The 72,089-nt window shown below is 38.8% G+C and overlaps 1 long non-coding RNA gene across 2 annotated transcripts; it reads right to left on the reverse strand.

The window, feature by feature from the left end:
• Positions 1-28,698: 28,698 nt before the first annotated feature.
• On the reverse strand, positions 28,699-50,219 carry LOC108352640 (uncharacterized). Of its 2 annotated transcripts, XR_015636338.1 has the most exons (4): positions 50,142-50,219; positions 34,997-35,059; positions 32,996-33,246; positions 28,699-28,838 (listed from the first exon to the last, which is right to left on the reverse strand). It is a non-coding gene; the product is annotated as an uncharacterized LOC108352640 (long non-coding RNA). The 2 variants fall into 2 exon arrangements; XR_015636337.1 differs by lacking the exon at positions 28,699-28,838 and having other exon boundaries at positions 32,698-33,246; positions 50,142-50,203.
• Positions 50,220-72,089: the final 21,870 nt, after the last annotated feature.

The following is a 72,089-nucleotide window of genomic DNA, read 5'->3' on the forward strand; positions in this document are numbered from 1 at the left end:
TCAGGGTTATGAAGAGAGCAGGCAGAAGTGAGGGCCTTCTATCCGTATTGGAACCCTTTTTTTTTCTGGCCTCTAGTAGGATTCCGTCTTTCCTCGGTGGTAAAGAAGACCTGTAACAGTTACTAACAAGCATATCAAATGGGATGGTGAGAAAACAAGAGAATCTTGAGAATAGAGTCTACCGAAGAGGGCAAACAGCATTTAGTCACACAGTTAAACCAGGAGGCCTTTCTTGGAACGAAAAGGCCATTGTACAAATAAGCACAAGCTTTGTCTATGAAACAGAAAGGTGAGCAGAGAGGCAGCCAATCTGTTATCGACTATCTCTCTAGAGTTAGGTTTTCCCTCAAGGAGCATCTCTCTTCAGTGTGAGCTCCGTAGCTTTGTCTCTCAAGAGAACTTGCCTCCAAATGACACTAGGCTTTTAGTAACAACTAATAACAAAAGGATGGAGAGATGGTTAGAACCTGGGTGCTAGATGCCAGGGGGCTGATAAAAGAATTGTAACCAGTTCACCTGGGGCTATCAGGACCTCAGTAGTAGCCCTTTACCAAACTGTCTCACTGGGTTTAAAGGGGCCAAGGAAAAGAAAACATTAATCCTGACCTTGGCCACCTCCAAGTAATTTAGTGCTGGAGACTGACTCCTCCCTTGGAATAAAGACAGCAGATAAGGCAGGCTTCCTTAAAGAACTTCTCTAAATGAGCGCTCTCCTACTGTGAGCAAATGTCAGAAATTCCTTATAGCCCCACCTAGCTCTCAGCCTTTTTAGATCATTCTTCCTGTAGCATTTCTAACACAGCCTGTCCCCCCTTTATAGCCTGTTAACAGCATTTCTGATCTTTTAGGCAGCTACGCACTAAGTGTCATACCGGCTGAAACTCCGCCTTTAAGATTATTTGCTCCCAAGCAAAATTTAACTCTTCCCCAGCTTATCACAGCTGGCTGCGAGCACAAGCACAGATAAAACACTATTTTACAATACCACAGAAAACAATCCAGACAAACAAGACCAAGACAAAGCATCCTATAACCAATTTCCACAGATGCCTGGTACCTTTAGTACCTGGCCCAAACTGCAGCTTAACCTTAACTGCTTCTGGGATACCAAACACAGAAACAGAATACAGACAAAAGACACTAACACATCTAAGCAGACTTGTCCGTGCCTATACTTAAATAGGCAGCCGAACTCGACCTCCAAAGTCACAGTCAGATCTTTTTGACTGTCCGTTGCCGGGTCCTCCTGACAAAATTCGGCTCGTGGAACGTCTCTCACGCGTCCCAGAGCCTGCGAGATTGGGGTGTCCCCCGGTGCGCTTTCTAAAAAGGAAAAAAAAGAAAGAAAAAGACTATTCGGAGTAGGAAACCCTTCTACTCACAGGCGCCTGTCCGGAGCGGGAAACCCTTCTGCTCAAGTACACTCAAATACGGGGCAGGAAACCCATCTGCCCAAGTGTACTGTCTGTCCGGGGCGGGAAACCCTTCTGCCCGAGTGCACTCAAATACGGGGCAGGAAACCCATCTGCCCAGATGTACTCGAAAACGGGGTGCACTCAAATTCAGGGTGGGAAGCCCTTCCACCCGAGCACACCCAACTTAAACCTTAGACCATGGCACAATACACAGTACGAGAAGCACAACGTACACACACACACATACATACACATACACAGCGGCCGCTTTCAACACTCACACCAACGTACCTCCAAGTGGCATTCGGGGTTCCAGGGGGTCACGCTCCGATCCTGGACAAGCCCCCAAATGAAAGAGCGTACCCCAAAACGGGGAGCCGCGTCTCTCGCTCCGATCGCAGGGTGGGGTGCCCCCAGGAATCACGAGGAGCCATTCTTGATGTAACAGCAAGAGGTAGCTTTATTAACGAGATCCCAGGTCTTAGCGGGATCCCGGGTTGACACGTATCTCACACAGGAGACAGAGGAATCGACCCCGAGCCTCCAGACTCGGGGGTTTATATAGGGGAGGTAAGGGGCATTCGCGAGGTTACACATGATTGGTCAATTCAAATGGTGCACAGTTACTTTCGGCGCGAAATTACATCAGCAAGGAGTACGTGCTCTCCAGCAGCTCGGCAGGCAGGTAGGGTGACTCATCTCACTCAGGGGGGTGAAGGAAGGGGAGGGGGTAGCTACGGATGGTCAGTGTCCTTGAGGCTGATAGCTGGTTTGGCAAGTCCGATCTCTGGCTCTCCCTCAGGCACGTCCCGCCCTGCACATCTGGACTCTGACAATGAGCAACCTTTATGAAACTCTAGTTCTGCACATTCGGGCTCTGACAATGAGTAACCTTTATGAAACTCTAGTTCTACAACACACACACACACTCCATGAGGGTTAAGCGATTTGCCTAGTAATAGGCAATAGTAAAGATGCTTGAAATATGGTAATGAGCCATCGACTAATTCTATTTATGAAATTCATTCAGTAAATCTATAGCCTAGTATTATGTATGGAATTCAATTATGTGTGCTCATAATATATAAAACACACACACACACACACACACACACACACACACACACACACACACATATATATATATATATATATATATATATATATATACACATAATGCATGTTTGTGTGTGTTCTTAAATGTGTGTATATGTGTGGAGATCCGAGGTGGACTTTGGGTGGCTTCCTCAATCACTACCCACTTTATCTTTTGAGACAGTCTTTTGATGAACCTGGTACTTAAAGATTAGGCTAGGTTGGTCAGCCAGTGAGCCCTAAGAACTCATCTGTGTCTACTTTATCAGTGATGAGATTACAGAAATATGGCACTTCACTTTGTCATATTATGAGTCCTGGGTATCCAATTCATACCCTCATTCCAGTACAGCAAACACTTTTCTGAATGATCCCCTTCTATCCCAAAGATACATCATAGTTCTTTGCAAAAGAACGTGTTGTTTAAATGTCAGTACTTAGGAGGCTACAGAGATATTGTCAGTCCCAGGTCAGTAAAGTTATTTGCAAAAATAAGAAGAAAGAAAAGATGAGAAAGGTACACCATCCTTCTTAAAATGAGAAGATTCAAGTTTCTGTCACTTTCATCTTTGAAAGTTACAGTTCTATTTGAATAGCTTACCACTTAAAACTAAATTTTAAACTAATGACAGCCCATCTTTTTTATATAAAATATTAATGGCAATGAGGAAAGGGAGAATAAGCAAGTATGTAATATTCAGAAATATATGCACTTGTCTTGACATTTGCTGTATCTGTCACTGGTCACATCTGTGCTTTTTCTACTATTTCATGACTCCTATGACTACAATCATTACTTCATATGCTTGAGGTTATTTTTCTTAATGGGGTGACCTAAATTATCATTGCTAAAGGGTATGACTCTTCACTAACTCTGCTCACTCTTCTCTTTGCTTTCAGGTCTTGTTAGCTTTTACTATGAGCTAAGGAAGCACTAAGTGGATCCCAGGAGACTCGTCTAATCTCCTGCCCCCTTTGTGAAAGATAACTGATTTTGAGACTTGGTTGCATGTAATCCTGGCTGGCCTGTAACTGGGTATGTAGCTGAACTTCCCATGCTCCTGTTTCCAACTCCCAAGGGCTGAGGTTGCAGGCCTGTATCACCACACCAGGTAGTCTGATGCTCGGGATGAGACCTAGGAATTTTTATATGTTAGGTGAGCTCTCTGTTTCAGAGCTATATCCCCAGATACTGTGAAACAGAATCTCAGTCAATTACCTTTGTACATTTTCCCCATAAAGTTAATGTCATTCCTTGACATGCACTTGACAATCTAACTTTCAATTTATTGGTTTTCCTGTGTCACTTAGAAGTAGTCTTTCTATGTTGAATGAAGACCTACAAACCAATAGCCCTTAGTGTCCTGGGAATATGAAGCATGGTTTTTATAACTGGGCTCTCGATTATGAGAGAGAACAATTAGCAGAGAGGAAAGAGATACTTCCAAATGCACGATTAGATCTCTAGGCACATCTGTTCTATAGGAGCACACACTATTCATTGGAGTTTAGTTTACTCACAGTGAATTTTTTGTGTGGTGGGCTTGCATTCTATTTGATATCACACCATCTTTTTAAATTTCCAATTTATGATAACCAAGTCATCATTAGGCCATTCTACAGTTTGGATGGATGACAGATCCTCAGAATCCATTATGATATAGCTTACAAATTATTCCAAATAAAATATATGGTTAATTGTAATAAATTACTTGTGTGTGTGTGTGTGTGTGTGTGTGTGTGTGTGTGTGTGTGCAAGTGAATGTGTATACATAAGCATGAAGGCAAGAGGTTTATATTTCTCTCCACCTTAATTTTGGAACAGAGACGATTATTGAATCTGAAAGTCATGGACTCAGTTACATTGGCTGCCCAGTGAGAACTCAGGATCCTTTAATTCTGTATCTTTATGCTAGGAATCAGGAGTGTGGCATGGTGCCTAGCTTTGTATGTAGGTTATGGAACTTTGAACTCAGGTCTGTTTGCTTGCAGAGCAAGCCCTTTATTGATGGAGCTATCTGTTCAGTTGCTGTAATAAAGTGTCTTTTGATGTAAGTATCTTGGAAAACAATTGACTATAGCTTTTGGGCATTAATTCATCAATGATGACCACAAAATCTATAACATAAAATGACTATGATCCATGGTGCTAGCACAATCATAGAAAGAGATTGGCAAATTTAGGGTTCGAAATTTTTATATCAATACACAAGAGATCAAGAGCTTCTTCAGTGTCCCCCAAAGAATTTCTGGTTTGTTAAAGCTAAAGGACAGAGCAGAAAAATTACATAACATTTAATTCTGTAGGCTGTGGACTTACAATGTGAGTTCATTCATAACTTTCAAACAAAATTCTCAAGAAAAAAGTAGAGTAGATTTTGAGGAAAATCAGAATCTTGAAACTAGAATTAATGAAGCTGAGACTTGAATTAAGTCACTGTGGGATGATTATGACTAGTGTAAGTAATCCTTCCCTTCTGTGTCTGAGAGAATAAATCATCTTGGCTTAAAGTCTCAGATGTAAGCTTTCTTTGGCAACTATCTTCAAGAGTTTTCCATTATTTCTAAAGATGTCCTTAAGGACCCATTCCTAACTGGACTCCTATAATAGAATACATCTTGAGGAACACTTTCAAATATGACAATGAAATTAGCACTTATACTCCAGAAGAAATTATGTGATTTTCCACATCTATATTGATGTAAATCTGAGAAATGAATATCAGATGAATCTAGGAAGTTAAAGCATGATATGTCTATGTTGGAATTTTATGAGTAGATTCTTGGTTGAAAATGTAGCATATTGGGTAAGCTTTAATACTTCATGTGGTGTAATTTAGTGACTTGTAATAGCTAGTGGTCAACATGTCATGATCTGCTATTAGAATGTTCTCATCATTAGAGAAGGGATAGAGTCAAAGGTAAAAGTGTGAGAGCTGCTAGAGGTAAGTGAAACCCTATATCCATTTCCCTTGATATGTATCTCAGGAGAGTCCAGAAGCATTTCTTAAGATAAATTACAGAATGTCTTAGTGTGGGTAACTCATATTTCTCTTTTTCTTATAGATATTAGTCTTTAATATGTTAGTAGTTGGAAATGGCACTATTAAGTTGGCCGTCTGAATGGCAGGAAACTTCAGTAGTTAAGAGCTCTTACTGCTCTTGCAGAAGAGCCATGTTTCATTCTGAGCATCTTTAGTGGGTGGCTCACCTGATTGGTGCACATTCTAAGTAATAAAATACCCTTTTATGACCTCCATGGGTCCCCACGTATGTGTACATGCATGTGGGCATGCATTTACACACACACACACACACACACACACACACACACACACACACACACACACGCGCGCGCGCACGCACACACACACAGTATTTTTAAGAAGGTGGGCTTGCTTTTGTCAAAGGAGGAAACTGTGACCTCAAAGGATAATGAGATAAAACTAATTATGTTAAAACTTTCAGACTTATTTCATTTTTTTTTCAGATGAAATGATTTACATTTAATTTTGAGTGTTGCCCACATAACTAATACAGTAAGGATTTCAGTATTTTTGAGCCACATATGTTGTCTTGTAGTTATAATTCACAGAGATTTAATGTTGCGTTCCATGGCAATAATAACGACTAAATTCTAACTGATTTGACTGACACTGCCTGTGGAAAAAAGTTTGAAATTTTCATAGCTACCATCATAAGAAAATGTCGGGTCCTAACAATCCCACATTCATGACTCCTGTTTCTTAATCAAAATAACTGATTTCTCCTGTTGAAGTGGAAGGTCTTTAACTGCACTGGAAGATGAAATAATATAATCGCTTTCCACTATTGAATGAAAGCAACTTACATTTTCTAAGTCTGTGGTTCCCCAAACTTTCTTAAAACTTACTACTTTGGAGGAAGATAAAGTAAGATGAATGCATGAGCTGGCCTAGGTGTTTGATCACGTAATCCACGAAAAGGGAACAACATGCTTTCCGAGAGTAGTCCAGTAGCGGCTGTATACTTAAGTGATCATAATTTGGTGAATAGGAGTTAAATTCTTTTTTTTTTCTTTTCATGCGATGATCAACTATCTTTAGTTCTTACCTGTTTTCTTTTCTTTTTTTTTTTTTATTAACTTGAGTATTTCTTATATACATTTCGAGTGTTATTCCCTTTCCCGGTTTCCGGGCAAAAATCCCCCTCCCCCCTCCCCCCTCCCCTTCCTTATCGGTGTTCCCCTCCCAACCCTCCCCCCATTGCCGCCCTCCCCCCAACAGTCTAGTTCACTGGGGGTTCAGTCTTAGCAGGACCCAGGGCTTCCCCTTCCACTGGTGCTCTTACTAGGATATTCATTGCTACCTGTGAGGTCAGAGTCCAGGGTCAGTCCATGTGACTTATTTCATTTTTAATGGTATATAAGCATTGTATGTGTGCGAGCATGTGAAGGCAGTGCATGAGGAAGCCAGAAGAGGATAGTGGTGATTCTGCAGCAGGAGATGCCTCATGTCAGACCTGGGATTGGAACTGGACTTTTAATTCTGAGCCTTCTCCCGAGCCCAATATTCTTTTTGAAATAAATTAACATTTTTAATCAGTTTTTGTAAAATTATGTAGGGATAAATTATGGGCATTTTGCCTGGAACTGCAAGTATTTTAATTCTACATCAAGTATTATGACTAGGGTGCATCAAGAATTTTATCTTTTCACCACTCTGAAGAGTGAATCTTTGTTATTCTTCCCAAATGAGCCATGAAGGCTTGGAATAGTCTGGCAATGTGGGCATAGTCAGAATTCCATGCATAATCTAATGGATAAGTTAATGTCTATCTCTAATTTCAAGTCAGCAAAGTAGGAACTAAATTGTATAGCTATATCATTTTTCATTTTATCCCTTTGGAATTTTTCCCTTTTACACTGTCATGGAGTGTTTATTTTGTAAGTACCTTGGAAAGTAACTGATATTGGCACTATAGAATAACTATATACATTTTTGTGTGTGTGGCTGCTGCATATTTGGTCAAGCAGTTTGCCCTGCAATATCTTGAAAACCAAATTTAATATCTAGTGATGTTCACCTACTTCCTTGTTCCCTTTTTTGGAATAAGTTTGACTCCATTTTGATTTCTCAAAGACCACATCACTATCCTCATTCTATATTATAAATATATACCCCTGTTCTTAAATTTTATATATATATATATACATATATATGTGTGTATATATATATATCATAAAGATTTAGAGATGTGAGTATGAATCACAATTAGTAGTTAATGACATGTGTTTTATTTTTTTTCTATGAGCAGCTAAAACTGAATTAGCTCAGTAAATGTCAGTTTATTTGAGGATGCAAGGGCATGCATCTCAGCCTTGAAAGAAAGTAACTTCTTCTGAGAAAACATTTTTCTTTTTTCTTGATATTTCTTTATTAAGAAAGGTCCATTAGAAAGGTCAAATATTTGTAATGAAAATGTAAGTTCCATTTCAGTTAATTTACCACCTCACAAATGTACAAAAATCTCACATGAAAACTTAGTACTCTTAAACTGATTTTAAAGCACAAAGTAATAATAAAGATCTATGGTGGTTTGAAAATGCTTATCTCGTGGTAAGTGGCACTCTTAGGAGGCATGGCCTTGCTAAAAGAAGTATATCACTGTGAAGGTCTTGTTTTGAGGCTTAAGAGGGATATATATATGTATATATATATATATATATATATATATATATATATATATACATACATACATATATATCTGACTTATCACAGTAATACCCCAATATCTGTATCTATATCTATATCCCTATCCCTATCTATCTATCTATCTATCTATCTATCTATCTATCTATCTATCATCTATCCAAACTATGCCTTGTGTGTGGAATAGTATTCCCTCTTGGCTGCCTGCAGAACACAATCTTCTCCTGGCTGCCTTCAGATCAAGATGCATAATTGTTGACTCCGCCAGCAAGAAGTCTGCCTGCACACTGCTGTTATTTTCCACCATGATGATAATGGGCTGAACCTCTGAAACTGTAAGCCATCCCTATTTAAATATTTGCCATTCTAAGAGTTGGTTTGGCCATGTTATCCCTTCAGAGCAATGAAATCCTAACTAAGGGATTGGGGTATTACTGTGACAGATCAGATTCATGCTTTTGTTTGGAGGAATGTGCATTTTGGGAGTTTGGATTAGGGCAGCAGTAGAATTATTTAAGTGAAATTTAATGGACCATACTAATAAAATCATGAAATACAGTTATATCGAGGGGGGGTTGAACTGTGGTGGTCTGACTCAAGTGGTTTCAGAGGAGAAGAATTTTATTATGTAGCCTAAAGAATGTTCTTGTGTTAATTTGATGAAGAATGTAGCTGCTTTTTGCCCATCTGAAATTCTGCCTGAAGTTAGAGTGAGGCTATTTGGACTAATTGCATTGAGAAAGGAAATCTCAAAACAGCCTCATGGTTCACTCTTTTGAAGATCATTTTGATTAAACACAGTAAACTGAGAAAGGGAAAATACAAAATATAGTTCAAAGATTAAAGTGGCACCAAGAAGTGAAATGTAGCTAAATATTGTGTTCAAGGGCATTAAATTAAATTAAGGGTATGTTGATGGTGACATTGGGGCAAGATCCCATGAAATAAACTTATTGGTAATGCATTTTTAGTTGAACAAGGGATAGTTTTATCATGTAAGGCAATACTGTGACCTGGCTATTGTTTTCATTTAAACATAAGAAGATATGATTGTGTGTCAAATTATCCAGGGATAGATTGTGAAGGCTAGTATCAGTGTCAGCTTGACTATATCTCGAATGAAATAAAGTCCAGAACTTATAAAGTTCTTGTGAAAAGGAAGAAATACTTATGTCCAGGCTTGGTAATACATGCCTTTAATCCTGGCAGTAGGGAGACAGAAGCATGCAGATCTTTGAGTTCAAGAACAAGTTCCAGGACAGCTAAGCTTACACAGTGAAAGAAACCATTGAAAACAGAAAGCTGGTGGAGATGAATTGAACAAAGAGGCCATGTTCCAGCTCCAGCAAGTAGCAGTTTTGGCCAGGTGTAAAAAAACTGTCTTTAGAGTCTAAAATAGAAGAGGTTATTGGGACAATTAATGCTAGTTAGATAGAGCTAAGAAATTAGCAGTGATTAAGAAGAGACCAGCATTACTGAGGTGAAGCCTTATAGGAAGTGTTTTCTGAGAGCACAAAGAAGCTGTGCTCCAAAGATAGGCATCATGCTGTCAACTAGACTAGTTAATATTTAAAAATGACCCAGGTCATATTGGCTTTGAACACATAAAGGTATTATGGTAAAGAGCTGTGGCTGGGCACTGTGAGAGGCCAGAAAAGGCCGCTGGTGAAGACAGAAGCTGGTACCAGGAATGAGGGGTATTGCTGTGATAGGCCTCACCATGCTTTTGTTTAGAAGAATGTGGATTTTTGGACTTTGGATTTAGAGAGTGGTGGAGTGATTTAAGTGGGGCTTAGTAGGTTACCCAAGTAGGACTATGAAAGACCTTGTTGCTGATGTTGATTTAAATTGTGGAAGCTTGTCTCTAGAGAGGAATATTAGTATGTTGCTAAGAAATTGTTGTGATATTTTGGTGAAGAATGTTGCTGCTTTTTGCCTTTGTCGGAACAATCTACTCGATGCTCAGGTGAAGATTGTCAAATTAATTTCATTGACAAAGAAGGTCTCAAAACATTCCAGGTGTAGTTAAGTTTACAACTAGGAATAGCCATCACAATCCATCCCTTGTCAGCTTGACACGAATCATATCTCATGTCCAAATGGAACCGTAACCAGGTCATAAATATACCTAACATGGTATAACTATCCCTTGTATAATTTCAAATTTAAATTAGGTCAATGTCCCTTGTCAACATTGACTATCTCAACTTAAATTGATGTTAAATAAATTGGAAGAAAACAAATATTTATACAAATGTGTTCTTAACAAAATAAAACAGAAGCATTCCTACACTTATAATCCTCTTTTCTACAACTGATCATGTGGCCTTAGATGGTATTTATAACTAACTTCCTCAACTACCCATTATGTATTTCCTCTACCATCAGCAGGTCTTGGCTCTTTTCCTGGAGGAGTGACCCATACCTTCATTCCTGATAAGCCTTTGTCACACTGCTTGAATAAGGCTGTGTTCTAGTCAACAAAGCTGAAAGGAGTTGAACATCATACATGGAGGTAGAGAGTTTGAAGAGTTTGCCCAGGTGGTTTTTGGTCTTGCTTTGTTCCAGTATTTTCTCACTATGAGGTTTTGCAAAGGTAATATACATCCTGTGATTTTTGAAGTATGTGATCTGTAACTAAAGTTCTGCATGAATTTTGATATTTAACATTGTGAAGACCGTTATCAACTATAAGATTTTTGAAGCTGAACTAAATCCAGTTTTCATTATGCTATGGCTTGGAATGGCTCCCATAGACTTGTGTGTTTGCAAAAGTTTATGTTGTCCAGAAAATGGAATGTAGTGACTTTAATATGCTTGACCCATGGGTAGTGACACTATTAGGTTTGATCTTATTAGAGGATGTGTGGCTTTGTTATAGCAACTGTGTCACAGTGGAGGTATGGATATATATATATATATATATATATATATATATATATATATATATGCACTCAAGCTATGCTAAGGGTGATAAGGGTGAAAGAGTGTACCCTCCTGGCTATCTTTGGATCAAGATGTGTAGAACTTTTAACTCCTCCAGTACCAAGGCTTCTTGCACACTGCCATGTTTCCTGTCTTAATTGACTGATCATCTGAAACTGTAAGCCATTCCCACTTCAATGTTTGCATTTGTAAGAATTGCCTTGGTTATGTTCCCCCTTCACAGCAACGAAACCCTAAGACAAGATCAGTTGTATCAAATTCTAAAATACTAGGACAAAAGATAGAATGAAATTAGTTCACTTTACTGTAATTTTATCCAACTTAAAAACCTTCGTTTTAGGGGCTGAAGAGATGGCTTCGCTGTTAAGAGTATAAAGAAGATCCAAATTTGTTCCCACATTAGTTGGCTCACAACTACTCGTAACTGCTGTTACAGGAAACTTGATACCTCCTTCTGGCCTCCATGGGTATGTGCACTCATATTCATTCATTGATTTATACATTCTCCCCCCCCACACACACACAAATGAAAATAAAGCCAAAATTGGCTTGCCCTGGTCTGGTCGTGAGAGTCAGAGTGCCCAAAGGAAGACACTTTGACACCTTCATCAGGTATCACTGCAATGGCAAATGTGTAGGAAAGATGGAGGACGCAATGGAGAGAAGGAAGGAAAAGTAAGGTTGAGGGGTTTGTACACTTTGGAGAAAAGTAGAACTGGAGACTTGGCAGGAGTAATGAACAGATAGATGTGAGGTGGCTAAGTGAGGCTCTAGCCAGGACTCCTGTCAAGGACTATATCTGGGTTTGTGGTGGTTCTGCTGTCACTGGGGTCTAGGATGATGTCTATGGCCTTAGTTCCTATTCAAAGGCCAAGCTTATGTCTGTAGTTTGGACTGCTATAAGATACCACTGGATATCCGAGAGCTGAAAGGAGACAATGCTGCTATCTGAGGCCATGGGACATCTGGGCTCAGATTGCTTCCTGGGGCAAGTCTTGATTCATGGTTCAGTGGAAGCCTTTGTTTGTGTTAGTGTCCTAGTCCCATGTTACCACCCAGGGACATTCAGATGTCCCTGGTCTGAAATGCTACCTGTGACACTGTGGTGAGCTTGTCCCACATCCCCTCGCCTGGGCAGCACAATAGATCTGACCCTTACAGAGGGAATGTCATCGAGATGACCCTGCCTCTTATTTGCTATGTGGTAGCTTGACAAGGAAGAGATGTCACCCGCATTGCCTTACTCATTGCCACCTGTGGGGAGAGAGCTGCCCCAGAGGTCTTGAGAGCAGCAGAGCTGTCCCTGCCTCTTACCAGCTGCAGCACTTGGGAGTGCAGACCCTGTCCCTTGTCTGGGAAGCACAGTAGCACTAACTCTGATGGCAGGGGTTCTAGGTGAGCCAGTCCTAAGGGAGCGAGCATGAGAGATCTGGCCCCATCCCTTGTCTGTCATGCAATAACATGGATGAAGGGATGGTTTTCTCTCCCCCTCCTCTCTTGCTACCTATGGCAGCAGGAAGAACAGGTCCTTGGCCATGACAATGGGACCTGTTCTCTCAGGTTCTCTCTGCTTCTCTCAGGTTGAACGACTCTGGAGAGCAGGCCCTGATTCTCACCTGGGCATTAAAATGGAGCTGTCTCTGGAGCCATGGATATGGGTAAGCCAACCCCAAGAGCATGAGAGTAGAAGAGCCGGTTCTTTCTCTCACTGGTTATAGCACTGCATGACCTAACTGGGGCAGTGCTGAAGAGCTCACCCAGGGGCACAGGTGTAGGTTAACTGGCAGGCTGATCAACTTAGCTACTCCCCAGGAACAGATCCAGAGTTTTGAGTTTGCCCAACACAACATCAACCCTATTTATGATATGATGGAGCATGTGAAAATGTTGGTCCTGCAGATCCAAATCTGAAGAATCTCCATGACACATGGGCCAGAATATCTGAGAGTATTGGTGAGGATCCAGTGTGGACAGTGTAGTAGAAATCAGAGGCCTAGAAACAGACCAGTGGTGGGTTGTAATGAACATTTCCAAATAAAGATATGTAGACAAACATGAAAAGATTGTTATTGTCATCATCACCATCATCACCATCATCATCATCACCATCACCATCATCATCATCACCATCATCATCATCATCATCATCATCATCATCATCATCATATTTTGTTCTATCTTATTTTATTTTATTTTGGGCGGGGTTGGAAGGATCGAGGGCATATATAAGGAGATGAGTGGGGTTGGGATGTATGAGGTGAAATTCACAAAGAATCAATAAATAGTTAAAATATATTTTTGATTATTTTTTATGTTTTTTGTTTGTTTTGATTTTGTTTTTATGAGCCAAGGTCTTCCTATGTACCTTTGGGAAGCTCGAGACTTGTGGTGATCCACTTGTTTCTGCCTTCCACAGTTCTTATTTCAAATATAATACTAAAGAACACATTACTAAAAACAAAAGCCCTTTGTTTTATATCAGCCAGGTATAAACCAAGCATGGGTAAAATTTCAAAGTATCATCACTGGAGTGTTGTCAGCATGCACACAGAAAACTATACAATTTACATTTAAAGAACAGAGTTTTTGCATAATTAACATATTAATTCAAAACAAATTATTAAGACAGATATTTAATAAATAACATTTATCATCATTGTTTTAAACTGCTACACCTATTCTTTTTATTTTCCTGTAATTCAGTGACTTTCTAAGTGTTTCCATCTTATTATATAGTTCTATATCTATTTCTAAAAACTATAATACATTGCCTATATTTTGTGTGCATTGTACTAACTTGCACTGTGTAATGGTTTGTATGTGCTTGGCCTAGGGAGTGGCACTATTGGGGGGAGTGGCTTTGTTGGAGGAAGTGTGTCACTGTGGGGACTGCCTTTGAGACCCTTCTCCTAACTGCCTCAGAGATTCAGTCTTTTCCTGTTTGCCTTCAGAACAAGATGTAGAAGTCTTAGCTACTGCAGTGCCTGGCCTCCCTGAAAGCTGCCATGTTTCCCATCACAATGACAATGGACCAAACCTCTGAACCTGTAAGCCAGTCCCAATTAAACATTATCCTTTATAAGATTTCACTGCAATGAAAACCCTAAGACAGACTGCAATTTTTGTTTCCTCCAATTTTTCCCAAGAGATTTGTGTATGTATGCATGCATATGTGAGTGCAGTTGTACATACATGTATATGTGCATATGAAGGTAAAAAAATTTGACCTTGCATGTGGTTTATAATAGTTCTTATACTTTTTGTTTGGGACAAGGTTTCTCATTGACCTGGAATTGAACAAGTTAGCTAGGCTGTCTGGTCAGTGAGTTCCTGTCTCTACTTCTTATCTTGCCATTTCTGAAAGTATAAGTTTAGGTCACCATGCCTGACATTTTTATGTGATTTCTGGAGGTCAAGGTTTAGTGTTTATACCCAAAACACAAGTATTCTTTTGACTGAGCCATCTCTCTAGTCTCCTTCCCAAAGATTTTAGAACCTCAAAAAAATACTGCCCTTGAGCTCTGGGGATCAACCAATGGATTTGGACAAGCTGTTGCCCTGTGTCTTGCATTGGATCACTCTTACAACCTCTCCTGTAGCTGTTACTACCAAGACACTAACTAGTCCATTTTTACTATTGCTGGGTTCCAGGATTTCTGCGCCTTGCTGAAGTATAGTCCAGTTTGCTGCTGGAATGCACCTGTACAAATAAGGAGGGAAAGTTTATATTGCAAATATCTATGTGCAGTGAGATCATATCCTTCAGAAGTACAGCATAGTTGCTCCTGTAGCAGATTTCTGAACCAATTCTTCCTGAAGCAGTTCTCCATGAAGCAGAATAATTTTTATTTTACAAGGAATTCTCTTAAACTCAGGCAGGTGGCCTGCAGGCTGGGAAAGGAGATTGAAGTGATATGCACTACTGTATTCACAGTTACTGATATGCTGTGGTGTAAAGTTGGGCATAGATATGTAGTGTATGGTATTATTACTTACATGTCTTTCATGCCTTTGTATGTGTGGGTATATATATTCATATGTGTGCTGGTACATGTAAATATGTACAAATGTATATAATATTACATAAATTTATTACATTATATACATACATGTATATATACATGTGCGGGTATATGTATATATGTACAAATGTATATAATATTGCATACATTTATTACATTAAATATATATGTATTATAACATTATAATATATTATTTTATGTCAATATATTATATATTAAATATATTATTTTGTTAAATTTAAATAAAATTAAATTTACGATGTAAATATATAAAATATATATTACAATAATGAAAGAAATAGATTTAAAAGAGAAGAAGTATGAGTGGGAATGGGAGGAGAAAATGGTTGGGAAAAAATGATGTAATTAAATTTTAACTAAAAAAATCCCACTATTGTGAACAGCCCCATTTCTGTCATAGATGCTTTTATTCTTCAGGTTCCCTCAATAGTTTAAATTTTCTTCTAAAAGCTGCCTTTTAAAAGCTTCAATTTCTCAGAATAATTCAAAATATATGACAGAAGTGTATTTTGAGGTGGAATGTCCTGGTCTTTCATAATTATATTTGAGGTAATATGACTCGATCCTCAACAATTATTAATGTGTAAGAACCTAATAAAATAACTATGAGGAATACATTATCCTACATTATTCACAGTATTCTCATTCAAACCTATCATAAATTATTTCTGAATCAAAGTGGTCCATGGAAAAAATTCTTCTTGTGTGAGAGAGGTGAAGAGCCTTTTCATCAAAAGAATATAGAATATTTAGACAATGTTAGTATTTTTAGGATAAAACAAATAGAATGGATTTAACTTATTAATTTTTCAGATAGTTTTTAAAAGTATTTTTCATAATATCTTGCTTGTAATATATGTCTCTTGTATAAAGGCTCCAAAAATATTTCAATTCGAAATGAAAGTTATTAAAAGCATTATTACCCCTTTTAATAAGTCACCAACCCCAGGATTTTTGTAATTATTAAAATGTGGCCAGTTTGATTAAAATCAGAAAAGAAGTTTTTTCCTTAAACTCTCAAGTATTTCTACATTAGTTAGGGTTTTAGTTGTTGTTCATTTTCTTTACACTAAGTATCACAAAGACAATGATAATGCATGAACGTATTAAGGTCTAGTAGTTCTTGGCCTATTATCACTTTTGCTTTTGTGTCAATGGCCAACAGACAAAAAGTATACGTTCAAAATTAGATGTCAGGGCAACAGAGCCACATTTAGAGAAGGCATCACAGGGGTATGGATGAAAGGAGAAAGACATGAAGCAACACTTAAAATTGTAACAGTTTGACCACACAAATTTACCTGAAGTTTCTTAACTCCTGTATTACTTTTATATGACAGAACACTATGACCAGAGAAACTTATAAAAGCCAACGTTTAATTGGATATGGTTTCAGAGGGATTAGGGTGGTAGAGAACAGACACTGGCAGGAAGAGCTGAGAGCTTATATCTTGATACACAAATAGAAAGCGAAGAGGGACACTGGAGATGACACGAGTCATTTGACACCACAAAGACAGCCCCAATTGACACACTTTCTCCAACAAAGCCACAGGACCTAATCCTTCCCAGTTTTACTAACTGGGAACCAAGTACTGAAAGATATGCTCCTATGTGAGCCATTAAAACCAACACATTTAGTGCAGGACCTGATAAAGTGTTGAATAAGGAGAAACAGGACTAGGAAGACAGATGAGCTAGAGTGATGGATCAGTAGGGAAACTGCATGCTGTGCAGAATTTGATGTCTCAAACCCACACTTTTAGAAGGTGGTTGTGATGATGAGTTCATAATTCTAGTAAGCACGAGGCTGAGTCAGGAAGGGCGTTCAGATGGTTGGCCACCTTACCAAGCCAAACTCAAGTGTTCATCCTTTGAGAGCTTCTGTCTCTTAATACCAAGGTGAGGGGTCTCTGACATAACTCAGGAGAGAATGGGGCTTGTTACCAACTTAACAGTAATTTAAGTTCAATCTTCCACATGGCAGAAGGACAGAAGTGGTTTTGACAAGCACTCCTCCCTTAACACCAATATTATGGTACAAAACGTAAGAAGAACTGAAAAACCAATCCCAAGAAAAATGAGATGGACTGTGCATAAATAACTGCAACAAAGGCAGTCTTCTAGTACACACCACACAAACACACACACACACACACACACACACACACACACACACACACACACACGAGTTTCATTCACTGAAATAGAGAAAAGTAGTTAACCTACCAACAAATAAGCCTGATTAATGAGAAAGTCATTAAGGAATATCATAGACTCTGTGATGTCATTGATGACATTAGATTGATTGTCCAGGAGAGAGCTACTGTTTATATTCTTCGTGGCCTCCCTTCGCCCATGTATAGGGAAGAAGCCTTTTTGGGATGTGGTCTTACAATTTGATGTAAGACAGAATTTCTTTCTATAGGAAACATCAGGTTAGAGTAATATTTCTGTTTTTGGTTGTTTTGGGGGGAATACAAGATATAAGTTCCATGGCTTGCATTGATGAATGAACAATGAAGATCTGGGATCTTCACAGATCTTTTAAAATATTCATTATGCCAAAGTACATCAGATTTGGAGGTGTTGTTTCTGAGCTTCAACACAGTCAGGTGGAAAAGAAGAAGGATTCTATGTAGATGTAGTGATAATAATTGGCCTGAGTTTTCAGGGCAAATAATATAATTAAATGAAAAGACACAGCATCTAGGAACAAAGAAGCACATGTCATGGCAACAATCCAACACACTCTCAGTGATATGCAAGCACCTGAATAGTTGTAGTGGTTAATCTTCAGTGTTTACTTGATGGGATTTATAATCACTATGGAAACATACCTCTGAATGCATTTACGAGGCTGTATTCAGAAAGATTTAACTGAGAACGGAAGGTTTACCCAGAATGTGGGCAACACTAACCATAGCTGGAGTTTGAGATTCAATAGAAAGCGAAAAGCAAGCTGCGCACCAGCACTCACCTCTCTCTGCTTCCTGAGTCTGATACAGTGAAACCCCACCATGGTGGATTTTGAGCTGTGAGCCTTATGAAACCCACCTTTTTTTCTAAGTTGCCCAGGTGTTTTGTCACAGCAATGAGAAAATAACTACTCCACTATCAATCTGACATACGCATTCATATTCCTACTGGTACACACAGTCTCATTCACATTCACACGTTTCTCTCTCTCTCTCTCTCTCTCTCTCTCTCTCTCTCTCTCACACACACACACACACACACACACACACACACACACACACACACACACACATCTGTCTACAGCAGTCACTGGCAATTTCCCATCCTATTTCTACCACGTTCTTCTTGTTCTTTGTTATTCAGTTCCATTGTATGTGTTTGTGGGTGGGTGTTGGGGGTGAATAATATGTTGATTGGACTGAGTGACAGCATTAATGAAGGTGAGCCATGGGTGCATATGCTGGATGTTAGACAGGCCTCTGTGAATGCTGATTCACACAGACTCATCCATCTCTCGTCTTGCATCTTAATTTCCCCTCCTCTATTCCTTTTTCTTTTTTTTCTCTTGCCTGGAACATGAAAATAGTATCTAGAGGACATTCTGTTACCTGGCCAGCATAAAGCTGAAAACCAGACACTAAGAGCAGTCAAGCAGGAGAACAACGCATAAGACCCCCAGGATCCATTTGTGGCAGCATGGAACTACTGGCATCTAACAGCCTGTAATGAAAATATAAGCCTGGCAGTATTTTAGTTCATATTTCTTTCAAATTTTCTAATCTTGAAATCTGATAAATCCCTGCCCAGAGACCAGTCAACCATATAATGAGTACTCAGAACTTCTGATGTGCTTAGAATTGGGGGAAAATTCTGCTAGAGATGCTAAGATATGGAGGCTATATATGAAGCACGTATCATTCTCCGTGGAAGGGCTTTCATAGAGTGATCCTCATATTCACCACATTGTTAATAGTCTCTCTTTTCTCTGTCTGTGATTGTGTATATGTGAACATAAGCATAGTGCACTAAAACCTGAGCTGATAATCACACATTTAGCTAAGATGATTTAACCTCCCCAATGCTAAGATCACAAGCCTGTGCCACCACTAGCTTTTATGTAGGTTTTGGAGATGGAAGTCTAGTCTTCAACCTTATATGACAAGTACTTGACTGTCCCCCAAGCTCACTTTCAGGTACAGTAATTTGTTTATATATTAATGTATTAAGCTGGCTGTGCCTGAAACTGAACTAAACCAGTCCCCCAACTCCCTGTGCTCAAATCCTGTGGGGGAGAGAAATGAACTCCCAGAAGTGAGATCAATCTTAATAGTTCATGGTAGACCACTTCTATCCACTTCTGCTCACATTCCCGGCCCAAGAGGAACCTGTATAGTGGCCGCTGAGTACAGGAACATAGGAGCAGTCAGCAGCAGGAACTTGCTGGTTTCTGTCTGCTCCCAGAACTGAACTGAAAGGGTCCTACAGCTCCCTGCACCCCAAAGCCATGGGGCAGAGAGCTGGACCCTCAGAAGTACAGACAATCCAGAGAACTCAGAGGAGACAACTACTTTCTGCTCGCATTCCTAAACCAAGAGGAAACCACTTAGTGCCATCTGTGCCCTCTGGGCACAGGCACCTAGGAGCAGTCAGGGGCAGAACTCTTCAGGTTTCTGCCTGTGTCAAGAGCAAAGCCAGTCACCAGGAGCATCTACACACCTGAGAGCAGAGGTAAGACCAACTCTTCTGTGCCAACAACCTGCCTGGAAGCTTCAAGTCACACAAACCCAGGAGCGGCTCTCTGTTCTGAGATCTGGCTGAAAGAAAACAGGTCTACAGGGGTGCTGACACACAGGACTACAGGAAAGTCAAGCCACTGTCAGAGACAGCAAGACAAGCTAACACTAGATATAATCTGATGGCTAGAGGCAAGTGCAGGAACCTAAGCAACAGAAACCAAGACTATTTGGCATACTCAGAGCCCAGTTCTCACAGCAAAGCAAATAGTGAATATCCAAACACACCGGAAAACCAAGATTTGGACTTAAAATCACATCTTATGTTGATGATAGAGGACTTTAAGAAGGACATAAATAGCTCCGTTAAAGAAATACAGGACATCACAAGTAAACAAATAGAAGCCCTTAAAGAGGAAACACAAAGATCCCTTAAAGAATTACAGGAAAACACAAATATATATATGCACTCAAGCTATGCCAAGGGTGAAAGAGTGTACCCTCCTGGCTATCTTTGGATCAAGATGTGTAGAACTTTTAACTCCTCCAGTACCAAGGCTTCTTGCACACTGCCATGTTTCCTGTCTTAATTGACTGATCATCTGAAACTGTAAGCCATTCCCACTTCGATGTTTGCATTTATAAGAATTGCCTTGGTTATGTTCCCCCTTCACAGCAATGAAGGAATTGAATAAAATCATTCAGGATATAAAAATGGAAATAAAAACAATAAAAAAAGCAAAAAAGGAGACAACCCTAGAGATAGAAAACCTAGGAAGGAGATCAGGAGTTATAGGTGCAAGCAAAACCAAGAGAATTAATGAGATAGAAGAGAGAATCTCAGGGGCAGAAGATACCAGAGAAAACATTGATACAACCTTCAAAGATAATGTAAACCTCAAAAAGCTTGTAGCTCCAATCATCCAGGAGATCCGGAACACAATCAGAAGATCAAAGCTAAGGATAATAGGCATAGAAGAGAGTAAAGACTCCCAACTTAAAGGGTCAGTAAATATATTCAAGAAAATTATAGAAGAAAACTTCCCTAACTTAAAGAAAGAAAAGCCAATAAATATAAAAGAAGCCTACAGAATAAATTGGACAGAGAATAAATTCCTCCTGTCTCGTAATAGTCAAAACACCAAATGCACAAAACAATGAAAGAATATTAAAAGCAGTAAGGGAAAAATGTCAAGTAGCATATAAAGGCAGACTTATCAGAATTATAGATTTCTCACCAGAGACTATGAAAGATAGAACATCCTGGGCAGGTGTCATACAGACCCCAAGAGAATACAAATACCAGCTCAGGCTACTATATCCAGCAAAATTTTCAGTTATTGTAGGTGGAGAAACCAAGAAATTCCATGACAAAACCAGATTTACACAATATCTTCCTAGAAATCCAGCCCCACAAAGGATAATAGATGGAAAATTCCAACAGAGGAGGGACACTTCACCCTAGAAAAAGCAAGAAAGTAATCTCCTTGCAATGAAACCATAAGAAGAGAGACATACAAACATAATTCCACCTATAACAAGAAAAATAACAGGAAGCAACAATCACTATTCCTCATTATCTCTTAACATCAATGGACTCAACTCCCCAATAAAAAGACGTAGACTAAGAGACTGCATACATAAAGAGGAGCCAGCATTTTGCTACATTCAGGAAACACATCTCAGAGAGAAAGACAGACACCACATCAGAGTAAAAGGCTGGAAAACAACTTTCCAAGCAAATGGTCCAAAGAAACAAGCTGGAGTAGCCATTCTAATATCAAATAAAATCAACTTTCAACCAAAAGTTATCAAAAAAAGAGAAGGAAGGACACTTCATATTTATCAAAGGAAAAAATCCACTAAGATGAATTCTCAATTGTAAATGTCTGTTAATGCAAGGGCATCTACATTCATAAAAGAAACCTTACTAAAGCTCAAGTCACACATTGCACCTCACACAATAACAGTAGGAGATTTCAACACCCCATGCTCATCAATAGACAGACCATGGAAACAGAAATTAAACAGAGACATAGAGAAACTAACAGACATTATGAACCAAATGGACTTAACAGATATTTATAAAACATTTCATCCTAAAACAGAAAAATATACCTTTTTCTCTGAGTCTCATTTTACCTTCTGCAATACTGACCATATTAATCTGTCACAAAATAGACAAGTACAAGAAGTTTGAAATAATACCGTGCATCTTTTCAGATCACCATGGACTAAGGCAGGTCTTCTATTTAAAAAAATGACAGAAAGACCACATATACATGGCAGTAGAACAACACTCTACGCAATAATAACTTGGTCAAAGAACAAATAGAGAAATTAAAGGCCTTCTAGAATTTAGAGAAAAGAAAACACAACATACCCAAACTTTTGGGAAACAATGAAAGCAGTGCTAAGAGGAAAACCCTTAGCCAGATTAACCAGAGGACAGAGAAAGAGAGATTATCCAAATTAACAAAATCAGAAATGAAAGGGGAGACATAATAACTGAAAAAGAGGAAAACAAAAGAATTACCAGATACCACTACAAAAGGCTATACTGAACAAAACTGGAAAATTTCTATGAAATGGACATTTTTCTAGACAGATACCAGGTATCAAAGTTAAATCAGGATCAGAAAAACCATCTAAAAAAGTTCCATAACCCATAAAGAAATAGAAGCAGTAATTAAAAGTCTCCTGACCAAAAAAGAATCCAAGACCAGATGGGTTTAGTGCAGATTATATGATAATATACTTAAGTGACTTCAAACGTTCCACCAGATAACTGCTAAGCCTGATAAAAACTTCAGCAAAGCAGCTGGGTATAAAATTAACTCAAACAAACCAGTAGCATTTCTCGACTCAAAGGATAAACAGATTGAGAAAGAAATTAGGGAAATGACAACTTTCCCAATAGTTCCAAATAACATAAAATCCCTCGGTGTGTTTCTAACCAAGCATGTAAAAAAATCTGTATGACAAGCAGTTCAAGTCTCTGATGAAAGAAATTGAAGAAGATCTCAGAAGATGGAAAGCCCGCACATGCTCATGGATTAGCAGGATTAATATAGTAAAAATGACCATTTTGCCAAAAGCAATCTATAGGTTCCATACAATCCTCATCAAAATTCCAACTCAATTCTTCATAGAGTTAGAGCAATTTGCAAATTCACTTGGAATAAAAAAAAGCCCAGAAGAGCGAAAAATATCCTCAACAATAAAAGAACTTCTAGGGCAATCACCATCCCTGATCTTAAGCAGTATTACAGAGCAATAGTGATTAAAAAATATGGTATTTTTACAGAGACAGGCAGGTAGATCAGTGCAATAGAATTGAAGATCCAGAAATGAACCCCCACACCTATGGTCACTTGATCTTTGACAAAGGAGCTAAAACCATCCAATGGAATAAAGACAACATTTTTTTTTTGTTCTTTTTTTCGGAGCTGGGGACCGAACCCAGGGCCTTGCACTTCCTAGGCAAGTGCTCTACCACTGAGCTAAATCCCCAACCCCAAAGACAACATTTTTAACAAATGGTGCTGGTTTAATTGGAGGTCAGGATGTAGAAGAATCCAAATCGATCCATTCTTACTGACCTGTACAAAGCTTATGTCCAATGGATTGCAGACCTCCACATCATACCAGATACATTCAAACTAATAGAATAAAAAGTGGGGAAGAGTCTCGATCACATGACCACTGGGAAAATTTCCTGAACAAAACACCAATGCCTTATGCTCTAAGATCAAGAATCAACAAATGGGACCTCATAAAACTACAAACTTCTGTAAGGCAAAGGACATTGTTGTTAGGACAAAACAGCAACCAACAAATTGGGAAAAGATCTTTACCAATCCTACATCTAATATCCAATATATACAAAACCTTTAAGAAGTTAGACTCCAGAGAGCCAAATAACTGTATTAAAAAAATGGAGTACAGAGCTAAACAAAGAATTCTCAGCTGAGGAATACTGAAAGACTGAGAAGTACTTAAAGAAATGTTCAATGTCCTTATTCATCAGGGAAATGCAAATCAAAACAACCCTGAAATTCCACCTCACATCAGTCAGAATGACTAAGATAAAAATCTCAGGTGACAGCAGATGATGTTGAGGATGTAGAGAAAGAGGAACACTCCTCCATTGTTTGTGGGATTGCAAATTGGTACAACCACTTTGGAAATCAGGCTGGAGGTTCCTCAGAAAATTGTGCATTCCACTACCTGAGGACCCAGCTATACCTCTTCTGGACATATACCCAAAAGATGCTCCAACATACAACAAAACACATGCTCCACTATGTTCATAGCAGCAATATTTATGATGGCCAGAATCTGGAAATCACCCAGATATCCTTCAACAGAGGAATGGATACAGAAAATCTGGTACATCTACATAATGGAGTACTACTCAGCTATCAAAAACAATGACATCATGAAATTCATAGGCAAATAGATGGAACTAGAAAATACCATCCTGAGTGAGGTAACCTAATCCCAGAACACACATGGTATGCATGCACTGATAAATGGATATTACACAAGAGCTTGAATCACCCAAGATACAATATGTAGACCACATGAAGCTCAAGAAGAAGGACAAAAGTATAGATGTTTCAGTCCTTCTTAGAAGGGGGAACAAAAATAATCATAGGCGGACATACGAAGTCAGTTTGGAGCAGAGACTGAAGGAATGGCCATTCAGAGCCTGACCCACATGGGTATACAGCCCATATACATACAGCCACCAAAACTAAGATTGATGAAGCTAAGTAGTATATGCTGACAGGAGCCTGATATAGCTGTCTCCTGAGAGACACAGCCAGAGCATGTCAAATATAGAGGCAAATGCTAGCAGCAAACCATTGAACTGAGAAGGGAACCCCCATTCTAAGAATTAGAGAAAGGATTGAAAGAGCTAAAGGAGCTTGCAACTCCATTAGAACAACAATGCCAACCAACCAGAGCACCCAGGGACTAAACTACTACCTGAAGTCTATAAATGGGCTGACTCATAGATCCAGCTGCATGTGTAGCATAGGATGGGCTTACTGGGCACCAATGAAAGGAGAAGCCCTTGGTCCTGCCAAGATTGTACCCCCAATGTAGGGAAATGTCGGGGGGGTGTGGCAGCAGGGGTGGTTGGGGAGGGGAACACCCTTATAGAGAAAGGGGAGGGGGATGTGATAAGGGGCTTATATCGGGGAGACCAGGAAAGGGAATAACATTTGAAATGTAAATAAATAATATCCAACAAGAAAAAAAGCAATAAAAATGAATATATATTTGTTTCTCCCCTTCTATGGGATCCTGGAGTTTAAGTTGACAGGAGTGTGACAAGGTCCTTTACCCCCAAGCTATTTCATTAGCTCCTTTTAGTGTTCTTCCTAAGAGCACTTTGCTGTAAAGAAGTAACTGGACATCGATGCCCTGGCCTATCAGAAACAAGGAATGACTTCACTTGAAGACTTAACTCTACCTTCAGTGGAGTGCTCACATGAGTAGCCACTTTTCATATTAATCAGTTATGTTCCATTAGGAGTTTAATGTTTCTTCTGTATGGGGTAAAAGAACAGGACTCATTCTAAAGCTTGTTTGGTACAGGAGGGGAGAGAGGTACCAGTGGAGAGATGCAAACTAGTAAGTCTCTTGGAAAGGAGATGGCAAGTGGCACTCATTTCAAGTCTCATTGTCAGCAGAGCTTTTCTTTTTCCTGTGGAGTGTGGGTTGTTGCTTGGGAAGGTTCCTGCATGAGTATGAACCTTTGGCAGGCCGTGGGGGAGAGAACCAGCATTGCTGATCTCACAAACCTGCTTCTATTTCTCCCAAGAAACATCACAGTATCAACTCAATTTCAGGGTGGAATCTCCTTCCTCATGGGAGGGAGGACTTTCTTCTCCCTGTAAACAACCTGAGAGTGCCCCAGGGCCCTGGGCATAGTTTGCTTCTGTGCGTTCATAGCTGAGTTTTGGTACTAGCTTAATGAATCATGCACCTTGAATCTCTCCCAGCAGAGAATGATAAGGCTGGCACAAACAGCTGTTCCTCTATATGAGGTTAAAACATTCATATTTTCTCTACTGGATATGACCATTTTTAGACAAAATAAGAAACAGCTGTGATCTGAATAATAACTGCTTTCCAAAAGGGAATAAAGCCCTAAGACAATGTTTTGCTTTCTTTCATTGCTAAGCTACTTTCCTCCACTCAGCTTTTGGGACCTCCCTAGCATCCTGGGTTTGAGTACATCTACAAAGTACCCTATGTTTATAATATTCAAAGAGCCAGATTCTGTTCAAGTCACAGCCTACTGAGCTTTGAAGACTAAAGAGTAAAACATTATTTGTTTACTAAAAGTGTTGATCTGCCAAGAACCAATAATTTTTTAACACATTAGGGTCTTTTAATAGTAATAATGGGCATCTTGGTTAGTGCTGTGACAAACCACCATGACCTTTTCTTCATTCCCTTCTCCACTCTTTGTCCTTATATTTCCACCCATGAGTATTTTATTCTTCATTCTAAGAAGGAATGAAGAATCCATATTTTGGTCTTCCTTCTTCTTGAGCTTCATTGGATCTGCAAATATTTTCTTAGGAATTCCAAGCTTTTGAGCTAATATCCACTCATAAGTGAGTGCATACTATGTGTGTTCTTTTGTGACTAGGTTATCTCACTCAGCATGATATTTTCTAGTTCTATACATTTGCCTAAGAATTTCATGTAGTCTTACTTCTTAATAGGTGAGTAGTACACCATTGTGTAAATGTACCAGATTTTCTGTACCCATTCTTCTGTTAAAGGATATCTGGCCTTTTTTTCAGCTTCTGGATATTATAAATAAGGCTGCTATGAACATAGTAGAGCATGTGTCCTTGTTATATGTTGGAGCATCTTTTGAGTGTATGCCCAGGAGTATTATAACTCAGTCCTCAGGTAGTACTATGTCCAATTTTTTGAGGAACCTCCAGACTGATTTCCAGAGTGGTTGAACCAGCTTGCAATCCCATCCAAAATGGAGGAATGTTTCTCTTTCTCTACATCCTCACTAGCATCTACTGTCACTTGGGATTTTGATCTTGACATTCTGACAGCTATGAGGTGGAATCTCAGGGATGTTTTGATTTTCACTTCCCTGATGACTAAGGATATTGAACATTTCTTTAGGTACTGCTCAGCCATTCTCTATTCCCCAGTTAAGAATTCTTTGTTTAGCTCTGTACCCATTTTTTTAAGTAGGATTATTTGAATCTCTAGAGTCTAATTTATTGATTTCTTTGTATATATTGGATATTAGCTCTCTATTGCATGTAGGATTAGTAAAGACTTTTTCCCAATCTGTTGGTTGCAATTTTGTCCAATTAATGGTGTGCATTGTCATACAGAAGCTTTGCAACTTTATGAGGTCCCATGTGTCAATACTTGATCTTAAAGCATAAACCATTGGTGTTCTGTTCAGGAAAATATCCCCTATGCCTATTTGTTCAAGATTTTTCCCACTTTCTCTTCTATTAGTTTCAGTGTACTTTGTTTTATGTGGAGGTTTTTGATTCACTTGGACTTGATCTGTGTACAAGGAGGCAAGAATGATTCAATTTTCATTCTTCAAGATGCTGATCTCCGGTTGAACCAGAACCATTTGTTGAAAATGCTGTCTTTCTTCCACTGGATAATTTTAGCTCCTTTGTCAAAGATCAAGTGATCATAGGTGTGTGGGTTCATTTCTGGGTCTTCAGTTCTATTCCATTGATCTACTGCCTGTCTCTATACCAATACCACACAGTTTTTAATCACTATTGCTCTGTAATTCAGCTTGAGGTAAGGGATGGTGATTCCTCCAGAAGTTCTTTTATTGTTGAGAAGAGGTTCTGCTATCTTTGGTTTTTTGATTTTCCTTTGCAAATTACTCTTTCTAATTCTATGAAGAATTGAGTTGCAATTTTGATGGGGATTGCATTGAGTGTGCAGACTGCTTTTGGCAAGATGACCACTTTTACTACATTAATCCTGTCTATCCATGAGCATGGGAGATCTTTCCATTTTCTGAGATCTTTGATTTCTTTCTTCATATTCATGAAGTTCTTGTCATAGAGAACTTCCTTGCTTGGTTAGAGTCACATCAAGGTATTTTATATTATTTTTGGATTTTGTGAAAGGTGTCATTTCCCCAGTTTCTTTCTTAGCCTGTTTATCCTTAGTGTAGAGGAAGGTTACTGATTTGTTTGTATTAATTTTATATCCAGTCACTCTGCTAAAGTTGTTTATCAGGTTTAGGATTTCTCTGGTGGAATTTTGGGGTCACTTAAGTATACTATTTTATTATCTGCAAATAGTGATATTTTGACTTATTCTTATCCAATTTGTATTCCTGTGACTTTTTTTGTTGTCTAATTGCTCTGGCTAGTACTTCAAGTACTATATTGAATAGGGAGGAAGACAATGGGCACTCTTTTCTAGTCCCTGATTTTAGTGTGATTGCTTCAAGTTTCTCTAAATTTAGGTTGATGTTGGCTACTGGTTTGCTGTATATTACTTTTACTATATTTAGGCATGGGCCTTGAATTTCTGATCTTTCCGAGACTTTTATCCTAATGGGGTGTTGAATTTTGTCAAATGCTTTTTGAAGTTAGGATATCCTTAATATGAAAATTCTGATTTAGTTCAGCAGTGTTGAATTATTTCCCAAAGCGATTCTTCTTGGGTGTGTTTTCCCCCCTAGAGCTTTCATGTGTTCTATAAGTTTCTAATATAAGATCTATCTAGTTTCTTTATTAAGGCACTTAATACTTAATTGCTTTCTAGAAAGTCTTTAATTTCTGTATTTCTTTCCTGACCCAGAGATTGTTGAGTAGAGAGTTGTTCCGTTTTCATAGTGCGTAGGCCTTCTGGTGTTTCTATTGTTGTTGAAGCCGAGTTTTAACCTATGGTGGTCTGGAAAAGATACAGTGAATTATTTCACTTTTCTTGTATTTGTTTCTTTGTGACTCTATGGTCAATTTTGGAGAACCCAGGATAGCGCCTTGCAGAAATGACAGCTAATTAGTAAATGGGTGAAACTTTCAAGTCACAAAACAAAAATACTCAGTGCACATGGAAGAATTCACTAATGCATTTTCATATAAAATGTTTATTCAATAAAACACATTCATTTTATATATACAGCTATTAGATTTGGCTGAATGGGTAAAGCTGAGACCTGGGATATAGATGGCAAATCCTTTACACTACAACTCAGGGTATAGTCAAAGTGGATGGCAGATGATCTCAGAGTGAGTTAAGAATCAAGAGTTTTGTGATGTGATCTTTTTATTTCATCCAGTATTAAATAATGCATATATCTGGATTATACTGTTAAAAAATGTCAAGGAAAAAATAAAACCAATAACCAACCAATCAACCACCCAAGCCAAAAAACCAAAACATCCTGCAAGTCTACATACCATAATATACCACAATTACATAATTTTTAATCACAATTTTATTACTCGAACAAATTAAGATAGTCTGTGTTTTTACATTATAAGTTTTACATTTTCTTCTTTTTTATACAAATGTTCACCAGGCCTCAAAACCATCTATTATCCTTAACTTAGCCTCCATCCACCTAGACTATTTAGAGCTATCAGTTACTATATGGTTCTAGTAACTGATTTCTCATATGCTCCCCATTTCTGCTTTGTATCTTTGGTTTTGTTGTTGTTTGGTTGATTGGAGTCTTTTTTGAGTGTACACTGGAGATATATTTGCTTTGGACTTAAAGCACAAGCAAGTTTTCTCATTCTTTTCAACAGGTATATACCTGCATTAATATAATAGTATTAAAAGTGTCTAATTAGGTGTATATTTGTTAATATAATATTATATTAGTATATAATAAAATAGTATATATAGTACTATTAATATAAGTGTTATATGTATTAATTATCAGTTAACAGGAATTTACTTTTCACATTTCACTATTAATATAATGCTGAACTAAAAAAATCCAAAATTGGGGTTGGGGATTTAGCTCAGTGGTAGAGCGCTTTCCTAGCAAGTGCAAGGTCCTGGGTTCGGTTCTCAGCTCCGAAAAAAACAAATCCAAAATTACAAATTAGTTCTCAACTAAATTATGGATAAAATGTTAGCAATTAGTCTATTTCGACCAAAACCAAAAGGTTTATGTTCATAAATGTTGATGCAAACTTGTGATAATTATTTCTACTAATTCTAATTTTGTCATATTATATAAAAGTGTGTGGATTTGTTCTTTAAAAATCACAGAAATCTTTGAGATAGAAAAAGGAAAGGAGTGGAGAAGGTCAAAAGGAAGAGAAGAGAATTATGTATGTTGGGAGAATAGTATGTGAGAGACAGACAGAAAAGAAAGACTAAGCAATGAAAGGGGGAGAGAGATACTCAGAACAGAATGGACTAGGTGGAGGGATGAGGAGACAAAAAGCAAAAAGAAGTGGAGAAGAAAAAAATGATGGGAGGGGAGAAATTCAAGAAGAAATATCAGAAGGTGAAGACAGAAGAGGAGAGGGAATGAGATGGGGAGGGGAGGGGAGGAGGAAGGAGAATGGCTGGTTGATTTGTATGTTCCTGATCTGGTCCAGCTCCAGACATAGTAGGTGTCTTTACTCCTGTTATCCGTCATTAGCTAATACTGAGTCTCTTGATTTCTGAACCTACGCTAAAATTATCCTCACTGTAATTCTGCACATTAGCTCATGTGCTATTTGAGTTTGGCTGTATTCTTCTTACTAATTGTTTTATTTTAGCTACTACTGTTTTCATGAGAAGGAGAGAGAGAGAGAGAGAGAGAGAGAGAGAGAGAGAGAGAGAGAGAGAGAGAGAGAGAGTAATTGCACCCCAAAATGGAACTTCAAGTTATTTCAAGTTGTTTGTCTTTTTGGTTTTCCTTTGTTGTGTTTATTGTTTTTGTTGTGTTTTGCCAAGCTGATACAATCTTAGAAATACCTTAGAAGATGCCATCTCAATTGAGAAAGTGGCTTCATCTGATTGCTGTAGCGTATTTTCTTGATTTATGGTTAATGTTGGAGGGCCCTCCCACTCTGGGCAGTGCCATCTCTGAGGTGAACAGCCTGGGGTGTGAAAAGAAGGGTAAATAAAGCAGGACAAACAAGCTAGAAAGCAGCATACTCCATAGCGTCTGTGTCAATTTGAACCTCTAGGTTCTCACCTTGATTTCATGTCCTGACTGTATCCTCAGTGCTGGAGTGTATATTGGGAGGTGTGAGATGAAATACACCTCATTCCTCCAAAAGTGTCTTTTGGTGATGGTGTTTATCACAGCAATAGAAAAGTAACGAAGATGGCATCTGATCATAAACACGTGAATGTACTTCATTTTATCCTCAAAGACTGCATACATATAATGTTTATTCATAGATTTTTAAGGTGTGTGTGTGTGTGTGTGTGTGTGTGTTTGTGTGTGTGTGTGTGTGTGTGTGTGTGTGTGTGTGTGTGCGTCTGTCCACATGAATTTGTCTGTGATGTGTCTACAAGCATTTGGGTGTGTGAATATGTGCAAAGGTCAGAAACAGAAGTCTCGGGTCTTTTTGAGATAAGGTCTCTTGCTTTTCACTGTTATCTTTTTTTGTAATACTTTGAAATATGCTAGTAATATATAAGCTTTGAGTATCAACCCAGAGTGTACAGCAGCAATGGGACTCTCAAATATAATTATTTTGGTAAATTCACAATTTAGGGATGACCTAGCACTTGCAAAATATCAGTCTCCAGTCATGACAAAGGTTTTAGAAGCTTACAAATTATTTGGCATTTGCAATCACATTCAAAAGGCTGCTTTTGTTTATTCGAAGCTACTATTCATTCTCTCATAAGGAGATGATTTATATTGTCTTTTAGTTTCCCATTGTCCATGAACCTTATTGTAGGTTCCAATGACTCCAACCAGTGCCTGGGAATTATGAATTCTACCCTCAGAGAGTGCTTTCTTTAATTACAATGACATACTGGAATTGATCCCGTGCTTTGACTCATAACCCTAGGGTGCCTTTAAATGTTATGTAGTAATCAGTTACCCAGTACCACAAAGCTATTATAGTCTATCCAAATCACCCAAAGATGGATGAACTTGCCACTGAAAGAATAGCAAAAGCAGCTGCATATGGAGATTCTGGCCAAAATCTGAAGTATGTGGTTCCTGAGACATTAGGATAAGAGTAGATCACCATCCAAAATTGTGGTAAATGCTATTGAGACTTCATGGTGCAGGTGCTTTCTGAAATTCTAGTTCTTTTATCTTTTTAGTGTGGTTTAATGGAATGAGCCAGATGGCTGAATCCAAACCCAAGTCATGTGTTAACTCAGCACATATTTGTTGTATGCCTATTGTAGTCATCATACAATTTGAGGTACTCAAGCTACAGTTTAGGGCAGGAGTATGCTTTAGTGGAATGTCACTGAGTAATGAGACTAATTATCCAGATGGAGTTCTGGGAATTCTCAGCAGAACTAGAACAGGCTGCTGCCCCAGGAGCATGCAGGCCTTGTTAGGAGAGGGAAAAAGAGGAGAAGGAAGAACATAAATGTGAAACAACATACAAACCAGTGAAGTCAGATCAAGTCAGGGTGACATTCAAGGCCCAGTTTAGAATTAGAGGAAGAAGACATATGCAATGCTCTGAGAAGTAGAGTTGCTATGCCCAGGATACTCAAGGACCTGGACCATGCAAGCGTATTATCTTGCTTACCAAAAATAGCCTTTTTAGTAAGATGCCATGACCAGTCATACTTAAAGAAACAAAATGAGGCATAAGAATATGTTAAAAAAGGATTAAATTCTGTGTTACTGCACCAGTCCTGTTCCCAGAATGATAACTCTGAGACTAATTATTTATTTTTAAGTGCCTAGGTTATAAGCTTTGCTTCATTCCCTGACTAGCTTGTAACGTCTTAAACCCATTCAAACTTTTCTATGTCTATCATGTAACTACCTCTCTTCAGTCCAGGTAGGCTTCTTTCTCTCTGAGTTCATATACCTGTCCAGTCCATCTCTCTTTTCTCTCCACATCTCCCATCATTATTGCACTATTTCCTAGAATTCTTTTGCTTCTCACCAGTGTTCCCTGCCTCAGCTCATTGGCCATCAGCTTTTTTACTGACAGGTGATTCTTATAGATGCTCTTCTGCAGGAAGATGGTTCAGTGGGTAAAGAACTTGCTTCTGAGCATGATGATCAGCGTGTTGGTGCACAGAACACAAATAAAGATTTATGTGATAGCACATCTCAAATCCCAGTAGTCCTATGGCCAGATGAGAGGCTGTGACATGACAGTTCCCCAAAGCCTGCATCCGGGAAGTCTGGCATCTAGAACAGACGGAAACACATTCTTAAATAAGATGTCAAATAAGGCTTGCAACCACATTTAAGGTTTTCCTCTGATTTCTGAATGCAGCTCAAGGCACTTTGTTGTATAGCAGTTCTATCCTAGGAGGGTGGAAGAGGCTAATGAGAATCTCAAGATAAACCAACATCATGTGCCTGAGAAGTAGATACCAATTCAGAGATCACCAGACCTTCAGGGCTGCCTACAATTGATACTGAGACCTCCAGGATGCAGCTCTCCTGAGTCACCCCCTGTTGGCAGTGTAGCTGCTTCTGTATTATCCCTGCTCTGGGTACATTATTCCTCATCCATGCTCCTGTTAGTGCAAATACATTTGTTCATTAAGTTGGACTTTGATACTGTCGTAGGTACTGTTCTATTGATGTGAAAAGATACCATAACCAAAACAACTTTTATACAAGAAAACATTTAATTGGGGAATTGCTTATAGTTGTAGAGTTTTAGTCCATTATCATCATGGTGGGAGGCATGGAGGCATGCATAACCTACACTGTACTAATGAGAGCTACACCTGATCAGCATGGACAGAGGGAAAGAGAGACTCTGGGCTTGGGAAGGGCTTTTGAAACCCCAAAGTCCACCCCCAGTAACATACTCTCTCTAATAAGGCCACACATTCTAATCCTTTTAAATAGGGCTACTATCTGGTGACTAAGCCTTCAAATATATGAACTTCAGAGCTGTTATTATTCAAATCATCACATGTGCTATCCTTTGGTCTAGCTTAAGCTCCCTTTCTAGGATGACTACGTGTGTGTGTGTGTGTGTGTGTGTGTGTGTGTGTGTGTGTGTTGGCATATATTTTTCTCAACCTGCTTTAGTAAGTATTCATCCTCTAGAGGTAGTGGAAAAAGAAATGTTATTCGGATATGGGGGAAGTTGGCCTGTTTAAAAATAGTTAAATCACTCTTTGGGGGCAATTCTAATCTTCATTGTTCTCAGTCCTGTCCATTAGCAAACATAAAATCAGCAGCTGCAGATAACTCTGCTCAGCAGATACCGCACAAGAACCAGCAGCTACAGTCTAGCCCACTTGTTGGACACCGCAAACAGATCAGCAAGTGAAGGTCAATCTAGAAGAAACCACAAGGGTCAGCAACCAGCATGAGAATGTGGAAGTGGCAAGAAGCTGCAGGAACCTCATGAGAAGGTCTGTGTCAAGTCTCTCTATGAAGTCACCATAAATGGAGCTCAGCAATGCAATGTAAGGTGAACTAAGTATGTGTGTGTGGCCAGTGAAGACTAGCGAGGCAGAGCAAGGCAAACCAAGCTAAAGCCCCCATTGTCTTGTAGGGTCATATTTATATTCCTTCTAAACATCATGTGTCCTTTCACCTGTTTGCTATAGCAAAGCATCCTTTCGCGTATGTCTGCTTCAGGAAAATATTCTTTCACATGTCTGCTTTAGCAAAATATCCTCTTACCTGTGTGCCCCAGCAAAACACTATTTGATATAACTGACATTCAGTACAAATCAGAAGTTTCTACTTTAATGTTGTATATCCCTATGAAAAACCTGTCATACTTCACTCCCAACAAAAACATGCACAGTCACACACAAAGAAAGTTTCAATTTTGTAAAATACCTTCTATTTGTCTATACATACAAAAGACAGATTGCAAATTATAACCACAGTTGTTAAAATAGGAAACTAAATTTTTTTATACACTAATGAATTTTACAACTAGGAACTAGCTTTGCATACTGACCTTTAGTTTCAACTAGCAGAAGAAAGGCTCTATATTTGACATAAAAGTATAAGCCATGGGGTTCTGTAAAATAATAAAGAATGTTGGATATTTGATAACAAATACAATAAATCCCAGAACTTCTAATCATTAATAGAACCAGAAATTTTTAAAAAGATTAAATAAACTAATACTGAAATATACATATCTTAAAAGAGTATTTAATAATACTAGAAGCGAAGTGATAACTCTAAGCAATTATATTAAAGCAAGAAATGAGGTAAGTTAACACTGGTAAACTTTAGGATGGTGGGTACTTATCAAAAGTGAGAGGATTAAGAGCAGCATGAAAATATTTTTTCCTTAGTTAAAGCATTTGTATCTGTCAGCCTAGCTATTAAACAACAGCTCAAAACTAAAAGATCAGGAAAGAATAAAAGTTATAAAAAACACTATTAAAACTGGTTCTTTATGCTAAAGAATGAATAATAAAAACCTCTACAGGTTTTCAGCAACTCCCGGTACACAACACATATAGACACGATACACAGATACATCTATGACACACAAGACAGTTACAACACATATTTGCACACAACACACAACACAGATCTATACACAGAACATAGATATGTACCATACACACAGTACATAAAGAAGACATAACACACACACACACACACAAATATATTCATAGAAAAGAATTTTTATGTATTGCTTTGGTAGCATATTTCCCTACTTCCTATCACCATGAATAGCAAGATGTTAGTTTATTAAATTTTCTCTTATTTCAATAAGTTGTATTGACTAAAAGAACTCAAGACTGCACTGCTCTTAGAGGATATGAATGAGAGCACTGTTCTTAAAGGACACAAATAACTAACAAAGGTTGCCTGTGTATGGAATTCTAGACAGAAAATGCCTCAGTGGGAAATCCAGGTACCCTGTCTACTGCTTGACCCTTTTCTGTGCCCACACATTCATCAGTTCTATTATACTCCCTGTCTAAGAATTTAACAAGCAAGCAAAGAGACATGGACCACTCACAACAGATGCTAATAAAGTCAGATAATATGCATGCCTATAATTATGAAGCAGAAAGATCAGGTCCAGACCAGCCTGAGATAACTGGCAAAGACTGTATCTCAAATGGCAGGGATGTAGGAAGATCAGCAAAGAAAATCATACTTAGATCATAATACAATAGCAAATGTTTTAAATAGTTACTTATTTCTTCTTTACATAATACCTATAAAAAGCAATGAAATTCACTTTTTACAAAACCTGAGTTCCATTTCCAAGTCTCAGAGTGAAATGAGTCTTGCAAAACTCCTATAAAATATAAAATATTTTCTTAAATCTAAACCAAAGTGGCAAGCCTCACTTAGAATTGTTGGTGAAGGGAGTTGAAGAAACACCTTATTATGGCTATTGTGATTGCTCTTGGTGGTCTTCTAGAACTTGAAGGTACAACCTGTTGAAGATACTCAATACTGTGGATACAGGATTAGGGAATTTGAGGTGGAACTGGCCAGGAAGACACTTACCTGAGGACTAAGTTTCATAGAATCAGAAATCACTAAGAGAAGGAAACAAGCCCTCTACCTAGCTATGGAGCCTACCGACAAAATGATGATATGCATGCCAAGACATCCTCCAAAAGTGCAATTATGGCACTAATATCTTGTGGATAACCAACAGATGCCTAATTAGAATTAAGGTTCATTCATGTGAGTAGTAAGGTCATGTATCGTAATGGAGAACCTAGTTATGCCACTTTGATAAACTTGTATAATTTCTAAATTAATTCTAAATGCTTACTCTTAAATTCACAGATGAGGTTACCTCCAAGTGTTCATTGAAGAAGCTTCTCTTTATAGTACATGAAGAACACCTCCGAAAGCCACCCTTGGTCAAAAGGAGAGTAAAGGACCATGAGGTGCCCACTCTCTATTGATAAATCTACACAGCCCCTACACCTAAGCCTCAGAGAACATCTCAGTAGAGCATCCTGAAAGATTATCAGAGTCAGAGAGTCAGAATATCTACTCAGAGACCATGCCATTTATATATTACTGTAAAGCTGCACTCAGGAAATCTAAAAAGTCTGGTCACTTAAACAAAAGTTGAATGACAGCACTTGTTGACATGTCAATATGGGTGAAGGAAAATTTGTAAGATCCCATTCCTAGATTAAGTACTACTTCTGAGATCAACAACTATTGAGAAAGAGTCAATCTTCTCCAGAGATAAACCCATTATAGGTAATCTAATCCCAAGTGATCATACTAGCATTATGAGAATCACTAAGTGAACTGGGGTTACCCAGTTGTTACATTGTATATGTGTGTGCATGTGTGCAAGTGTGTGTGCCCATGTATATGTCTCTGTGTGGGGTGTTGTGTGTTTATATACCTATGTGTTTCTCTCTGTGTGTAACCGTGTGTCTACTTGTGTCTATGTCTATGGGTATGCATTTAAAGAAAAAGAAGCCATGGGTTTTAGAGAGAGAATAAAGTTTCACATAAGCTGTAAGGAGTGTACTCATATATGCAATTCTCAAAAAGTTATGTTTAGTTTAAAAAAGAAAAAGAAGCTTCCAGTTCCCAGCTGCACCCAGAGCTGACACAGTCCCACAGCACTTTGTAGACAAATCCCCTGGAGGAGAGAGATGGACTCTCAAAAGTGCAGATAATCCTGAGAGCTCAGGGGAGACCACAACTTCTGCTCACATGCCTGACACATTAGGAACCTGCCTGGAGGCCTCTGGACACAGGAACCGAGGAGCAGTCTGGGACAGGAAGCCAGTGGCAGAAGATACCATAGAAAACATTGATACAACCATCAAAGAAAATGTAAAACACAAAAGGCTTCTAACCCCAAACATCCAGGAATTCCAGGACACTATGAGAAAATCAAACCTAAGGATAATAAGTATAGAAGATTCCCAAATGAAAGGGCCAGTAAGTATTTTCAACAAAATTATAGAAGAAAACTTTCCTAACCTAAATAAAGAACTGCCCATAAACATACAAGAAGCCTACAGAACTCCAAATAGATTAGACCAGAAAAGAAATTCATCCTGGACATAATAGTTAAAACACCAAATGCAAAAAACAAAGAAAGAATACCAGACTTCTCACCAAAGACTAGGAGAGCCAGAAGATCCTGGGCACATGTTGTAAAGATGCTAAGAGAACACAAATGCCAGCCCAGGCTCTTCTATCCAGCAAAACTCTCAATTAACATAGATGGAGAAACCAAGATATTCCATGAGAAAGCCAAATTTACATAATATATTTCCACCAAGGCATCCCTACAAAGGATAATATATGGAAAATACCAAGACAAGATGGGAAACTACACCCTAGAAAAAGCAAGAAAGTAAACAGGAAACACAAACATTCCTTAGTATTTCTTAACATTGATGGACTTAATTCCCAAGTAAAAACAAATAAACTAACAGACCCTACATGAACAGGCCCCAACATTGTGCTGCATACAGAAAACATACCTCAGTGACAAAGACAGACACTTCCTCAGACTAAAAGGCAGGAAAACAATTTTCCAAGAAAATGGTCCCAAGAAACAAGCTGGGGTATCCATTCTATCAGCAAAGATAAGGAAATACACTTCAAATTCATCAAAGAAAAAAATTCACCAAGATGAACTCTCAATCCTGAATATCTATGCTCCAAATTTAAGGGTACCTACATTCATACAAGAAACCTCACTAAAGCTCACAGCACACATTGCACCTCAGACATCAACAGTGGGAGACTTCAACAGCCCACTCTCAGCAATGGATATATCATGGAAACAAAATGAAATAAAGACACAGAGAAACTAAAAGAAGTTATGAATCAAATGGTTTTAACAGATATCTATAGAATATTTCATCCTAAAACAAAAGAATATACTTTCTTCTCAGCACCTCATCATACCTTTTATAAAAATGACCATGTAATTGGTCATAAAACAGACCTCAACATATACAAGAAGATTGAAATAATCCCGTGCATCCAATCAGATCATCATGAACTAATGCTGGTGTTTGATAACAACAACAGAAAGCCCACTTACACATTGAAGATGAACAACGGTCTACTCAATGATAACTTGGTCAAGGAAGAAATAAAGAAAGAAATTAAAGATTTTTTAGAATTTTATGAAAATGAAGGCACAACACTCCCAAACTTATGGGAGAAAATGAAAGCAGTGGTAAGAGGAAAACTCATAGCTCTGAGTACTGCCAAAAATAAACTGGAGAGAGGATTCGCTAGCAGCTTGAGAGCACACCTAAAAGCAGTGGAATAAGAGGAGGAGACAACAGGAAATAATTAAACTTAGGGCTGAAATCAACCAACTAGAAACAAAATGAACTAAACAAAAAAATCAACAAAAAGAGAAGCTGGTTCTTTGAGAAAATCAAAAAATAATAAACCCTTAGCCAGACTAACCAGAGAACCTAGAGCAAGTATCCAAATTAATGAAACCAGAAGTTAAAAGGGAGACAAAACAGCAGAAATTGAGGAAATTAAAAAATTTCTCAGATCCTACTGAAAAAGCAGATACTCACCAAAACTGGAAACTCTGGATGAAATGGATAATTTTCTAGACAGAAATCAGCTACCAAAGTTAAATCAGGATCAGATAAACCATCTAAAAAGTCCTATAACTACTAAAGAAATAGAAGCATTATTAAAAGTCTACTAACCAAATAAAGACCAGGACCAGATGGTTTAGTGAAGAATTCTATCAGACATTCATAGAAGATCTAATACCAATACTGTCCAAATAATTGGACAGTAAAAACAGAAGGAAGACTACCCAATTCCTTCTGTGATGCTACAATTACACTTATACCTAAGCCACAAACCACACAAAGACCCAACAAAGAATGAGAACTTCAGACCAAATGCTCTTATGAATATTGACACAAAAATACTCAATAAAATTCTTGTAAACCAAATATAAGAACACAGCAAAATGATCATCCATAATGATCAAATAAGCTTCATCCCACTGATGCAGGGATCATTCAATATATGGAAATCCATCAATGCAATCCACTATATAAACAAACTCAAGAAAAAAATGATCATCTCACTAGATGCTGAAAAAGCATTTGACACCCCTTCATGTTAAAAGTCTTGGAAAGATCAGGAATTCAAGGCCCATACTTAAACATAGTAAAAGCAATATATAACAAACCAGTAGCCAACATCAAACTAAATGGAGAGAAACTTGAAGCAATCTACTAAAATCAGGAGCTAGACAAGGCATCCCAGTCTCTCCTTACCTATTTAATATAGTACTCAACAGAAAGCGTACATATGCCTGGAAGTTGAAAACACTCTACTCAAGATAACATGGTCAAGGAATAAATAAAAAAAAGACTATTTAGAATTTAATGAAAATGAAAGCACAGCATTCCCAAATTTACAGAATACAATGAAAACAGTGTTAAGAGGAAAGCTCACAGCTTTGAGCTAACCAGAGCAATCAAACAACAAAAGGAGGTCAAAAGGATACAAATTGGAAGGGAAGAAATCAAAATATCACTATTTGCAGATGCTATTATAGTATACTTAAGTGACTCCAAAAGTTCCACTAGAGACCTACTATGCCTGATAAACAACTTCAGCAAAGTGGCTGGATATAAAATTAACTCCAACAAATCAGAAGCCTTCCTGTACTCAAAGGATTAACAGGCTGAGAAAGAAATTAGGGAATAAGCACCTTTCACAATAGTGAAGATAATATAAAATACCTTGGTGTGACACTAACCAAGCAAGTGAAAGACGTGTATGACAAGAACTTCAATTTTCTGAAGAAAGAAATTGAAGAAGATCTCAGGAAATGGAAAGATCTCCCATGCTCATGGATTGGCAGGATCAATATTCTAACAATGACCATGTTGCTAAGAGCAATCTACAGATTCATTGCAAATCCCATCAAAATTCCAACTCAGTTTTTCATAGAGTTAGAAAAAATAGTTTGCAGATTCATTTTTGGTTAAAAAAAAACAGGATAGCTACCTCAAAAATAAAAAAAACTTCTTGGGGACTCACTGTCCCTGACTTCAGTCTACATTACAGAGCAACTGTGACAAAAACTGTATGGTATTGGTACAGAGACAGGCAGGTAGATCAATGAAACAGAATTGAAGAACCAGAAATGAACCCACATACCTATGGTGACTTGATTTTAGACAAAAGAGCAAAAACCATATAGTGGAAAAAAAGATAGCAGTTTCAACAAATGATGCTAGTTCAACTGGAGGTCAGCATATAGCAGAATGCAAACCAATCCATTTTTATTACCCTATACAAAGCTCAAGTCCAAGTGCATCAAGGACCTGAACATAAAACCAGATACACTGAAAGTAATGGAAGAGAAAGTGTGGAAGAGCCTTGAAAACATGAACACAGGGAAAGATTTCCTGAACAGAACACTAATTGCTTATGATTTAAGATCAAGAATTGACAAATGGGACCTCATAAAACTGCAAAGCTACTGTAAGGTAAAGGACGCTGTCATTAGGACAAAACAGCAACCAATAGATTGGGAAAAGATCTTTACCAATCCTACATCCGATAGAGGCTTAATATCTACTTATGTAATTAATAAAGGATGGCCTTGCTGGGCACCAGAGGGAGGAGAAACCCTTGGTCCTGCCATGGCTGGACCCTCCCTCCACCCCCCAGTGTAGGGGAAGGGTTGAGCAATTAGGTGTGGGAAAAGGGATAGCATTTGAAATATAGATTCATCTATTCATCTTTTGTTTTACTTTTTTCCCCTGATGTATATATGTTCACCACCAGGTTGTCTGTAACTCTGTGGGTTACATCTCTGCTATCAGTGGTATCTATTTAGCCATCACACTGTTACCCATGACGCATGTAAACATGTCCCCTTGCAGGTTTGTGATCATCTCATGAAAATGATAAGTGCTATGGAAGCTTCCCTCCTTCCACTATCAAGTAGGTTTACTGATACACAAATATTTGAAATCTACATTGAGTGTCAGAGTGCAGAGATTCTGGGAAGATCAATATAAATAGATCAAAATATTCTCTCCAAGATATTAAAAAATAATAAAGAGACCACCATTTGGGGATTCTAAAGAATAACAAAGGATAGATAACAAAAATTGTTCTTAGAAACCCCTCTAGTAACTTTTTGAGAATGAAGAAATTCCTAGGAACCTACACCCTTATGCCAGAGCTTACCCTTGTCCACTTTGCTCAGAGACATTTTTTTTTCCAAAAACTAGAGTCCAGTGTGCCAGAGGGGGTGAAATCAGTTTAGTTTGAAGGCCAAGAACTATGTTTTCACTGCAAATAAACATGGCCATTTTCCGGAGGGGTGCACAGAAAATCCTCTATGAGTTGGTGAGCAGTTGGATAGAAGATATTAATCTTTATTTTAAGTTCGTATGTGGGCATATAAATGAATGCTTTCTATAGGGAATTGGTTCTAATGCTTTGTCTTAATTAAGCTCCCAAAAGCTGTACTTCCAGATGTTGAGGGTCCCTGGCACGAGATGGCTTCGATTGGTAATAAAGAATTGCCATGGATCCTTGTTATATGTGGGAACATCGTTTAGATATATGCCAAGGAGTGGTATAGCAGGGTCGTATTTTCTGAGGAACCTCCAGACTGATTTCCAGAATGGTTGTGCCAGCTTGTAATCCCACCAACAATGGAGGAGTGTTCCTCTTTATCCACATTCTGGCCAGTATCTGCTGTTACCTGAGTTTTTGATCTTAGCCTCTCTGACTGGTGTGAAGTAGAATCTCAGAGTTGTTTTGATTTGCATTTCCCTGATGACAAAGAATGTTGAACATTTCTTTAGGTGCTTCGTGGTCATTCGAAGTCATTGTCAGTTGAGAATTCTTTGTTTAGTTCTGTAGCCCATTTGTTAAAAGGGTTATTTGATTCTCTGGAGTCTAACTTCTTGAGTTCTTTGTATATATTGCATATTAGCCCTCTATCAGATATAGTATTGGTAAAGATCTTTTCCCAATCTGTTGGTTGCTCTTTTGTCTTATTGACAGTATTATTTGCCTTACAGAAGCTTTGGAATTATATGAGGTCCCATTTGTTGATTCTTGATCTTAGAGCATAAGCTATTGGTGTTCTGTTTGGGAAATTTTTTCCTGTGCCTATGTGTTTGAGGCTCTTGCCCACTTTCTCTTCTATTAGTTTCAATGTATCTAGTTTTATGTGGAGGTTCTTGATCCACTTGGACTTGATCTTTGTACAGGGTGGTCATAGCAGTCTTATTTATAATAGCCAGAGACTGGAAAGAACTCAGATGTCTTTCAACAGAGGAATGGATACAGAAAATGCAGTACATTTGCACAAGGGGATACTACTCAACTCTTAAGAACAATGACTTCATGAAATTCTTAGGCAAATGGATGAAACTAGAAAATAACATCCTGAGTGAGGTAACCCAGTCACAAAAGAACACAGATGGTATGCATTCACTGATCCACATGAAGTTCAATAAGAAGGAAGACCAAAATTGGATGCTTCAGATCTTCTTTGAAGGTGGAATGAAAATATTCACAGGAGGAAATACAAAGACAAATTGTAGAGCAAAGCCTGAAAGGCCATCCAGAGACTACCCTACTTGTGGATGCATCCCATATACAGCCATCAAACCCAGAAAATATTGTGGATACTAAGAAGTGCATGCTGACAGGAGCCTGATATAGCTGTCTACTGAGAGGCTCTGCCATAGCCTTACAAATATTAGGCAGATGCTCATAGTCAACCATTGAACTAAGAGCAGGGTCACCAATGGAGGAGTTAGAAAAAGGACTGAAGTGGTTGAAGGGGTTTGCAACACAATACCAACCAAGCAGACCCCTCAGAGCTCCTAGGGATGAAACCAACATCCCAAGAGAACACAAGAATGGACCTATGCTCTATTCGAATATGTATCAGAAGATGGCCTTGCAGGGCATCAATGGGAGGAGAGGCCCTTGGTCCTGTAAAGCTAGATGTCCCAGTGTAAAGGAATGTCAGGGTGGGGAGGTGGGAGGGAGTGGGTGGGTGGGTGAGGGAGCACCCTCATAGAAGCAGGGGGTTAGGATAGTGGGTTTGTGGAGGGAAAACTGGGAAATGGATAACACTTAAAATGTAAATTAAAAATGCAATTAAAAAAAACAAAAAAAACAAAACAAGAACTGCCATACAGCCAATGGCTGGGCCATTTCTACCATTTGGTCTGGAGTAGCAGAGATGAAATATAGATTTTAGAAGATGTTAACTTGAGAATACCAGAGGAGAGTATTTGCTAGCCCTGGGGAGGTATAGATGTGCCAGTCATTGAACTAGTCAAGGCATACTAAGATTAGCTGGCAAGTGTGTGTCTTTCATTCCTGAATCCAGAACTCTTAGGTGAGTGCATCGTGCATGTGACCCGTCAGGAACCAAAGCTGATTAACTAGTTAACTGCTACATATTCCATCATGGTTTTGTCATTTACAGACATCATTGAACTTTGTCCCTGTCCATCTTCCTTTTTCCTTGTTGCTGGTCTCCTTTCACCCAATAACAGCCCCTCCTCTGCTCCTCTGATACATATTCCCCATGTCCTCTCTTGTCCCCCTCTGTGTAGACTGCTTCCTCTCTTCTCATGTTCCCATTCTATTTTCACATCACATATGTAATAATAAATTATATATATATGGATTTATGACTAAATATTTTCTCTCTATGTAATTACTTGTATATATCACATTTCTATGTACAAACACATATATGAACATATATTATACACATTTCTATATATTTTGCCTTCTGCATGTATAAATGCATATCCATACAACTTTAACTCTAGGTATTCATACTTACAAAATATATACTTCTAATATATTAGAAAATATAAATGAATATATATAGCATATATGTAAATAAATATATGGATATATGTATGCTTATAAATATGTATGTTTTAATATAGTATGTTTATGAATACATCTGTCTGTAAATAAACATATAAATCTATAAAGTATGTACATGTAGGTAAATATATTATTATGTTTATGTTTTTGTATACTTAACTATCTATGCTGGCTAGTTTTACAACAATTTGACACAAGATAGAGTCATCAAGGAGGGAAACCTCAGTTCAGAAAATGACTCCATGAAATGAGGCTATATGCAAACCTGTAGGAATTTTTCTTAATTAGACCTTTGTGGGGTGTCATCCCCAGGTTGGTGGTCCTTAATTATAATAAGAAAGCAGGATTGGCAAGCCATGGACAGTAAACCAGTAAGCAGCATCCCGCTACAACCTCTGTATCAGCTCTTGCCTTCAGATTCCTAACCAGAGTCTCCTTCCTTACTGCTTTTAATGTTGAAGTTATATGAAACTGTGAGTTAAATAAATCCTTCCCTCCCTAAATTGCTTTTGTTTATGGAATTTTATCACAGCAACAGTAACCCTAGCTCTGACAAATTGGTATCAGAATCATTGGGTATTACTATGACAGACCTGGTCTTGTTTTGGCGAGGATTGTAGAAGGACTTTGGAACTTTTAGCTAGAAAAAGCCATTTAGTATTCAAAGGTTTTCTGTGGGAGCTAGGAAGATAAAAATAGAGTGATGCAGACAATCAAGGCCTGGCTTGTCACGGTCCAGAAGGAAGTCTGGGCACATTTAAGTATTCTATCCAGGCCATTTGCTAGTTTTAGTTGACAGTGTCGTTCTGGATAGCTGGGGCTAACAAGAAATGAGAACGACTCAACTAAAACCTTTGCTTTAGTGGGACAACTTGTGCTGCTCAGCTGGAGATGAACTCCAAAAGAAGATCAATAGAGCCATCTAATCTGGACCCTTGGGGCTCTCAGAGACTGAACCCCCAACCAATGAGCACAAACAGGCAAGACCTAGGAGATGGGCAGCTTGGTTTTCGTGTGGGTCCTGAACAACTGGAGCCAGGGTTATCCCACAAGGTGTTGCCTGTCCATGGGATATGTTCTTCTAGCTATCTGGCCTCCGTGGGAGAGAAAGCAATTAGCCACTCAGAAACTTGAAGTGCCAGGGTAGGGGGATGTAAAAGGCAACCCCCACCCACTCAGAGGAGAAGGGGAGAGGAAATGAGGGAAGAATTGTGGGAGGGAGTGACCAGGAGGGGGGCAGTGAGCAGTGAAAAGGAATAAACAAACAAACAAACAAATTACCAGCATTATTTAGGTGAAATCTGAGGAAGTGTTTTCTCAGATTCAGCAACAGAAGCTGTGTTCGAAAGATAGCCAAGGTTGTACCCCCTATGGCAGCTGAACTTGGTAAATTTTAAGAATTACCCAGGTAGTACTAGTTTGAAGACATGACAAGATCAGGAACACAAACTGAGGCTTAGTACTTAAAGACCAGGATAGACCATTGGAGAAGGTGCAGTCACAGTAGCAGTTATACATCAGTATTGAAGGTCTCATGGAGAGAAGTTGAGGCTTGATACCACAAAGAAAGTCCAGGAGAGGCTACTTGAGAAAGTGTTGCCCAGTTTCAGCAGACCTGAGCATTTTGAGATGCAAGTACCAAGAAATAAGCACCAAAACTGGCATTAGTGGTAGAGTAGAACAGAGGACGCCAGAGCCTGGAAGACAAGTTGCCTGTGCTGTAGATGGTAGAGCAGAGAAATGACCCAAGCCTTTTGGAGGAGTCCAGAGATTATGAGTGAATCTAAGATATTGGACAGTAGGTTATTTTCACTATTGAATTTCAGTTTTGCTTTGTTCAGATAGTAACAGGGCCCTGGTTCTTCTCTCTTGAATTACTAAAGTACATAATTCTGATTTTTACATAAGCCTACAGTTGATGAACTGAACTTTTAGAAGAGATTTTGAATATTTAAAGATACTGACTCTTTCGGAATATTACTCAGCTCTTAAGAAAGAGGGCGTCATGCGTTTTTGTAGGCAAATGGATGGATCTAGAAAGTATCACCCTGAGTGAGGTAATTCAGACCCAAAAGGACATGCATGGTATGTACTCAGTGATAAGTCAATACTCAACAAGGTAAACAATCGGAAGGGTCTAAGTGAGGATGCCTCAATCCCACCTGGGAGGGAGAAGAAAGCAATCAGGTTGGGGGAGGGGGCAGAGGAAGGGAGGGACCCGGATGGGAGAGGGGACAGGGAGGGAAAAGAGGGAATGTGATCAGGTATCGGAGTGGGAGGGGGGTTAAACAAGAGTGAAACCCTGAGAGCCATCAGAAAGAATGGAAACAACCAACCTCAGTAGGTAGGAGGTGGAGGGGCCCTCTCGAATGTACCAGAGACCTGGATGGTGAGAGAGGCACAGGACACAAAGGGAAGAGTCTTAGATGAAATGCTCTACAGTGGGGAGAGGGAACTTGTAGAGTTCACCTCCAGTCGAAAGATAAGGGCATCGAGTGGAGGGATTAGGTTGCCATCCCACAATTAAAAATTCTGACCTAGAACTTTTTTTCTGTCTAAAAGAGATACAGCGACAAAAATTGAGAAGACACTGAGGGGAAGGAGGTTCAGTAACTGGCCCAACTTGGGATCCAGCTCCAGAAGAGACTCCAAGGTCTGACACTATTACTGATGCTATGGCAGGCTTACAGACAGGAGCCCAACATGGCTGCCCTCTGAGAGTCCCAACAGGCAGCCATAAGAGTTAGATGCTCTTTACACCCAACCAAGGATCCCTGTGGTTGCATTAGGGAAAAGCTGAAAGAAGATGAGGGGGAGGGCGACACCATAGTAATACCAACATTCTCAGCTAACCTTGACCCCTGAGATATCGGAGATACTGAGCCACCAACCAGGCAGCATACACCTGCTGACAGGAGGCCCCCAACACATATACAGCAGAGGACTTCGGGGTCTGGGTTCAGTCAGAGAACATGCACCTAACCCTCAAGAGACTTGAGGTCCTGAGTTAACTTTGCTCATGGTGTTTCATTGCAACAGCAATAATTCTATAAGACACTCTTTAAATGTATATAAATGTAACTCTAGATTCTATATGTGAGAAAATACATAATGTTTATTTTTCTGAAGCTAATTCATTTTGTTTCACATGATGGCCTATAGTTCTATTTCTGACAAATGCTATCATTTTTATTTTTCTTTACAAGTGAATACAATTATATTGTATGTTTGTACCACATTTTCTTTTTCCTCCTATGTGTTGATGATGGACAACTAGGCTCGTTTCATATTTTTGATGTTGTAAGCAATGCAGTAGTAAACATAGCTATGTAGGAAACTCTGTAAAGTGCTTTGGGCATGTATCTACCTGTGGAATCAAATGTCCAGCTTTAGTGTTATTTTGGCAGACCTCCCTACCAATTTTCATTATCATCCTCTACTCCATGACCCAACAGCTATATAAAAGTTTTTAGCTTTTAATCATATAAATATAAGTCCTACTTACTCTAAAATTTGAACAAGCTAAAACCTGTAAACTCAATTATCTTTTAAGCAGCAGAAGATGAAATGCTTCCTCTTCTAATCACCATATTGTTCATAGCCCCTGATAATATGGGAGATAGATTTCAAGGATGGACCTTAATGATCCCTGCTTCCTGGCATCAATGTCCTTGTACAGTTCCTTCCCCTTGAGTAGCTGGCTTATAATCAAGAGGATAGAACAACTCTGAAGGAGTATCGCTTCGAAGATTAGCTCACAAAAGACCATGGTTTCCTTCTGCCAACAGACTGCAAACTTAGCTGAAACCAGCTGCTATGGTAGAGGAGCCCAGATGTCAGGGAACTGGGGATGGTTCTTGGCCAGTTGCCAGTGAAGAATTAAAGCTCTAAATCCTGTCACTGACATGGAATTAAAACCTTGCCAGCTACATGGTGAGCTTGGAAGGGAACACTTCCCTAGGCAGGCCTTGAGAGAAGAGGACAGACTCCCTGCCAAGGACTTGCAGTCTTCTAAGAAATGATAAACCAGAGACTCCAGCCAAACATAGCTTGTATTCAGACTCAGAAACTTGGAGATAATGAATGCATGCTTTGATTTAAGCTGTTAAGCTTTGGGGTGATTTGTTCCATAGCAAGAGAGAACACAGACACAAGACTTGTTCCTCAATTTTTGTTCAAGCAGCCCCTGGAGTTTGCTTGTCTGATGCAAGCTTAGAGACTCTCGCCTCCCCAAAGTGCCTCCTGGCCTGGTCCACCTAATGTTTAATGCTTCTGACATAGATACTAAAGGGAAGCTTTTCAGGAAAAAACTACATACTTAGGGAGACTTGTTCTGATTAAACACAATGTTCAGTTCTTATACACAGTCTTAATAGTTCCCAGTAGGTCCAAGAGCAACTCAGGGATACTGGAGCACAACATTAAAGACTGACTTGGTTCACGTAGTGATACTGGATCACAGTACTACAGGCTGCATTGGTTAATTCAGTAGTACTGGATTGTCGATGGCTAAATTGATTGACGAAGAAGCTCTTCTATTGTTTTCAGACAGTATGTATTTTTTTGTTAAAATTTTCAAATTCATTCTTACAAATTACTTTGTCATGTGTACATAGACATTCACATCGGGTTTCTTTTCTTCTACAAGCACATTAATCTCAATTTTCCTTCACAGTGTGTTTAGTCTGACAAAACTAAAACAAATGTGATTGAATTACACAATAAAAGGTCATAGATATGCCCCACAGAAGAAAAATGCAAGTCTTGTATTTCGAAATTAAATAAAAATCAGTAAATGACCTTTATTCCTCTTGTAACTCTTATACCTTTTTTTTCCTGAATAACCAAAAATGGGCATATATAGAAGAATGGACTTGATATGTTACCCTGCTTCCTTTTTCTAAAAAACAAAACAAGACCCTGAACTAATCCAGTTAGAAAGGGAAATGGTTACTCTGTCTCAAAGATTAAAGATCTTGATCTATAGTCCACTGGCCCTTTGCATGATGGCAAATCATGGCAGAATAGAAACACACACCACATTACTGGAAAGTGAAAGAGATCAGGTTCTAATAATCCCACATGAAGGCACACATTCAATGACCTAAAGACATCCCACAATGTCCCCTCTCTTAAGGTTTTTAATTCTCTATAATGAAACACTTCTTGGGGCCTGGTCTTTACCATAAGGGACATAGAGTGACACTTAAGAGTGAAATGGTGTCATCTCACTTGTAACTTACCTGTCTTTCTGAGACTGACTGTAAAGATAAGTCCTTCTTTTCACATACTTATTCTATTCTCTATTCTCTATTCTACTCCTATTCTGTTCTATTCTGTTCTGTTCTATTCTATTCTATTCTATTCTATTCTATTCTATTCTATTCTATTCTATTCTATTCTATTCTTCTATACAATTCTATTATTCTATCCTATCATATTTTATTCTATTCTCTCATATTCATATATCTATCATCTATTATTATCTGTCAATTGATCATTAATCGTCTTCTCTCTCTCTCTCTCTCTCTCTCTCTCTGTGTGTGTGTGTGTGTGTGTGTGTGTGTGTGTGTGTGTGATTCATTAGATTGTCTTGTAGGATAAAATCCAACAATGGCTTCCTTAACACAGGAGAGGCTGAGAATGTGGTAATTGCTTTGTTCACACCACTAAATGTCTCAGTAGTTCCAATTTGGCCCTATAGGCATGGAGGTTTTCAGGAGATCTGCTGCTTGTCAGTGTATATTTGAATTACAAAAGAAATCAATCCTAATAATGTGGAAGGAAAAGTGCAGAAGTCAGAAAAATAGTGCTACCAATGAGAGTGAGGGCAAGCAAGCAAAAACCAAAGCATCTCTCTTTGTCCTGTTATTGGGCTCCTTCCAAAGGCTGTACCAGGAATTTGAGTTGGTCTTCATATTTTAAACAGTCTAATCAAGAAGATTCTGTACAGGAGTTTCCAGCATCATGTGTTTTGGTCAATTCCAGATGCAGTTAAGTCAACAACTAAAATTGGCCATTAGTGTTTCCCCTTGAACCGAGAATTTATTGATTAAACTGCACTGAGTAGCCACTAACTCACGGTGCCTATTTCTGCCTCTCCAGATCTGGGATTATAGGCAGAATGCCATTAATCCTGGATATTGCGTTAGGATTCAATGCAAGTCAGTATGCTTCTGTGGCAACCACTTCACTGACTGAGTCATATCTGTAACCCATATCATTTCTTAAGTTCAAAACAAAGTACTACATATTACTTTCAAAATCATAATCTAGGAAGCAGTATTAAAAGAAAAACATTGCCAGCCTTCCATTGAATAAAATACAAGAGTCTAAAAAGGTACTTCTAATTCTTATAATTTCAATTTTATTTTATATTTCAGTTTTCTGAGATAGTCTTTCTTAGACCACACTGACCTCTGACTCACTAAGGACTCAGGTGATCTTAAGCTCCTGATTCACTTGCTTCTACTTTCCAAGCATTGTGACTATAGGCATGTTCTTCAATGCCCAGTTTTTACACCAATTCTTTCATTAATCAGTGAAAATAATTAATAAACAATTAATTATAAATTAATTATAAATTAATTAATAAATAATAAAGTAAGTAAATTGTTTGAAAACAAAATTTCTAGGAAAGATATGAAAATAGAAGGCCAATATGTTTTCACTATTCAAATCAATAGTGTCATGGAATGGCTGTGGCAGTTTGTAAATCCTCAAGCTCCATGCTTACCACAGTCTCAAAACCATCAATTCTGAGGACAATGTAAGCACACAGTACACATTTTAGATTGCTGTGGCCTAAAGGGCCACTTCTAACTTTGAGGACAAAATATTTTTGCAAGTGTCTAAAGAATTATGTGAACTGCACCAATAAACAATATGTGGCAAGGGTGACTGACCAGGCAGGCTGCAATATGGAAACAGAAATATTGGGGTGATAGTTCAGTAGCAATTTGGAAGACCTGTATTTAATTCCCAGAACTTGTGTTAAAAACAATCATTCAAACAAAATAAAAAAGGGCAAGCACAGTGGCATGTAGTAGTAACCCCAGAGTCAGTGGTAGCAGTGTGTCCTATCTAGTGAGATGACACTTGAACCATGACATCTGAGGTTGACCTCTGTTCTCCACACCAATGCATACCCCTGCACCTGTGCATGTGTACATAAGCATGTGTAAACACACACACATACACACACACACACACACACACACAGAGAGAGACAGAGACAGAGAGAGAGAGAGAGAGAGAGAGAGAGAGAGAGAGAGAGAGAGGAGGCTCTCATCTTGCTCTTGACTCTAACAGAGTAATGTCAAAATTTTGTCAAATTTTACTCGAAGAATTTACCTTTCTCAAACCCTAAAGATGTAAACAGCAGCTTGATCACAGTTAAGGGACCCTAAAGATTACCTTGCTCAGGGAGGAAATACGAATTAGCGATGCTGCAGCATAGGAAGGTGAAGGTGAGGACAGCAAGGAATACAGAAATCTAATCATAGACTATAACTTTGACTTAGAATACATATTTTTCTCCAAAGAGGTTTGCTTTATAGGTTTCACTATCTTTCCCCTCATCTCATCTGTCTGAGGCTTGTCAAGGTAATATGGAGATGTTGCTTTATGAGTGAACGCCAATCTCCTTTAACCCTGTGTGGCAGTAGTTGCACCGTCTCTCCTGTGTATATTTAGGTAGTAACTTCTCTCACAACATGCAAGCATACACTCTTCCTAATTGCTAGATGAGAGAGGATTTTAAAAATATGGAAATTTGGAAGCAATACAAATCGAATGCAAATGGAGAAAGTTCTGCATGGTTGTGATTTAATTTTCAGAACTACCTCATGTGGTTTTTAGATACAATCAGTCCTAAACACACTTCTGAATGGTGTTTTTGTTGCATATAAATTCTGTTTTTAAGCAGGGATGAGGCGAGCTAATGGTTTCCTTTATCAGTGTTAGGATTGGATTATACTGCAAAGATAAATTCAGGTCTCTGAATGCAAAAAACTCAGCAAATCCCACAGAAATAAGTGTTGCTTATGCATGGTATGTCCATAAATCCTCCTTTATAAATGTGACTACAGACTAGTTCTCCCTTGAAGTTTCTTGGAACACATTCACAAGATCCTGTTAACTTATATTTTCTGATTAAATGAAAAATTACTTATGGGAACTACGATATGAGTAGAATGACCTTGCCTTAATACTGAAACCTATGATTCTAGAACCTAAATGACAGGGAGAGACGGAGCCCAGACTTTTGTACAATGAAGAGTGAAGAAGCAAAGAGTAGATCCATAAATTAGTAGAAAAGTCAATATCCAATCATGAAAATATGGCTGCCATCTTCTTAATTTCAATTTTTTTTTACAAATATCTAATATATATTTTGGTTAAAATGTGTTGATAGAATTCACATTATGTCAAATCTATGCTAGACATTCCCTTTAAGTCCTACCTGTGAGAAACAGATCTCGGCTTCAGAAACCATCTTAGAGAACCTGACCTAAAGTTGAACAAACTGTCACCAGTTTCCAGGTTACAAGTTATGTGGCACTTCACTTCCTAGCAGCCATCTGAAGGAAAGCAGAAGTCGAGTTTATGGTTTGGATACCAACACCAGTCAATTATTTTAAAGGGCAACAAAGTTTCATAATAACCCCCAAATCAGATGTGTGCCAGGCTAGACCCCTCCGCCACTTACATGCCATTTCCTATAAAACCTCACCCTGCAGAGGGCCCAGGGTTTCACCTTTTCATTCTGTTGCATCAGGGTCATTGGTGAGCCCAAGCTTGAGCTTGAATCAAAAGACCCTAGTGTGATTGCATCGGAATCGGCTCCTTCGTGGTCTCTTGGGGCTCGCAAACAGGCACAATACCCGATTAAAATGTTTAAAATGAGTGTGCTTGCATATAGAATAACTCATGAAGTTTTAATTTTACTTAAAGTAAGACCCAACATAATCCAAACACATATTAGGCACTTAGGAAAAGGGATCGAATGAATGTTTGGTCCACTCAGGCTACTCTAATAAAGTACCATCAGTTGAATAAATTTTTAAATACTGTTAGGTTTACAGCTACAGTATTTAGGCCATGCCCACATGTCTTCAAAGAGAAGGGTGAGTCTGTGAATCCCTAACAATCTAACCAACTCCCCAGGAATCCAGGTTCCAGGATAATGGTGGGTGCTTTTTCACACCATTGAGGAAGTTATAAACCCTAAGTCACCAGACTTAAGAATATTTCTTCCCTTGAATTCCCTTCCCTCCCTCTGCAACCCAGGAGCCAGGAGTCTGGGTCCATAGTGACACACAGTCTGCATTCCTTGAGTCCTATGACAGGGAACCCCGTTTTGTCTCATTGGCCTGAACTCTACTTAGAGCCTCTGCTATGCTTTTGTCTGTCTGGCATTAATAATTCTTCCAGTAAACTCTGACTTGAAAGGACATTCCACCTTAAGTTCCTCCTTGGACTCCATACCTTTCCATAACAGAATTATTTCTGCAGTTCTGGAGAGCTAAACATTTCCAGATCAATTCAGGGACAACTTTAATGTTCCATTTGACTGGTGATAAGTTCAGTATCCTTATTTAGCAAAATTAACAGCTCTGTTCTCTGTGGCCTCTTTAATAAAAACCCATATTCTAATTGCAACCTAGTTACTTGTGGCATGTTCTTCCTACTGATATCATTACCTTGGTGGTTAGGATTTCAGTCCACAACCCATTCTCAACATTTTTGTATGGGCACAAGAATACATAGACCACAGGATTCTTCCCTTAGTGTTCACAATATCATGTGCTTCAGAAAATAAAACTGCAGTCTTTCTATCCCAGTGTCCAAAATGGCCTTGTTTCAGTATTGCCTATAATGTCTGAAGTTCATAGTCTGACATAAACATTACTTAAATTATACCTAAGTGAAACTGAAAGTCTGCTGTATCCTGAGACTCAAAACTCTTCGATATTTTCAAACCTAATAAGCTTCCAACACAGAATGGTGACACAAATATTGGATAGCACCTTCTAATTCCTTTTGTTTTTATTAAGAATGTCTCTTGTTTCTTTCTTACAAAAGAGAAAGACATTCTTACTCCAAAGAGAAGAGGAAAATAATAAGAAAATAATAACCTATAGTAAGTCTAGACCCCAGAGTCTTGAGAATAATGAATAAATGCATGGCAGGTTTTTCTTCATAGTCAAAAGATTTACTTGCACATAAAGAATGATTCCATGATTAGCAATAGTTCATATGATATTTTCACACTTAGCTCTCCTAAGCACATTGTTGTCAACTTACTTGATCCTTCCTACCCATGACCCTAGGCATTTGGTATAGAGTAAATAACAATTTTCATATTTAGCCTATTACATTAAAAATGAAACTTTATAGTAACACAGCAATGCTTATCATAAGTGACTATCTTGAGAAAGTATGGTCTCAATGCTAGTTTCAATTTTCTTCTTTTTGATTATTAACTGGCAGACATGCCTGGCTTGGTTCTCCATAAGGAGAGATAAATAAAATGGTATAGGTAGCCTCTTTTGTGTCCCCAAGGTTTTTAGAGAAGGTAAGAAACAGCAAAGGGAGAAGAATTTTAAATTCTCTGAATTACTGACTGTTTTAGACACTCGTGATGAAAGACAAAGTACAGGGTATCCAGAAGCACTAACTGAAGCTGTGTTAGAATGAAATCAACAGGGAGAAGAACCACATAGCATTTCTGAGAATAGAGACCAAATATTAATCTAAATACATCTCTATTTTCTCTAACCAATGTCCATAACGTACGTAGTCTCGAGATCTTAAGAGTGTGAGGTAAGGAAATACATGCTTCAATTCCCTGAAGCGCGAAGAGTCTGGTGAGTATATTTTCCCAGTTCAGTAACATATCCAGGAGAGCAGTAAAGATGGCTCAGTGGTTAAGAGCTTGTTTTCTAGCACTCATATGAGGTATCGTATCTCAAACTGCTCTTAAACACAGATCCCCAGAATTATGATACAGTGTCGTTTTCTGGCTGGCAAGTACAATGGATACTGGGGCTCCCAAAGTAGCCTCTATCCTTTCTAAGGGTGGGCTTTTACACACACGCACACACACACACACACACACACACACACACACACACACACACACACACTTTCTGGGTTGATAAAATAAGAATAGTTAGTTAAAACCAGAACTATGGAAGCCAAAAAGCAAGTTCTGTACATTTAGGAACTTTCCCAAAACTCTGGACTTTGATGGATTAGTTGTTTTCATTTCAGTGGGTGCTGTCTATATGTTGAGTTATGATAGATGAATAGTGCTTTCATCATGGAGTCAGCTGAGCTAAGGTTTGGAGCCCTTTTACAGAAGACTGTACCTTTCTTGTACTGTGAGCCAAAATAAACCCTTTTTCCCTAATGTGCCTTTACCATGGTATTATCACGCCAACTAAAAGGAAATAAATACATCTATTATTGGATCAAAATACTGATTAAGTTCCAGCCCTCAGGATCTAATCTTTTCTTGAAACAAATATTCAGACAACTGAGAGTGTCCTTTGCTCACCTCATTGGCATGTGCATGAGACTTTGACACTCAGAATGAATAACTATTTTATTTATTTATTTTGAGTTAATTTTTGAAAAATATATTTAATCTTGTTTTGCTCCCAACACATAGCAGATATTTTCCACATCTCTACCCACTCAGCTTTGTTCTTTACACACACACACACACACACACACACACACACACACACACACACACCACTTTAAAACAGAAAAGAAACAAAAGGGAATACAAAGCAAAAAGGAAACCATAAACTTCTTCAAAAACACAAAAAAGAAAATCAATGCAAATAGACCAATAAGACCAAAACAAAAATATAAAAAAAAAAACACCAAAAAATCCAAACAAAGAAAGCAAAAACAATACAGTTCACAAAAATGTGCATGAGTTTGTTTTGTTAGTCAAGTACTCCTGGGCACAGCCAGCCCTGGTTTGTACAGTCTATGTCTGTGGAAAGTTTTTGAACAGGTGTCACATCTAAACAAGACCCTGGGACACTGGGAACAATCAGTCATCATGGGAAGATGGTGCTTGCCTCTAACACTTTATTGAAAAGCACAGAAGAGAGCACATATCATGCATAAGCTTAGAGATGCTTGGAGAATTCATCGTGGCTGAAACATATGGAGCATGTATGCAAAAATAGAGAGTGATTTAGCTATTAGGTCTGAAGCAATGAGCCAGAAATACAAGCCTGTGTACAATTAAATATTGAACAGTGAGCCATTCAATATTTCAGAATTATGGGAGTTATGAGTATTAGGGGAGTTTACAGAACAGGAAAAACTAATAAAGACAAAGCACTTGGTGAAGGCTTCATGGAACATGAGAAATTCAAGCATATGCTCTTAGCATTCAGGTTCTTGTGTTGACCCTTTGTCTTTTTTTTTTTTTTTGCAAAAGTCACTGGGCATTAGTTATAGCGTGAGAATTCATGTTACCAGCCCAGGGATGCTCTGATTGTCTTGTATGCTGCGCACATTCAGTTGTATATGTGGAGAAGTAATTTTGCTGACAACTCCATCAATTTCCACTGGTGATTAATGAGAATTTCTCAAGGAAATAACTTTGTAAACAGAATTCAGTTTCTCTGATGGTCTTTATTATTATTTCAGTAAGTGTTGTAATATGGTTGTAAGTGGTTGCCAAGAAAATTTTACCACCATGCCTGGAGTAATTCAATGCTAGCCCTGTAGGGTATTCTTTAAAGAACACAGAGAGGGCTTTGGTATAGATATCACAGAATCATACCATTCATCAAAAACATAATTTTAAATATAACAGGACTGAAGACATAGTTCAGTTGGTAGAGTGTTTGCCAGCATACATTAAGATTTGATCTTGAACACAACATTAACTTGGCATGTGGTACAAATCTGAAATATCAGCACTTGGGAAGTGAAAACATGAAGAATCATAATATATATTCTAGATTGCCTTATCAGGAAGCAGAATTCTTTTAAAGGAAATATAAAAAGATAGCATTAATAAGAGATATAAATGTGGAATGATAATACTTGTGCAAGCATGGAGAGTTGAATGCAAAACACCAGAATTCAGAGAAAATCCAGTCATGGAAGTAATAGCAGTATACTTCTGAAATCCCAGAGACAGACAGACAGACAGAGAGAGAGAGAGAGAGAGAGAGAGAGAGAGAGAGAGAGAGAGAGAGAGAGAGAGAGAATGACAATGAATCTTCAAAACTCATAGGCCAAATAGCTTTGTATTAGCAGCAGCCAACAGCAAAGAGACACGGGCTCAAATAAAATGAAAATCAAGTATTGACATGAAAGGGTGTGTTCTTATCTCAATATACATTGTGACATGTGCATGCTGCAGTTTTGTGAACACACACACACACACACACACACACACACACACACACACACAAGCACCTCATACATTAAAACAAAAAAAAGGAAAAAAAATGAAGTATTCCACATTTACCAAAGACAGCAGATATGGTATGACCCTTGGTCTAATGTACACATATATAAAGATAGAGCTGTTGTTGCTGTTGTTGTTGTTGTGTTGTTGTTGTTGTTGCTGTTGTTTTCCTTTCCCCCCTTGGAAATCTGATATGAACTCTTTCTCCCCTCTTCAGTCTTTCAATTCTCTCTTCTAGTTTTATTTTTTTAAATACCAGGGCTCTTAAATTTCTTATAGATTCTTGAGGTAATTAGAGCAAAATTGAGTCTGTAGGCAAAAATTTTCTGCTCTTTTCAGGGACCATAAATGGAGGTGAAGGATTCTTCTATTTGAAACAAAGAAAGGCTAGAGTATCAGAAAGGGGCATCATGGGAGCCAGGCAAGGCTTCTGCTAATGGCTGGTTGAAGTGAAGGATTTAATCCCAACATCCTTTTAGCTGTTCCCAGGTCTATGTCACTGCATTAGTCAGATGCTTGTTCTTGATGTTAACCAATTTAGTTCTGAGTTTTTTTTTTATATCATTAAATTTGGCATATGCTTCAGACAACCTACTAAAATTCTTACTGTGGAGAAACACTGCAACTGAACCCATTATGATGGGCTGAGGAGATGGCTTCAAGCACTGAATGTGAGGATATGACTTCTAGTCCCCAGATCCCACATAAAATCTTATGTAGTATTGCTCATATCTCTAGTACCAGTGTTGCTGAAGTGAGATAGAAGACCGAGACACGTAAATCATGAAATATCACAAACCAAACTTACTGGTAAAAGTAGTGGAGAAACAATAAGGTGGTCATACCTCAAGCAAGGCTGGAAGTGAAGACTGATTCCCGAGTTTTCCTGACTTCTACATGTCCAACATGGTGTTACTTGTGGCCTTGTTCATGGATAGGCACATGCTTACTCGTACATACACACAAATGGCACATTGTATACACATACACAGATTACAAGATTACAAGTAACAAAATAATCTAAGCAGTGATCATAAAAATCACTAGCACGCAGTAAAAGACAGCCAAATATCACACGTTTCCTAATGTAAATGTGAAATTTTACCTTTATTTTAAAACGTTTTTAGGAGAGCTGCTAAAAAAAATAATATCGAACTTGAATTGGGTCTGTCAGGGACCAGACTGCCAGACTAGTGAGATTCCTGAGAAGGGCTTGACCTTTTCAAAGAACATGTCCCCGGAAGACTGTTGCCTCAGTGTCTAAGGAGAATATCTTTCAGTTTAATGATTTACCTTATGTCCTTGGGCACTTCCCAGTTCTCTCCCCACCATCCCCGCCCTAAGCTTCAGTTCCTGCTTCAATTCCTGCTTCAGAGCTTTAAATGCTGTACATTCCTCTCAATAAACAGACTTTGACAAGAACACTGCTTGGTCATGCTCCTCCTTCTCACCTGTTTTCCCGCAGGTATGGGTCCCCCTCGACCCCCACAAATAACTGGGTCCCCACTGGTGGGGGCATGGGTCAAACATCCAGTTCTAGCTATTAGTGGACATTAAATAGAACAAAGAGAGCAATCAGTGATGCAGACTATTGGAAACTCCTGCAACAAATGATCCAGTTTCTTCAGCAAATATATTATAAGGAAATCCAAGATTAAGTGTTATGTAACAGACATGTTACCCAGGATGATATGCTGATTTTATTTCACTCCAATCAGACAAATGTGTGCAGACATGCATAGTTTAGAAGTGAGCAGTGTACTAGGTGCATTACTTAATCTACTTACTGCCAATTTGATACCTTTCTACTTTTTAGAACATGATGAAACCCTCTTGAAGCCCAGATAGTGAGATACACATTTTCTTATGAGACACTGAATTGTTCATACAGCACTTGAATAAAATCTATATATAAACAGCATAGAACATTTACAGAATTATAGACTAAGAAGACACATGGTCAAATAAAAAATTTATCCTAAGGCTCATTGAAAAATATTTTAATGTTGTAGTGGATAAAGGGCTTACCTTACATGCATAAAGACCTGAGATTAGATCCCAAACACCCATGTGAGAGGTATAGTGGTTCACAGTCTTCATCCCAGCACTGGAAAGGTAGAAATAGGATAATTCTGGAAGCTCATTGGCCAGTGAGCCTATCAAAAGGGTGAGGTCCAGGTATAATAAAATTCTACCTATCCCAAAGCTAAGAGGAAAAACGATAGTCGAAGACACTCAGTGTTGACCTCTGGACTTCATGAGCAATTTCATGCATGTGTAAGCACATGTACATAAAGTTCTGCCACCATAGTTATGAACAAAGGCAACTTTATAACTTTATCAGCAATTTAAGAGTGGCATTTCTAAGTATTTTAAACTTATTGTTCCTTAGACAAAGATATATGCATACACCCTGGAGCTTGATGGCAAGAAATTTATATTATCATACCCTGTCACTGATATAACTGCAATGTCTGTGTCAGGACTATTTGCAACATTTTCTGCAAGCTCTTGAATAGTAAAGTTGAAACCCTTTGCTTCCAGCTACTAATGTGTACTCGTAAAAGCTACAGCATCATACCAATGTATAAAGATGTAAAGTTGGTAGAGTCGTAGTGTTTAAGATAGAAGCTTTCAGCTTGTAATGTATAGAAACTAAGAACCAGTAGATTGTTTTACTTCTGTCGTGGTCAGCTTTATCTATTTTATTCAACCGAGAATCACCTGAGAAGGGAGTCTCAGTGAGGGATTATGTACATTGGGTTGGCCTGTGGACACACCGGTCGGGGGGGTATGTATGTTTGATTGATTAATTAATTAGTTAGTTAAAGGAATTAGTAAATGGTGACCCAGCCTACTAAGCAATACATTTTTGAAACATAAGAGAGTAGTACAGTCTAGCTGAACACAATGAAACTAATCAAGCAAATGAGTGTATGTGCATCCATTTCTCTGTGCTACTGACTGTGGATATGATGTGACTGGTGGCTTCAGGTTCCTTGGCTTTCCACAATAATAGATTATAAACCAGAACTGTGAACTGAAGTAAATCCCTTTGTCCTCTGTGCTGCTTTTATTCAGGACAATTTGTCACAGCAACTTAAACAAAACTAAAGCAGCCTCAATTTCCAACAATTTTACTCTCAAAAACCATTTCCAGGAATAAGAAAAGTCAATTTATGTTAATCTCATCTTTTTCTTTCTCTTTCCTCACTCATTCTTCAAATACTCCTGATTAAAGAAATCAAAGAGCTAACACGAATAAGTAAGGCAGTGACAGAAAATGAATTCTAAAGTGAAATGCCCAAAATGGGTCGGTCAAAACTGAGCCACAGGTATCATGGGACAGAAAGTCTTATTCATCGAATTATCTGTACATGTGTGCATGTGTGTACATCCATATGTTGGAAAAAAAGCAGGGAGACTGAAACATGCATGGAGAATGTGAAGCTTCAAAGAACACTCTCATGTTTAGCAGATATTTGCCATGTGTGTCTATTTTCTTTATAATTATTCACACACACACACGTGTGTGTTTGTATGTGTAAATAGTTATGAATTTTGATTTTGTATGCAAGAATGTTTTGCCTGCAGGTATGCCTGTGAATGACATGTATATCTGATGCATAAGGAGGCCAGAGGAGGATGGCAGGTGCCATGAAACTGAAGTTGCAGGCAGTTGTGGGCTGCCAAAAGGAGAGTGGTAACCAAACCTGGGCCCTAGGCTTCTGCAGCCACTGTTCTTAATCACTGAGCCACCTCTCTTGCTTCTGAAGTATATTTAATATTTTATTATATTTTATTTATTTATGTATTTGTTTAATTAGTGGTGTGTGTGTGTGTGTGTGTGTGTGTGTGTGTGTGTGTCTAGGCATGCACATGCCACAGCTTGCATGTAAGGTTAGAGGAAAACATGAAAAAGTCAGTTCTTCTTTTCCACCATGTGGGTCCTGAGGGATTCAACTCATGTCCTAGGAGTTAGCACCAAGTGCCTCCATCCTCTGAATCACATTGTCATCTATTTTTAAAATTGAATGTATATATCTATATTTTAATTAACAAAATAGAAGAGATTTTCGTTGGTAATAAAATTCTTTAGAAAAATTATCAAATTTTTCATTTTTACTTCTGTAGAAAAGGTATCAGTTTTAAGTAGAATTTAGACACAGCACATTATTATTTGTTGCTACATGGAGGTACTCAAAACCACATATGTAGACAAGAATTAAATCCCCACATCAGATGTGTTATACATAAAAGTGAATAAGGTGGAACATACTTTAAGATGTAGAGTTACAGAATATTACATGTGACTTGAAGTGCGCACTACTATGCCAGCATTTTTACTTGGAGGTAAAACTTGGGTTTCATGCTTGCCTAAAACGTCCTTTACTAAATGAGCTATCGCCAGAGCATCGAAACCAAAGATGTCTAAAGTGCTGGGAACAGAGCAACACAACCTGGGTTTGTTTGCTTGTTTTTCAATCAAAAGATGTGAAAAAAAAATTGAAAAATTGTTTTCAAATGTGTGAAAATGTTCTCTTATTCCCTGAAAAAATGGAGAGAAATCTCACAGGTACCTCATGCTGGTCACTGCCATACACGTTGTTTTCCAGGGTTTACATCTGTAACCTCTATAGTAGCCTTCTCAGTCTTGCAAAGTGGTAAGAACATGGTGTCCTTCAGCTGTGATCTCTCAGGTACATTTTGGAACAAGTGTCTGCTGTATCAGCACTCTTAAGCAGCTGAGTGCCACCATGTTGAAATGACAACTGTGACAAATGGTAGAAGATGTCTACAAAATCCATACTTCCAGGGGCTGGCTTATGCTACTATTGTGAAGGCTCTGAGTTTAGTGCTAAGAACTAAACTCAAGGGGAAACTCACAACTGAGTGTAACTCTAGCTCCATAAGAAGTCCAATGCCCTCTTCAAGCATCTGAGAGAATCTGCATTAATGTGCACATGCATAGGTATACACACACATGCACATGCATACACACAATCATGAAGCAACCAATAGTTCTACATAGTTTATGATGTTAATGAACTAAAACAATGACCAGGATGGCATAATATCCCTCAGGCTGAAATAGTGCCATGCATTGGTGGTAACCAAAGACTCTCTAATTGAGCTTAAGGCCTGCACAGAAAGGAAATCATGAATAACACTGGAAACCTAGTCAAGCTTTTGAAGTCATGAATCTTGAAAGAGAACTTACAACCACCATTTTACTAAATCAGTTTACTTCCTAACTTCATCCTAATACTTATGCTTATATACTGAGAGATAAGTATAGGTCTCACCCCAAATGAAAGAAATGTCTTTTCACTCTAAAATATGGAATCCAGCACAGAGTTTCATAGCCAACAGAAATGCAGAGAACAAATGACCTTGTGACATTCAGCTCCAACTGATAAATCTACAACATAACTACTACACCCAATGCTCAGGGATCATAATAGAAGAAGGGTAGAAAGAGTGTGAACATGGTATGCACTCAGTGATAAGTGGCTATTAGCCCAAATGCTTGAATTACCCTAGATGCCTAGAACAAATGAAACTCAAGACGGATGATCAAAATGTGAATGCTTCACTCCTTCTCTAAAAGGGGAACAAGAATACCCTTGGCAGGGAAGAGAGAGGCAAAGATTAAAACAGAGACTGAAGGAACACCCATTCAGAGCCTGCCCCACATGTGGCCCATACATATACAGCCACCCAATTAGACAAGATGGATGAAGCAAAGAAGTGCAGACCGACAGGAGCCGGATGTAGATCGCTCCTGAGAGACACAGCCAGAATACAGCAAATACAGAGGCGAATGCCAGCAGCAAACCACTGAACTGAGAACGGGACCCCCATTGAAGGAATCAGAGAAAGAACTGGAAGAGCTTGAAGGGGCTCGAGACCCCATATGTACAACAATGCCAAGCAACCAGAGCTTCCAGGGACTAAGCCACTACCTAAAGACTATACATGGACTGACCCTGGACTCTGACCTCATAGGTAGCAATAAATATCTTAGTAAGATCACCAGTGGAAGGGGAAGCCCTGGTTCCTGCTAAGACTGAACCCCCAGTGAACTAGACTGTTAGGGGGAGGGCGGCAATGGGGGGAGGGTTGGGAGGGGAACACCCATAAGGAAGGGGAGGGGGGAGGGGGATGTTTGCCCGGAAACCGGGAAAGGGAATAACACTCGAAATGTATATAAGAAATACTCAAGTTAATAAAAAAAAAAATAAAAGAGTGTAAACGTTGGGGTAACTGACATTTGCTGAGTGAATTTGGCTTCTAGAAACTTCAGAGATGCTATAACCATGAACTCTGAACAATGTGGCTACATAAAGAAGACCTGAACAAAGTTCACACCAATACACATGCTAACAAGGCTGGGGAATTATCATGGGGCCTTATCGCTAGACCAAGCACTAGAGACAACTGAGGACAGATGAGACAGGGAAGAGCTCACAATCTGTTATCCAACACCAGATGATCAGGCCTGAAAACATATACAAAGATGTAATCCAATAACTTGTAGTACAAGTTGTATTTACATATTTAGGAATATAAATCCTCAGACTTACACGAAGACATTAACAACAATTAAAAGAATAGAGGGAGTGACGATGGGGAGAGCAACATGGGGCAGGGAGAGCATGGTAGGTCATGAAGGATGGAACCGGAGGGGGAAAACATGCAATCATATTTTAATTTCACAGGTAATTTTTGAAATTTATTAACAAATTCATACTGCTTGGTCAAAGCTCAGCTTGGGTCCTTTTCTAGCCAAGCCAGTGGTTTTCCTATCATTTCCCTTCCAAAATAATTGCTAAATTACAAATCATTGAAGTGCCTTTTGCCCTGATTTGTGACCGCTCTCAGGACTGCCCAAACTGAGCGGCACCCCTTCCTCCCCAGCCTAATGGGCAGGGAACTCCCACTCTTCTCTAATGATTGACACTCTACATGGAACTGTTTTTTTTCCTTCTGCTTTAGTTGCCCTGTTGCTTAAGAACCAAACACATTTTTGCAGAAATATTTCACATTTATTATGCTTCTTGTATTTTAATTAGATCTCCTGGGGAACCACAGAAACACACGAAATAAAAAATAAAACACAGAGACAACAAGAGCATTTGTGCTCAAGGATCTTCGATTTCTAATCCCATTGCGGGAGAGTATTTTCCCCACAGGCCTTGCAGCTATAGGGCCAACCTGTGGCACTTGTCCACTGGATTGAAGCCATGTGCCTAGCTCACCTTAAGTCCAGGCTGGAATTGTGCTTCCTTGGCCTTTGATGCTATAGATTTCAATGTGAAGTTACCAGCATGCAAAACGCTGTCTACTCTGTTCTACACGGACACTTCTCCCTGGCTTTGTTCCATGTTACCTTTATTCTGTCTCAGCCTGATTACCAAGAACAAAATGAATGAGGGCATACACATTTTCAAATCATCTAGGAAACCTAGTCCCCTTTCGGTCTTTTAGGTGTCTCCAATGCCCAGGTATATAGCCTTTTCCTGTTTTGATTCAGGGTTTTGGTTAGTCGAGGCTGGCTTTGAACTCACCATTTAGCCAAAACTGCTTTTGAATATCGAGTCTTCCTACCTCCAACCTCCAGAGTTCTGTGATCATAGGTATGCACCTATTGATTCTCTCTAATTTTTTGAGTCAACAAATGAATTAAGAAGTTATATGTGAAGCCTGACTGATGCTGAGTTGGTACAGTGCTTGCCTAGCAAGCACAGAGGACAGGGTTCTATCCCCAGCACCTCACAAATTGGGTGTGTCGTTGTATGCTTGTAATGACAGCGTTTGGTGGGGTTAAATGCAGGATGATGAAAAGTTCAAAGGCATCCTTATGCATGTTGAGATTTGAGTCTGTCAGGAACCCACAAGACCTCTACTGAAAATCACATAGTTGACAAGTGTCCTTTTGAACTTTTCAAGGCACCGTCCTAGGGAACTTTAGATACACACATACCTATAATCACCTGGAAAGAGAAAACTTCAGCTGAAGAAGTCCCCAGAACAGACTGGCCCCGTTTCATGTTATTAATTGCCAATTGACGCACTTTCCCACCGTAGACAGTGCCATCCCTGCACAAGTGGATCTGGCCTGTACAGGAACGGTACCTGAACATGAGCTGGAAAGGAAGCCAGTAAACAGCATTGTTTGCGTCAGCTCCTGCAGCTTCTTGCCTTGGCTTCTTTGGATGGTGGACTGTAGCTTACATGCTAGAGAACACCTCCCTAACATTGCTTTGGGTCAGTGTTTTAGTACACTAAAAGAGCAACAGGACAGAACAGAACAGAAGAGCAAACCAGGACAGTCCCTAAAACTCAATGAGGTGAAGAGTGTCTTGCTGGATAGACAGAACAGAGGGATAGGCAAATTACACCCGGGGTGGGAAACAATAGAACAGTGTGGGGTTTCATCATGCTACTCCGCATGATATGAATTTTAAGGTGTGTAGGTAATTTGTTTCTGGACTCTCAGACATATAATTTTGAATCACAGTCCACAACAAATAATTGAGAAGAAGGAGCATAACTTAGGTCTGATGTGTGCTGTGCAGTTTTCCTTCCTCGGGGCTCCAGTTTCCAAGAAGGGTTAAGTTTGACTGTCAGAAAGAGCTAAATGCTCTCTCACTTACTAAATCATATCTGATAGAAATTATATTTCTGAAACATGACCCTTCTGTTTCAATTTTTTGAGGATAAATTTCCACTAATTCATATGCCTGATGTGTTTTTTGACTTTGTGCCCTTCTTGTTGAGAGATACAGAACTTTACTATGTTATCAGTTCATTAAAAGATTGATTCTGAAATATGTGATTTTCATCAAGAGTGGAGCACCTGGATCGATTGGCTCACATTTATCGCTAATGAACTTATCCAAATTCTGGGAGGTTTTGTGTATCCTTCAGTATTTTGGCTACTCAGCGATATGATAGTTCCAAATAATGCTGGGGCAGTCCAGTACTGGGTGAAGTTTCAATAATTTAATACACAGAATATTCTGGCCTAACATATAATTAAATGTTGCTTTAAGTCATGTTCCAAATACTTAAATAGATTCATATTACCTTGAAGCTATTTATTAAACATTAAAATCTATAGTAACTACAAACAGAAAAGTGCCTAGAGAGATAAACATAAAAGACTTGCCTGTCTTAGGAATTCATAGTCCATTTGAGCAAAGACATACATGAACAGTAAGTATATTTTAAGGGCTAGAGAGATTGGTCACATGCTGCCCTGGCAGAAGACTTGATTCTGGTCTCCAACACGCATGTTGAGAGGCTCACCATTGTCTAACTTCAGCTTCAGGAGACCTGAAGCCTTCTGGCCTCTGAGAGCGCCTGCACATACATGCACATATTCCCACATGGCCGCATACATATACCCCTAAATAACAATAAATAAAACTCTTGACTCTGTTGCCTGCCTGTGGGTTCTGTTCCCCTAACTGTGCTCCTTGTCTGGCCTCAGGGGGAGAGGATGTGCCTAGTCCTGCAGTGACTTGAGGTGCTGGGGTTGGTATCCAGGGGGGAACCATGCCTTTCTCAGAGGAGAAGCGGAGGAAGGAGGGCCTGTGTGAGCGGGAGATTCAGAGGAGTGTGGGATGTGATTGAGATGTAAAGTGAATTAATAAGTTAGTTAATGAATAAAAACTAAGATGTCTATCACAATAAAAAATAAAGCTCTTAAAAATTTACTCCTGTTTTATGATGAACAGCATTTTTGGGAGGCTACCTAACAACCAGGGATGGGCCACTGGCCCAGTGTCTTACCTGCTGGATATCTGAAACTTGATACCCCTGCATGTGGACTTGGCAATGTTTGCCCAGGAGATTATTTCATGAAATAAAAGCAAACATGAATAAGAGTTTTATTTGCAAGACTCTGGAATATAGAGTCTTGAGGACAGAGGACTCTGACAAAGAGGAGGGCTGCTGGTATGGCGACCTACAGGGTTTGGAAGGCACATCAGAGGCTTGGATGTTTGCAGGATGTAATTTTGGCTTCATTTTATGAGAAGACCTTCTTTATTTCAAAGTTTATGCTCATTTTCATTAAAGTTTGCATGGTATGTCTCTGTGCATTTCTCAGTGCATACATGTTGTTATATTTGAGGTGGGTTCTTTTTTTTGAAAGATTATTTAATTTAAACTACATATATGTCTGTTGTATGGGTGCTCAGAGTAGGATGCTCAGGACCATGGAGCTGGAGTTACCTGCAGATGTGAGCTGCCCACTGTGGGTACTGGAACTGCACTCCGCTCCCCTGCAAGAGCAGTGACTTCTTAACCACAGAGTTGTTTCTCCAGCCTTGAAGTGAGTTATTATTTTCAAAATGTGCTTGCTGTTGTAATCTACCCTTCCTGTACGTCTTTTGATTTTTTTCATTTAAGCAATTTCTGTTTAGTTTAATTATGAATACACCACAGCTTGCATTTTTTTAAAAAATTCAATGTGTATGCTTTAGTATTTCTGCTTCCCTTTTTCTTCCTTCTCAAACAACTTTATAATCCCACCTCACATATATTTCTTTTGCGTTGATTTCTTGTTATAGCTCTCTCAGCACTTCCTCTGAGGGTTGTATTGTCATGTTTCAGGAGTGTCCTGGATTAACAGTTTGAAGTTTGGGTGAGCTATAAAATCATTATTTCTTCTGTCCCTCCATTAACGGCAAGCATTTCCTGATATACGTTCACATGAATATCTAAAGCATATTAGAGATAAGCTCTTCCTCAGCCAACAGACACAATTTGGAAAACAAAAGGGACAATGGAAAGCCCTTTGGTTTAGTTTATCATGCACTTTTTTCTCTGTCTCTTTGTCTCTGTCTGTCCTCCTCCCCCTCCCTCCCCCCTCCCTCTTTCTCTCCCTCCCTGTCCCTCTCTCTCCCTCCCCCACTCTCTCTCTCTTCTGAGATTCTGTCCTTAAAATATTTATTATTTATTTCTCTCTGCATGTGCCTATCTCTGTCTGTTTTTCTTTGTGTGTGTCTGATCTATCTGTGTGTCTCTGTATTGCAGGTGTCTCCAGAGGCAATGAGGGTGCTGGAGAACTGGATCCCCAACAGCTGGAGTTATCTCTTTACCCCCCTGACATTCTTTTATGACCTGGGTCTATAGAGAAATGTTTTTAGTTTATCTCTTCTACTGGTGACAAAGCTTTTCCTTTTTCTTTACCAAAGAATATGTTTCTGTTCTTCCTAGTGTTGCAGTACACTGGCTTCTGGGAAGAAGGCCCTTTTCCTCCAACACTTACACAACTTCTATAATTCATTCTGGTCTCCACAATGAGGTTTATTTTATTATTATTAATATTTTTGCTTCCAAAGAAAGATGTGACTTCTTTCAATGTGTTTGGCTATATAGAGAAGGTGGTGTATTTTCTAGTTGATTGAAACTTATTTGATTTAATTTGAGTTCTTGGGATTTTAAAAATATTTTATTTCTATATTTGTGTGTGCATATGCGTCACTGTGTGTGTGCATATGGGTGCTGGAGATGAAGTTGGGACTTCTGTATGGGCAGTAAGTGCCTTGACCTCTGGTCCTTCTCTCTAGCTTGCTCAAGTTTAGTTAGGTTTAATTAGGTGTCCTAGCCAATGAAAGTTGTTGGTTCTGGAATCTGTTGTTTTGCCTCTCTTGCCAGCTAAGTTCTCAGACATCATCACTGCACGCTCAGCCTTGATCTTCTACTTCGCCTGTAGCCACAGCCTAAGTGCTGAGATTACAGGCTTTCCTCCACCTTTGGTCTAGAACGGTGATTCTCAATCTTTCTAATGCTGTGACTCTAATACAGTATCTGATTTGTAGGATATCTGATATGCGGCCCCTATGAAAGGGTTGTTTGATCCCCAAAGGGGACTCAACTCTCAAGTTGAGAACCACTGACCTATGCAACTTTTAATGTTGCATTTTTAGTTAAATGCATTTCTGTCTTTCGGATGAGAATTTCATTTTATTATTTTTTTCTAGAACTTCCATTTGGTTCTCTAGAATTATTAATTTTATAGTGACAGTGGTGGTGGAGGGGTAGTGGTGGTGGTGGTGGCGGTGGTGGTGGCGGCGGCGGTGGTGTGTGCATCTGTGTGTGTGTGTGTGTATGTGTGTGTGTGTGTGTGTGTGTGTGTGTGTGTGTGTGTGTGTGGTTAGACGACAGCTTGAGGGAGTCAGCACTCTCTATTTACCCTTGTGCAATTTAGAAAAATCACTTATAGTTGCGGAGTCATCTCACTAGTCTTTATGTGTCATTGAAGAAACAGCCATCTTACTGGGTGGGCTATTAGATTATTAGATTATTAAGAAGTAGCCATAGAGAGAGAGAAGGAAGAGGAAAGGACAGACTTGGTCTGAACTTCAGTGGTGTCATGTTTATTCACAGTAAGAGAGTATGGGGATGCTCAAGATACCTAGAGTGCAAGATGGGATGAGGCTCCCTGTGTAGGGACAGAAACCACTTCTGTAGTCTGTATGGGAAGCTGGGAATTGTAAACTTTCTTCGGGAAATTATCACTGGCTGTGCTTTTGTTTCAGAAATATTGGTAGTGAATTACTGGACTTGTCATATGCTGAGTTTTGTGAAGTCTGCGTAAATAGTTATGGCTCTCCCAGCCTTCTTGTATGAGCAGCTTTCAATTGTACCTTTTGATTTTACTTGAGATATTCTTGTTCTGAGTGAAACCTGATTTTTTTCATAAAATTGTGGGATTCCAGATTATAGGCAAACACTTGTTTCAGTTGGATTTTTCTAATAATTTTTCAGCAGAAGAAGGTGAGAGCTATCTTGTTCTGCCAGGTTAGGTGTAAAGATTCACATTTCCCGGCTAGGAAGAGGCTTAGTAGGTATGACCATTTGGCATGCAAGCCGGAGGATATGGATTCAGATCCTGAACATCCACAAAAAAAAGTTGGCCATGCCCGCTTTCATGACCATAACTCCAGTTCTAGCTGAGGCAGTGACAGGAGGATATCCATGGCCTGCAACGTAGATCAAAATTTAGAGACCTTTTCTTGAGGACTAGGTAGAGAGTACTAGAACATATGAGCACACATGTGTACACATATATGTACACATAAAACATAAAGTCATAACACACACACCAAACAACCTTTTGCTACCTATTCAGCCTCCTGTAACACCCCGTAGAGGCCCTTTCTTTCTGCTCCAACACAGAGCATTAATGAAGAACTGTTAATGAAGCATTGTGACTGGTCTCCCCTTCTGAAGGGAAAAGTCCTGACTCCACAGTGACATTCTGGGTTGCTGAATGGATTTTCCAGTGGTGTGGTGGGGGAGTGAACAGGGAGCATCCCTGCCCTATCAAAATGAACTTTCTGACTTCCCACTTGCTTGCTTTGGGTTCTCCTTCATGATTCTTGTGGATACTGTGGTGTCATAACTGCCATTTCCATGTAGATATTTATGTTCCCCACTCAGCACTCTTGAACTTGATTAAGGTTGCTCCTCTATCTGTTCTCTGATGTCCTGGACTAGGGCACTGCGTGTTAAAATGTTTTATGCCTCAACTGATTGCCTTCTTTCTGGTCCTTTGACTAGAGATAGGATTTCGTTGGAATTATTTTTGTCTATTTCTACTTCCCAGGCTAGAATATTGAATATCACATGAAGTCTTTGATATGAGTCCTATCTGAGCATTCACTGTTATGATATAGAGCTAAAATTAATTTAAAAAAATCCAGTAACCAAAGCTGGG

The sequence above is a fragment of the Rattus norvegicus genome, chromosome 13 (genome assembly GCF_021556685.1).
Source record: "Rattus norvegicus strain SHRSP/BbbUtx chromosome 13, alternate assembly SHRSP_T2T, whole genome shotgun sequence".
Classification (NCBI taxonomy): Eukaryota; Metazoa; Chordata; class Mammalia; order Rodentia; family Muridae; genus Rattus; species Rattus norvegicus.